This window comes from Lepisma saccharinum, unplaced genomic scaffold (assembly GCF_977018435.1).
Source record: "Lepisma saccharinum unplaced genomic scaffold, izLepSacc3.1 HAP1_SCAFFOLD_93, whole genome shotgun sequence".
NCBI lineage: Eukaryota > Metazoa > Arthropoda > Insecta > Zygentoma > Lepismatidae > Lepisma > Lepisma saccharinum.
This window is the reverse complement of record NW_028142925.1, coordinates 299,154-371,242: the sequence shown is the minus strand read 5'-3', so window position 1 is coordinate 371,242 and position 72,089 is coordinate 299,154.

Here is a 72,089-nt window from a genome sequence, read left to right as displayed (position 1 = left end):
GCGATATGATGTCCACATACAGAAGGGGTGTATTTTCGTGGGCGAAAGACTGCTCGTGCCTGAATCTTGCATCCAAAGTGTCATTTCTCCGTTGCACAAATTCACGATGAACGAAGATATTGAAAGGCTCACGTCTTTGTATGACACATGTTTGCTTTACAATTATAGGCCGAATGTACTTGGTACCGGATTCGAAACGTGGCCTATTGTATCGCAGTCCATTTGATTTCTTCCATTTCTCAGATATGAATTTCCTGTTGCTGGTTGACGCACATTCTCATTGGATATCTGTGTGGAGAGTGAAGAATATGCAGTTTGACATCATGATTGGTCACTTAGATGAATTTTCTTCATGCCTTGGATATCCGAAAGCCTATGCAACTGACAATTGCCAACCATTCGCATCCTCAGAGTTTTATGCTTATTGTTCAAAGAGGAATATGAACCTTCTTCACTCAGCTCCGTACACCCCCCAATCAAATAGTCTAGCTGAAAGGAGTTTTGGGGTAGTGAGAAACATGCTCGAAAAGAACTTTTCGAATCGTTCGTTCATCACTTTGGGAGACATGGACAAGTACGTTATTAAAATACTAGGCAGATTGAGAAATACTCCAGTGCACGGTTATAGTCCGGCTGAACGCTTGTTTAAATTTCGGCCAAGGACGGATATTTCAACTTCTGATGCATCAGATGGTTTCAAGAATCAGCCCATATGTCTTATTCCATTTAAGTAGGTGGAAAAGGTACTAGTGGAACGTTGTAAGAAGAAGTTCAGTCATGGTTCTAAATATTCAATCGGCGAAATTGTGAAATTGATGGGCCGGAAGATGGCAAAAGTAATTGTCGACAATGATGTGATTGTTGTTCATTTTTCGAAGATCAAGAGGTATGTGTACAAAATCAAAGTCTCTCGCGCGGCAACAACCCGATCTTAGTTAGAGAGGAGGACTATCATCCAGTACCTGCTGCTGAAGACCACGTAGAACCTCAAAATGCGACAAATGACAATCAGCTAATTAGAAGATCCCAGAGACCAAGACGACCACCTGATCCCTATGGGCAAACTCGGTGAAACAGGAGTCTCTTCTGCCAAAGGGGTGAGAGTGTCGTGTACCGACATAACATATTCGCTGATATAAGCCAGACTTGATATGGATCATCTGTGCACGCCAGACCTGGTTATTAAGTGTTTTTTATGTATTCTGTGTAATAGTTTGCGTCATGTATGCACCAAAAATATATACCTTCCTTCGTGACGACACATGTAGCATTCATGCCATAATGTAAGTTGTTGTATTAATTCTGTTATCTTATTTGTGAATTATACACTTTTGCTTGTGTCCGTACTCCAGTCGTATTATTTACTTTATTTCTTGGATTACCGAAGAACAGAAACTTAATTTAACATAACATTCAGATAAGAAGCATTCTATTGTTTCCAAAAATCACCCATTTACTGAACTCTTATAACAATTTCACAAAGAAGAAGATGGTTTGGTGTGAGTTGCAACTGTTAAAACTGGAGACGGTGAATTTTAGAGGTCTATTATGAAACTTTCATCTCTTACAATTGAAAATGTGTAAATATGTAAACTGAAAGAAAATAGTGTTTTTTGTAATCTATGCATTCGCGTATAAGATGTTGTGTTATAAAAGGTAATAATGATTGTGTATTCTACGTTTGGCAGCCAGATTTTCCAAGATGGGACGTGATGATCAGACGAATTGTCATTCGAATTAATCTTATTGCCATGCAGCCTGCGCATGAGCAGTGTATGTCCGAGTTGAATCGAGAGACGACGTACAGGTGTTGGAACTTTTCATTATAATTTGTGTTATTTAGATGCATCATATTATTAAAATTAAATACGTCTACACACATGTTTCATTGTTCCAGAGTGACTGAATAATGAATCCACACAGCCGGGAACTTGGAGCAGCAAAGAAAGTTTGGACGCCATAATCAGACATGCTGCATCCCTACACAGTTATTCCGAGTTTATGTGTGTTCTGCATGATGAACACCACCGTCATTTGTCTTCTTACTAGTCATCTTATTTTCATTTCAGGAAATCGGCGCTACATATTATCTAAATAGCCTTCCTACATGATAGTCGACGTTTGCCTCTTCTCGATTCCTTTCCTTACTGTTCATTTCTTTGAAGATTTGTTCATCAATTCTTTGATACCTTCTCATCATCTCATTTCTGACTAGCCATGCTTAAGTGGAATTATTTTTTTTGTTTAATTCTTCCTTCTCTTTTTTTGACATATTCAACTAACCTTACCACACTTCTTATTCAACTGGTTTTCCTTCTTTACTATCATCTAATTATCTCTCATCCATTCCCTTTATCAGTTTAACACTTAAATATTCCCTCTTCCATCTTCTTTATATTATTTACTTTTCCTCTTTCAATTTTCTTTATCATTAATTCATTTTCTAAGCTGTCTTTACTAATTCACTCTTAACTTACTTTCTTTCGTCTTCAGTCTTCTTATCAACACTTTATGCATCCTACAATCTATTTACCTTATTTTCTTTCATGCTGCATGTCTCATATTATGGATTTCCGCTGCAATCCTTGTTAAGCAGTTTTTCATCCCTTCTATTTTATTAAAATATCTTCAATCATATCTCGAATGCTTTAATATTAAATTAGAATGATATTATTTTCAATCCTTGACAATAAAATTAATATCGGGTATCAACGTTTTGGGTGTGCGTACATTGGTTCATGCTAAGCTGAAATACATAACGCATTTTCTGTACTAATTTTCAAGATACTTTTTACATTAAAATATAACATATATTATTTACAAATTTTTGGAATTATTATTCTTATCCTAGCATATTTAAGTAAAGTTTCTATGCTTACAATATTAACAAATATGATGTCATAATTCACACAAACATACACAAAATTTTACATCACTTTTTCTATTAATGAATCTAGTGTCAACAATTGCTTCCTCCATTCGTTTTCTCTTCTTCTGTGCCTAACAAAGACACTCTGTACTCCTTCTTCGAGCATCCAAAGTAAGTCATCTCCTGCTCGGTGTACTTATGTTTCCTGGTGGTACCCTGCCAAGAGATATTTCAATATATATATTCATATTCTTTATGGATTGACAAATATATTTTAATAATAAATATGTCAGTGCATATGCTTTACAGCAAAGTAGATGGTGTTTCCTACACATATTATGTTTACAAATTTATATCTCACGATTCTGTATGATTTTGTCATTCATCATCAACAAACTTTCAGAAGCTACAGAGAACATGAACACGTACATTTCAAGCTCATTGCAGATCTCCCCGATGATGTAGTGGTAACACTGTTGCCGTGTATTCAAGGATCCATGTTTGATCGCCTGTGGATGTACATTGCACAGTGACACGTAAAGATTGGTTTAACTGTAGGTCTGGTCCCGATTAGCATATTTGAACATAACGTTACTATCGTTTGATCATTTGGGATGCATGAATGATTCAACTGGTTTACTTCACTTCGTGTTTGTGCCACATAAGGCTAAGTGCGAAGATGAGAATGAATGTTGATATGATGAAATAGGTGAAGGGACAGTCACAAACAGATATGGACAGCAAAGAACACAAGTTAACTGTACTATTATAATGACCATGGGTCCAGACACAGGAGGGAAATGCAAACAAAACAAAAAAAAATTCAAAGTTCAGACAAAATTGTACACTCAATCTTTGAAAAACGGCGCTGTTGATCCTACACGCATTTCACCACATGAAAGAAAATCATGTTTGCGACTGACATTATTTATGTTGGATAGCTACAAAATTTGTAGTACTTGAAGATGAGATTGACGTCAGGTCTCGAAACCTAAGCCTATCCGGAAATCACATCGTTGATATCCGGGGAAAACCATTATATATTTTTATGTATATATTCTCCCATTTTACTATTTATTATGACATTTCTTTTCTAGGTAGAACACTTTCTTTCATAATAATTAGTTGTCTTAACTAAAATAAGGTAGATAATAAATGTGTTGTGTTGTATGTATACATCCTTACAGCATTTCTTTGCTATTCATATAATAATAAATAATTATTACAAGTATTACCTATTCATCATCAATTTCTATTTTGTGCCATTTCTGCCAATTGTGGCTAATTGCGACGGTGAGTGATAATTGGATGAAACTGATGACACCCATATCCACCTTGCATTGGAAACCCTAGAACGTCGGTGACGAGAAGATCCAAATTCGACCACTTAACACGCTCAGTCACAGAGCCGGCCGGCTATTCTTTATCATATTGTATACTTCTATTATTATTATTAAGACATGAAATATAATTGGCTACTGTGAGAGGACCCTTCCAGAAGTATATTTCTAAATACATGACTACGTCCATACCATGATCCACACATGGATCCACATATGGAACTAGGTATGAACGTACAGGTTTGTGTCCTGATGCTTGTGTTGTGGCATTATGGTGCTGTTAACGGAAGTATCCGAGGTATATATACAGGGCGCCATTTTAATGGCGCCCAGGGAACACACGAATGTACAGAGGACATCAAAGCAAACAACGATTTTCAGTAACATTTTAATCGTTGGTGTGTCGTTTCGGTGGTACATCGTTAACTGAATGCTGTCAAACCTACGTAACATTCAATGTGATTTGTGACGTCATTTCGTGCGGTGAAACGGCGTACTGCAATTTTGCAAGGAGCACACAAATTTTGTGATAAATGACAGACTACCAACCACATTATGAGCTGTAAAACGAAGTGAGGAACGCGTCCAGAAGACCGAAAATCCAGGGTATACGACCTACCAATGTCAGAAGCCCAGCAGTCATCCCAGGCGAAGATTGAAGTGAACCAACTATACGAAAGATGGTACAATGTATTCAAAATTAATTTTGTCTGAGCCTACATGTCAAATATCATTATAGCTTTCATGTGGCTCCTTACGCTTAGTTACATGTCAAATATTTTCAAATCTCGTTGCAAGGTTGATATCTACAGGTTTGTGTCCTGATACATGTGTTGTGGTATTATAATGCTGATAACGGAAGTATCCGATTTTTACCTTGTTACATTATGACTCAAACAACTACAGTAGCAACCTAATGATGAATCAGCAGCGAATATACTGCCATGTTCACATTTACAAACTTCTGCATGTGTATCCGGTCTATCGACAACTTATGGTGGCCGCACCTTTCCTCCATACTATACACAATGAATTGTCCCTTGACCAATCCAGATCCTGGAGAGCTATTTCAAAGACAGGAGAGTTAAATTAAATTTAATTGGCGAAACTGTGTCCAAACTGTCAACAAAAGGATGCCCATAAGGATCAGTGTTGGGACCACATTTATGGAATATAAACCTCGATTCCTGTTTGAGACTATTAGGAAGGAACAATAACGTCGATAGAGTCATAACCTATGCAGACGATGTTGCCTTCATTTGTGCAGGAAACACGAGAGCGCAGGTGGAGAGAAAAGCAATTAACGCTCTAAGTGAACTACTCGGGTGGTGCTGTAATGCTAAGCTTAAGATATCAGTTGCTAAAACAAAGTATCTGATCGTAAAAGGTCACCTCAGCAGAAATAGAAATCCAACAATCAGAATATCAGGGAAATCTATACAGCGAGCAAATGCTTTAGAATATCTGGGAGTAGCATTGGAAGAGGGGCTAAAATTTGGAGCTCATATACAATCTATTACAAGCAAAGGGGAACTTGCCATGAATAAACTGACGAGGTTGGCCTCCCAGAATTTCAATCTACATCCTAGCATTATACAATCTTACATTAAATCCATATATTCACAAATAGTAACATATGCGGCTTCAACGTGGGTAGACGGAATAAACAACAAAAACAAATTAAGAACACTAAGAGCCTCACAACGAAGTATACTTTTAAGAACGACAGGTGCCTTTGGTACATCATCGACTGAGGCGCTTCTGGCTGTCACAGGACACCTGCCAATGGATCTGGAAGCGAGATGGAGAGCCACTAAATACCATTTCAAGAAGGGCAATGAAAGAGACATAATAATAACAATAGGGACCTTCCACCCGACACTCCAAGAAATTCACGACAAAATAACCACGGACTGGCAACAATAATGGGAAGAAGCGAAAAACGGGAGAAGAACACATGAATTCATCCCGAACATAAGAGCCAAAATTCCTACTGGTGATCTCCGCATAAGAGGACCTATTCACCTGCTGACAGGCCATGGTCCTTATGGAGTTCACTTGCACCGAATTGGTAGCAGGCAAACATCAGTATGCGCCGCATGTGGAGAGACAGAGGATACTCCAGAACACAAGATCTTCTTCTGCCGGGCAGCTGGGGACTACATCAAGAATCTGAGGAAGGAACTACCAACGACAAACATCAAAATCCTTCTCTGTCAGCAACAAATAGACAAATTGAAATGCTTGACAAACGGAGTTTCTTTGGAGGAAATGAAACGGTTCAACTCACAGCTGCAGGATACTACACCTCTCATTACTCCCAGCCAGCCTCAAGATAGAAGGATGACAAGGTCCCAAAATGCTCTCTCGGCGTGGAGAGAGCACCCACAGTAGTTCCCGGGAAGAAGAGCGAGAAGGAGGACGCACTAATATATGCCCCCAGAAGGAAATTCTTCGTGATGTCTACAGCAGAAGTGAAGCAGCCGAAAGAAAAATATTTCGTCCGATATGAATGCAAGGAGAAATACACAAGGAATACCTTCTGAGGGTGACAGCCTCAAAACAACAAAACCCAAACTCATAAAAATATCAAATAAAACCTCTCTGTAGATATACGTATTGGTACGCCAGTACGAACATAGCATCGGAAGTCCGGATCTTCAGTAAACTCTTGTTTTCATTATTAATACTCATAATACTATATTATCTTATTTTTTATTATCATTGTTATTTTCATTAATACTTTATTAAAAGTTAATTACTTTACAATTACTAGTTATCTTATTATAATCATACACGTCGCCATGAATTAGCTAAAGTGCACACATTTCGGCCTACACATACACAAACATGGCGACGATCTTTTCTTTTACTTTATCTACAACTTGTCTTTTTTCTGACTACAAATTGCAATACTCCACTATAGTGATGGAACTCGAGTGCTCTATACCTTGTCCACTTCCTCCTAAAGGAAACGGGACGGGACACCGAGGGCGGAACACCTAGCCTCTGGGGTAAAGCAAACGACGAAACAATACAAACTAAAATGGTCTTCAACCATCAACTCACCCCCTCTCGGTGGCTGGTCCAGGAGCCTAATCATACCTTTAAAAACCAACTATATTAAATAGAGCACTCGAGTCATACAAATCCTCAATTTCTTAGATTCTGGTACCACAGAATCCGGTACTCACTGCCATACCAAACTACAATATAAACTGCAAACACTTGCACACAGAATCTCCATCTCACGAAGAAATAATTGTGTACTGTAATACTGTGTCCATACACTATTTTATGTAATCATTTCATGTATGTAGTAATGTTATTTTCTTGTATACTTTCAAATATTGTAATGGGAAATTTAATAAAGTGGTAGAGCAAAACAATAAGGGGGGAACCGTAATTCGAGCAAAGGACGTCCCAGTTTATTCACAGAGCCACTGGGACAAAGCGTATGCCCTCGAATGCATACGGGTGGAGGTTTGGTAACATTCTGGGGTTCCCCCCTTATTGTGTCCGGTGCGTATATAGCACAGTCGTCGGACAGCTTGTTATACTACAACTTATATCAATGTATTTTTAACCATTTTTGACCCTTCACTCAGAATGCCCTGAATATACATTAAATTATTTGTTACTTAGCTTTGGAATTTTGAGTTATTTCACTTTATTTTGTCAACTGTTCAGTGTACCACAGACAACCAGTATCAGATGGTTGAAGTGGATAGCCTAAACTGTAGATGTCAACTTGGCAACGAAATTTGCAAATATTTGAAAAATTTGAAGAATTAAAAACTGATAGATATTTTAACAAGCTATTATATTCAAATAATATTAATTATTACGTATTCATTCAAACTATTTTTGGGTTAATACGTCCATGGTCACCCTCTGATTAAGAGGGGAAGATAAAGTATAGTGTTGAGTAAAGCTTTATACACTTACTTTCAGTAGACACGCAGTCGTAATTAGATATTTTATGGGGATTATGACATGATTTGGGGGGACGCGCCATTGGCCTTGGGGGAGGGGGGGGGGTGGACGGCGGGATTATGGTTCAGACTTAGCTATCGAAATTTTTGGAGGGCTTTTCCCTTCAAATAATATAAAACAACTTTTTTTATAATTTTCTAAAATACAAGGTCCGCTTTTAAAAAAAACTGAACTGTTTCCTTAGGAAGGTATTGTTGTACAGACAATGCGGTATGAGGCTTAGTATTATCGTGTAACAGAAACCCATTGGTCAGAATCACAGAGGTCCTTCCTAACCCGCTTCATCCTGTTTCTGAGTAGACCAAGCACTTCCTTGTAATACCACTGATTGACTGCTTGTTTTTCAGATACAAATTCTTGGTGGAACAGTCCTTGGGAATCAAAAAATGCGATCAGCAGCTTACCTTCGATTTCGACATCCGTGCCTTTTTCTTGACGAGCAAGAACTGTCCTTTCCACTGCGCACTCTGTATTTTTGTTTCGGGGTAATACGTATATTGTAAACATTAGGTTTCATCTCCCGCCACAATGGTTATCCTGGTCCGCCTCCTCACAGCACTCTTTCCATTTGTCATCTTCTCGTTCTGTCGAAATGCTTGGCACAAAGCGAGCACACACCTTCCTCATTTGCAGGTCCTCGGTTAAAATTAACCTACACCTTTCTTTGCTGATATGAAACATGACTGACAGTTGCTGCATGGTTAATCGTCTATCACTTCTCACCAGTGTACGTACTTTCTCCACATTGTTGTCATTCCTTGACGTTGAAGGGTGTCCTGCGGCGCGATTCACGAACTGTTAGTAGTCCGATATGTAGTCTAATATGTAGCCACGTCAGGCTTGTGGTCAAATTTGTAGTCATTTCCTGAATTTGCGATTCTTGAAACTGTCTACAGCGGTCTACAGGCTACAGTCGACTACATATCGGGCTACAGTTCTAGACAGTTCTTGTAGGACCCTTTTTAACCCTCCTAGAGCGGGCTAGAGCGAACTACATTCGTCATATTCTGTGTTTGTGTATGACATCCAACTTCAAAGAAGAAAATAGAGGTACCAAAATGGCCCATAATCTGTGTTTTCACGCTTTCGAAAAGCAGAAGGAAATGACAGTGGGCATTTGCGTGTACTTAAAACACATCTTAGAGATATCGGAAATCCTTTTTCTGTTTCGAAAATATCTCCATAGTAATTTGTCACTGAAGAGGAGGTGCCGGATTGATCAAAATTGTGGAACCTCATTTTCCCAACAAAAGGATTGTTTCTCTCAACCTCCTGTAATCCAAGTTAGTAATAATAATAATTATCCATATCTTGCACTAATTTATATGAACACTTCCACGAGCAGATTAAGTTTGGTAGGCATAATTTGTTAGCACCTCTTTGCAGGCATTCCTGCTCGTGCAAAATACATTTCAAAACATAATTTATCTTGTAATTAATACTTTGTGCAACTTTTAACTGTGCTAATTAGTTTCTCCAAGTTTCTAACTTACTCCCACAATCATTTCCAGTTTTGTAAACACTTCCTAATAATCCTATAAAATTTGAAAAGTCATGAAACATTCGGAACTGTTACCTAGGATTTCCTGCGATTTAAAAACTGCAATTTCATCTTCTACAGACCATAAATAATAACCACTCATTTTGAATCTTATGCATCCCATAAGCCATGCCAAATTCGTAATTATACGGAAGTCAAGCCCCAACAGTACGCAGTTTGGTTTTGTACGAACGTGCTTGCAGGCAGACGGATGCGAAGAAGCAGCACAAACTTAAGTGAAAAAAAATGTGTATAGGTTATCGATGGCTGTAACAAAACAAAAGTAAACGGAACAGTACAAATAGTGAAAACATTTCTGAAAAGAAATGAAAACTCTTGATAGGCTACTTAAGGTTGCTAAATCATACAAACGCATGCATCGAAAATGTTCACAGTACACACACCACTTATCATAGCAGCCTATATTTTTGCCAGTTATGTACAATCGTTGTGATGATGTTTTTATTATTGTTATTTATCCATGCCATTCCATTCGCCTTCTCAATTGCCAGCGATGTGGTTAGCACATCGTGTATGATGCTAGTGGTCCCAGGTTCGAATCCTGGCCTGGGCATGGCTGTTTCTGAGTGTCCATTCATCAATTTCATCATATCATCCCTCATTCCCATCTTCGCAAATTAGCCAAAAGTGGATCAAAAGCGAAGCAAAATAAAGCAAATCAAATCAACCTAACCGTCTCAATTGTTAACATGGGCTTCAATGAAGAGCTATTTTTCTTCTTTGTGCAGTGCTCAAGATTTGTGTGAAATATAGTTTTACATAAATTTATTAAGCATTTACTTAATTTATAAATAAAATTCACAGCATTTATTATGAAATAATTTTTATAATGATCATGCATTAATAGAAATTGTTGAAACATATGTCATTTAAAAATTAGATGTGGATAAAAATTGTACTTTACAGCAGGTTTTATTTACACATTGTATACTTAGGACATAGTGTAGATAGAGCACGTTGTATACTTAGGGCATAGTGTAGATAGAGCACATATTATCTGCTAGAACAAAACAGTACACTGTACTGACACAAACACATGTAAACATTTAGAGTTTGTTGTGACGATTATGTGTTCATTATCATGTGCAAACTATATATATATTTTTTTATTTTTCTCAGGTTCCAAGTTCATTCAGGCTTCCCTGGGATCCAGACTCAGGAGCATTAATGCAAGGCACGGTATGGGATTTGTGCTTGGGAAGTGTATTGTACATAAAACTTCTGAGTTCAAATCCTGTATCAGCCAGCATAAAACATCTTTCGATGCATATAAAATATTAGGGATATCACTATTATAAACAAGAAGCACTATATTTCCTCTATTGGCAACCCCTCAGCACATTCATGTTTAATTATGTAACACTACTTATCTTTTAACGGTTAAAAGATTGTGGTAGCAATTACTGTAAAACAACATAACTTTCAAAATAGTTAATACACGAGAGGAAATATTTTCCTGTAGTTTACGGTTATCACAAGCATAAGAAAACAGTTTTTCTTTGTGACGTTTCAGAACACACGCTCCTTTCATCAGACATTTATTTTCGTTTTGACTAAAGATACAGTTATAACAATGGTTAGTAATTTTTTAAACAATGAGAGGAAATTGCATTAGAACATGATTTTTTTTTAAAATTAATTTGGTGCACCAAAGCATTCTAGTGTAAATAGGTAAAGAGGTTAGGGTAACAGTTCGTTATATCGGAGACACATTAAAATTGGATATTTTGTGTTTCGCATGGTTCGTACTTACCAATTGTGTATTGTGAAACATAGTTCAAGGTGCCATTATGCTTTTTACACAAAAACAAACACAATTTTTCATATAGAGAGTAGTTTTTGTTATTCCTTTTCTCGCTTCCGTAAAACACAATATGGTGGGCAGAGGTTGACTACTGTTGTAGGTATGCAGTGTTTCCAACCTTCTTTACCGAAAAATACCTACTATCATGTTCGTCACGTGTGCAAATTGTACATTATGCATGGGTAGCTGACGGATAGCCCCACAAACCATTTCTGATAAGGTTAGGTTAGGCAAGAATAGTTAAAAAAGGGGGGTTGGAAACTGACAGGGGGTTACATCATCAAACGTATGTAGCATCCAGTTCACGTAGCGAAAGCAATGGCACTTGTGCGTCGCTGAGATGTTTCTCTTGAAAAATATATGATTTCCCGGTCAAATAGATTCCAGGATGAAAGAAAATACCTCGATGAACGTTGTAAGTAGTTTCTTCTGTAAAAATGAAGAAATGTGTCTCCGATATAACGAACTGTTATCGAGGTTAGAAAAGTTTGCTATGTTGCCAGGAGTTAAGGGTTCAAATCCTTCCCAGGACATAGATGTTATTGTGAGTGTCCTTTCGTCAATTTAAACATGTCATTCCTCATCCCCATCTTCATGATTAGCCAAAAGTAGCAGAAGACCAATGCAATAAATAAATCAATAAATAGGTTTAAAAAAATATGTGAATAGAGCATTTTTATTTTAAATCTATAATCCCATATGGTTGGTTCTTTCATTATTGTTTGATTTTGGGTATGACTTGAAATGACCGGACCCCTCTCCGATTTTCTTCATATTTGACATACTCACTAATTGAGGCCTCCTAATCACGAATCTGAAGTTAAAATTTTTCGGTCACGTCTAGAAATTGCGAACCATTGACGCTAGCCTTACGAACCATTGGCACGTGGTTAGGTTAGTTTCGGTTAGGTTAGGCAAACATAGTTAAAATTTGGTGTCGTGGTAGTATCAGGATCTAGAAATTGGAAATAATTGCGAACCATTGACACGTAGTTAGGTTAGGCAAACATAGTTAAAATTTGGTGTCGTGGTAGTATCAGGAATATATATATATTTGTTTGTGAAACAAAAAATATTCTCGAAAATCGACAGTTTCCATTCCGAAAACTAACGCCTTATTTTAGCTTATTTTGCAATTTCTAGACGTTTCCGACAAATTTTAACTTCAGATTCGTGATTAGGAGGCCTCAATTAGTGAGAATGCCAAATGTGAAGAAATTCGGAGAGGGGTCCGGTCATCTCAAGTCGTTCCGTTATTTCTAATCCAAATTGTTACAAATGTCAACATTTCTTTTTTGTTATCAACAGGAATGCAAGGTATAATCTGGAGTGTATCAAATTGTGATGTGTGTAACTTTTAAGAATTTTTTGCATTCTCAATGAATGAAATTTCTGTAAATTTGAGGTGTAAGCAAATGTGATGTGCGTGGTTGTTTTATACATAGATAATACATGAGCAGCTAACAGCAGCTATAGCAGCATGGTGTTACGTGCTAAATACACCAAACCTACTAGCATATGCATCTGATAGCAAAAACAAACATCTGAAAAGGTTAGGCTGGTTAAGTTTGATTTATTTCTGATCTCAGATGCAGGTGTGAGTAGGTTAGGTACGTCAGGGTTTGGTGCTTTTACCATATTCCAAGTTGCTGTCACTAGCTGCTTATAGATAATGAAAATGTATGTTGTTGTTTTTTTTGCCAGGTGGTGGCAGTACTAGTCCATCTTCTTGGCAAAAAACAATGAATGACTGTCTGCTGAGAATTCCATACAGTATAACATGGGACATGAAAATCGTCCTTAAAGAAAAAAGAAGTAACATGTAGGCCTATCTTTTATGTTTCCGTAGTATGTGCATTCAGTCAGAAATCAAATTCATATGTACAAATGTAGCATGTACCATGAAAATATTTTATTCATCAATTAAAAGTTTGGCCAAGTTCAAGGCATGAACAATTTTTGAGCACAAAAACATTCAAAAGTGTGTTCTAATAATTAGTGACATTTGTAATCCGTGAACCTTGAACTTAATTTTCGCTAGTGATTCCAATTGTTCAGATTCAACTTTACTAGGTTCGATACTCAGTGGAGGTACATAGTGGCCCGATTAGCTGGGAATTTCTATTTACAACTGTTATCAATTGTACTCTACTGTTTTCTTGGAAATCTACTGAAACTGAATGGTTTTCTACCAAACACCTACAATAGATCTAGGGTACAGCAAAGAGAAAAAATAATAGGCAAATAGTTCATATCTTTTCATTTTTTCATTCCACATCATATGTTGCTTTCAAGAATGGAATTCTGTTGAAGTGAAGCACATATTGTCCTCCACTTTTTTTACATTTTCATTTAAATTTCACATTGTGTAGAACACACCAAATAAAAACTGTTATGGACAACTCGCCTACCATTTCTTTAACATATTGGCTGTAAATATAAATTGTCATTCCTCATGATAAACGATTTGTTTTCATATCTGCTTGAAAATCTAAACACAGTAGATGTTTCAAAACACCTGTTGATGTACTGAAAACAGTACAGAAGAGACACTAAAAGTGTAAATAATTTCTTTAGTATTATTTTTAATGTGTATGTAATGTGCTTAGCATAAGATGATGGCTGCTCAGCAGGGCTATTTGTGCATAAAGTTGAGTAAAGAGAAACAGTTCGTACGAAACTGGCAACGTTAATCTTAATGGGTTTGAACAGGTTAAGAAAACGTAGACGTTCCTGCTACGAACGACTAACTTAAGAAAATTGAGTTTTCACGAGATATTCAATGGGTGGATAATTTAATGGTTTCTTACGCCCTGCATTATACCGTGCGTCCATTTCGATCTGCAGCCGAGAGATCGGGAGAAACGTGGCGGGCGGCGCTGACGGAGGTGCCGACATTTGCGGCCTGTAATGCCCGCATATTTTTATGGACATATGCAGACATTTACATAAATATTGCAAAACTAGCACTAACCTGTGTTATAAGAGTTGTTCAAAGTGATGTCCACCTACATTCACACATTCCTGGCATCGTTTGATGAAATTTTGATTCACACGCAAAAGTTCTTCTTCCGTAATTCTTCCTAGTTCTGCCCTTATATTGTCTTTTAGTTCGTCGATGCTATGAGGGTTATTTCGGTAGACTCTATTTTTCAAGGTTCCCCACAAATAATAGTCACATACGGTAAGATCTGGCGAACGTGAAGGCCATAAACCTCTTGAAATTATTCTGTCATCAAACACCTCCCTTATAGCGTCCAAAAAATCAGCGGCGGTATGGGCTGTGGCCGAATCTTGTTGAAAATACCCATATTGTCTCTCATTATCTGATAACAACTGAAAAAACGTCGCGAGTATTTGTGTGCGGTACCTCTCTGAATTTATTGTGTCTTCAAAAAATATAGGCCCTATTATTCTTTTCGCACTTACAGCACACCACACACCAATTTTTGCATCGTGTAACGGAACTTCGTGTATCATTCGGGGATTTTCAGTGCTCCAGTATCTATTGTTCTGTGAACAAACATGACCACGCAAGTGAAACCATGCCTCATCCGAAAAAATTATTAACTGTGGATCAACAATACCATCTACAATATTCAGCAAAACCCAATTACAGAAATTTACTCTACTTACGTTGTCAGGGGGCCGTAATTCTTGCACTATAGAAACTATGTACGGTTTTAATTTTAGTAGCTTAGTGGCTGTATGTGCTGATGAATTTGACACGCCCATCTCCTGTGAAACACGGCGTAGAGGTTTGTTTGGAGAACGTTCTAACGCTGCACCAATTTCATCGAGTTTTGCTTCGGTTAGAATCCGTCGTTTTTGCTTAGGTGTTTTAAAATTTAACGATCCAGTTTCTCGTAATTTAAGGACAAGACGTCCAACCGTATCTCGATGTGGAGGTGAAACGCCTGGGAATTTCTGTACAAATTGCCTACACACGTCTCGACACGAGTCTGTTTTCACGTAAGTGTCATACATAAAAATTCTTTGTTCTAACGTGAACCTTGCGGCTGGCATTCCAATCGTCTGACTGACACAACACATATACACACTGCAATAACACAAACAAGTAACGGCAAGTAACCAAGAATAACACTCTTACGCACAGTACGAAATTAACACGCTCTTGGTTTACATCTGCCTGCCACTATATTCACAGCTCTGTAGTCACGAAGGAACAAAAAACTTGAGCTAGGAGATTTCGGATTGCAAGGAAGCTCACGAACACCATTAGCTTTTAACGGTTCGTCTGCAGCGTAATCTTGATACAGTGTTGCACATTCGAAACCTCCAAACGATCCACATCGACACAAAACTCTTTCAAGGATATAAACTTAAGCAGGACGTTACTGGTCAAAACTATGATTAAAATGTTTTACAGAGTATTATCTGTGGCTCTTAATATAATTTCTAAAGCGTATTTATTTGTGTATATAAGGGTGGAACTTGGAAGAATTACAGAAGAACTTTTGCGTGTTATAACACAGGTTAGTGCTCGTTTTGCAAGATGTCCACAAAAATAAGCGGGCATTACAGGCCTCAAATGTCGGCATTCCGTCAGCGCCGCCCGCCACGTTTCTCCCGATCTCTCGGCTGCAGATCGAAATGGACGCACTGTAGATAATAATGGCAAAGCATGAAAAATCAGCTGCCCGACACTGTGTCCAAGTGGTTAGCACATCGCGCTGCGACGCCAAGGGTCCCGGGTTCGAATCCCGGTCGGGCTTGGTTGTTTGTGAATGTCCATTCATCTATTTCATCACTCATCCCCATCTTCGCAAATTAGCCAAGAGGCACAAAACGCGAAGTAAAATAAACTAAATCAATCAATCATGAAAAATCAGCTGCCTTCACATTTTGCATCAATCAATTGCAACATAAGAAAAATAGTATTCCTTAGTTCTGCCGCATATGTTTCAACAGTGACATACAGTAGAAGGTAAGGTAAAACATAGCATCTTATTAAATTTCGTGTATTTACACACACTTGCTTTAATTCAACGAGTATTTTCACTTTAAACAAATTACTTTACGGTTACGCGTACATTACGATTACTTCGCATTTTTAACAAACTAAAGTAGTTTTCTATGCATATTCTGCGTAAACAAACAACTCTCGGAATCTCGAAGTACGACATGCATCGACAATGTCAAGGAAATAGCACAACAATCGATTAAAATATCGATTATTTCCATAGATATTGCTTAGTTTCGCCAAGTTCACCACTTTCCTTGTAGCCGTGCTCTGTAGACAATTAAAGATATAGTCGATTCTTAGTAGACGGTTTCGTGAATCGCACTTTACTACATCTTTTACTACTAAAAACTACTACTTCGTTGTAGACTCGATTTTGTAGTCATTTTCGTGAATCGCCCTGCTGATCTTGGTTCATCCTCGACACTTTCACGTCCAACTTTGAGACGGTTGTACCACTCATACATCTGCGTTCATTACCGTATAATACTGCATCAACATACAATGCCCGTATCATCTGTAACGTTTCGGTAAATGATTTACCCAATTTGTAACAAAACTTTGTTGTAACGTTGTTCTATCTTGGTGCGCGTATTTTGTACACCTCCTGCACACGACCTGTATCTGACGCAAGCTTGCCCCGATACCGACTGCCTGTAACAGGCTGAAACATGCACTGACGGAAGGTTCGATATAGCTCTTTGAAGTTTTGCCAGAATACGGTACCTTTTTACTTGGTTTGGTTCTTTTTTTCTTGACGGTTCCGTTTCTTTATGGGCGGACCTTATATATGCAAAACAATACACTTTAAATGCACCATATTTAGTCCATTAGATGAAGAAGAGAAAGTACGTAGGTGCAGTGATGCTTACAGATAGGTTTGTTGACACACATTGCGTCTACTCAACTTTGGGGGAGGCAATTTTTTTATGGAAATTTGACGTGAACACTGTAGCATGTAGCGCAAATTGAATTATGTTAACAATGAACAATTGCTGCTATATAAAAATAAATGGGGAGAATATCCAAATCTTAAATATTAGGTCTTAAATTAGCATGTGAATTTATAGCAGGTGCAGAATGAGTCATGTAGTTGTATCAGCAATATTTTTGAATTATACTTCATATAGTAACATCTTGCAATTTACCCGATAAAACAAAAGAATAATAATATCAAATTTGCCTTTAAACTTCTTGTCACAGGACAATTTTACTTTAGCAAGTGAAATTTGCACTGAAGATAAAATCCACTATGGATTACTAAAAAAATTACATCTACGCCAAGCAAAAGGGACAAATTATTTGAAGGGGAAACCATATTATATTCTCGCCATGAGCTTAGGAATTGCTAGCTAGGGTTCTGTAATGTCTTGTGAGACAATAATGGAATCGGCAATAAGACTGCAGAACGTTATTTGATTTGCCCAGGTTGAATTTTCTAGCTCACGTTGTGTAACGATTTGTGATTAAATTCTCAAATTGTGGGTTTTAAAATTCATATTCTCCGCACACAAATACTGTTTAAATTCATATTTATACGATTTAAATTATGACATTTAATCAACCAATGTACTTGCAATCCGTTGTTTCGAAAGTTGAACGATTAATAAGAAAATATGTATAGTTGAACATTGTGTTACATTAAAGGGGTTCTAAAGCCATACTTAAAGCATAGGCCCAAATTGCAATGGATAATGTTACAGCTAAGATAGATTCGGTAAGGAAGAAATTTTCCGAATAAAGATTGTTTTATTCACTAGAACCAGTGATCCAACACCGGTCGATAGATAAGAAGTACTTCAATTGTTTTTTCCTTGCTCGTGACGTATCGTGGGAACAAATCTTCAAATCTCACATACGAGAAGTTTGCTATGCTCTGCGTAAAAAAGTTCATTCTGTGTTAATTGCTCGTAACGAACATTGATATCGAAGTTGAAATTTGACAAACTTTCCTTCGCGTGATTACTTTGTTCGGTATTTGACACTGAAAATTGTAAATATTTGTAGTAATGCATTTTTTGGGAAAGCTTCGTATTTCACACCATGTATGGAATAAATGACCACAGATAGAAGAGAAAAGCACAATGCCTGATCCGTAGTACACTCTACTTCATACAAAATCCACACATATGTTGTTTCTAACATCAGACAATTATCTGATTCGAAATGTAGGACCACGTTTTGCATTGAAGCATGCATTTCAACATGTCTGTGAACTTACTTACAAGATGTGAAAGAAGAGTGTTGAAATATGCACGTATAAAGGACAACGAAGGTACTCGAAACAACTGTGAGAAGCGAGCAAGCAGAAAAGAGTTCATGCACGTACTTAATGTTAATAGAAAGAAGTATTACTTTCATCAGAAGTGATACATTTTTATAGATTCAGCATGGAATTAATGTTGCTGGATTATGGATTTAGGAAGAGTGGCAGGCGTTCAAAATCTTTTGGAAAAGATTGTTCCCATTTTGGGCGGGTGAGAATCCACATACTTTAAAACATACGGCTTAGGCCTTTAACATTACAAAAAAGCATAACTTTAGTTACATTCAATTTCAAATGAAGCTTTTTGTTTCTTCCGTTGCAACAGGGAATGTGCGGAAAAATGGGGCGAAAATCGAAGGAAAGTAACGAAGGGAAAAGACGTATTGTGGTGAGTTTGTTTTGTAATGGTAACTCTTTCACATACATAAGCAAAGCACTCAATAGGCCAATCACCACAATTAAAAGTATTGTGTATGGGTTTAAGAACACAAGAACATACAAAAATGCCCCAAGAAATGGCCGACCCCCAAAGCTAACACACAAAGAAAAACGTGTGATAATGCGGAAAGTTGCGAAAAATCCTAAAGTGAGTTGCCCAAAGTTGGCTGCTGAAGTTGCAAATGAAACTGGAAAAACGGTCTCAGCAGAAACAGTAAGAAGTGTTCTCCACCAAGCTGGGTATCGGGGAAGAACTGCACGTAGAAAACCGTACATCAACAAACGCGACAGGAAGAAAAGGACTGACTACGCCAAAGCACACAAAAATGACACATATGACTACTGGAAGAAAGTTATATTCACAGATGAGAGTAAATTTAATCTTTTCAAGTCAGATGGACGGGTCATGGTGTGGCGGAAGAAGAACACAGAACTGGCTAAGAAGAATCTAACACCGACTGTGAAACATGGTGGAGGCTCAATACTTGTATGGGGGTGCATGAGTGCCAGTGGTGTTGGGGATCTGTGCTTTGTGGAAGGCATCATGGGTCATAAAGCATACATCAACATCCTGAAGTCCCACCTTACCAAAAGTGTGCATGATATGGGTCTATCCGATGGATACATCTTCACTCAAGATAATGACCCTAAGCATACAGCTCACAACACCAAGTTGAGGTTACTCTATAATACACCACACTGGATGGAAACACCTCCACAGTCTCCAGATGTTAATCCCATAGAGCATGTGTGGAATATGCTGGAGGAAAACATACGCAAACACAACATTTCTAATAAAAATGATCTGAAGAAAGCTCTAATGACTGAATGGCGTAATATTTCACAGGAAACGACAAGTAATTTGGTTCGATCAATGCCACGAAGGATGGAAGCCATCCTTAAAAGCAAACGTTGCCCCACCAAGTATTAAACATTTGTAAAGATGACACACTTTTATTTTTATGTATTGCAGACGAATATTTATTTGGCATCGGATGATGCGTGTTAATGTATTTTTTGTTGTAATTCACTTTGCATGACAAATACATTTCCTTTTGTATATTTTTTTTGTGTGCAAACGAACAAGTAATCGAGTGCAATTTGTGTTCTTTTTTATTGTAAATTAATGCCAGTCTGTACATCCAATAACAGATTCCTCTATACATACGAATATTTTCTGGAGCCACTGTATAAAATGGTGACGGGACAAACTCGAATCTGGAACATATGGTCTGGCTTCGCCAAAAGGGCTGGCAAAAATGTATCGGAAAAGTATAGGGGCAACAAGAAACAGTTTTACCCAAAGCATACGATGAAACTTGCTGTGGCAGTGTTGCTCGCCATCTACCCCTCGCTCGCATCGCACGTAGCCTTCTCACCCCACCTGCTAATGGAAGGGTCAAATGGTGCAATTACTTTTCGTTTCATGCATGTTTCTGGCACCCCCCACCCCTTCCCCATCTCACCATGGTTAATAAATGTTACCCTTGCACTTTCAAAACCCTTAGGGCAAGGAAAAGCTAACGTAAGCTGCTGGCATCAATTTTACACCACCATACCATAATATTTATACGGCGAACATTTGCTAAACAAATTTCCGTGACTCTAAGGGTACTTTAGAAAGGTGAAAATTATTTGAATAAGCAGATTAAGAGAGAAAGAGATAACAGCAAACAAAATTAAGCTTGAACAATGCAAATAAAATAAACGAAAAAAACTAGTAAGAAATGAAATATACGAGAATCGGAAGTAGGCTGAAGGAAACAGCTGATATTGAATAAACGTGGAAAGAAAGGAGCACTGGTTCGATTCGCGACAGCAGATCCCCACTCTAAACAGTATATTCTTATGCATTTACACTTAAAACAAACTTCGTCGTAAACAGATATCGCCAGAAAACAAAAACAATAACTCTGAAGAAAAAGTGGCGAAATCATTACTGCAAAAGAAAATAAACACTTAACAAAAATCCGTAAATGGGGGCACGAAGGAACCAGTGGAATGGAACAAGCGTGACAGGCATAGGCACACGGAACTTAAAGAGGGGTTGTTATGGGGGGTCAGAATTTTCTCTTTGGACTTAATCATCTGTGGTGGCAGGACCAACGAGGAAAAAATCTCGAAATGAATAACTGCAGCAATAGAGTTTGGGGGCCCGCATTAGCGTGAGTGATGTAAAAAATAATCACAACTTCCAGGCCATTTTTACGTTTGCCTTTCAAGGATTGTTCCGAGCACATGTAATTTTTTAAGAAAAATGTTGAGTTCAATTTATAGAGATGCCCTAATAGAAGCGAAACTTATAGTCCACAGTGGTAGTTCACTAGTTGGGTTTGTATCCAGGACCGCTTGATTACAAGCCGAATTTACACTATCGAAAGGAAATTCTTTTCTGAAATACGAGAACATACGTAGTTTAACGCAATTAGTCTAAAATGCAAAATCTTCGTCTATGGGACTCTCTCATGTAGCGTGTCAAGTATCGGAGAAATAACGAAATACTTGATACCCCTTTCTTCACATAATCGTTCGGAAGTGGCGAAATAATAATTAAAAACTCAAGCATCAATGTTAATGACACCTATATTATTATCAGAAACATTCTCACAATACACGTGTTCTCCGTTGAAATCTAAACAAGAGGATATCTGCAACGTCCTGCTAGAGAAAGGCCCCTACTACACCTACAAGAGTACGTCAGCGGGATGCAAGTCTACTAGCTTGGCAACGACCAATGAGTAGTACCAAACGCACTGCAAAGTTTTACCCATTATGCTAACCTTTTCTCCAGTTGTGGCATGAGAGACTACTTCACTCAAGGTTCGGGAGAAAGTACACTGTCTAAAGTTAGAGAAAGTTTAATGACTATAGCTGGATACACTGTAAACGTTGTAAGTTTAGCACACACCCGCGAAGGATATTACACCCACTGACCTACGTACTGCCACACAATGGGGGGAGAATAGCTTCTGCAACTGCTGTAAACTGAGAACAGGAACAGTGCTGCTGCTGCCCTCTACTGTCGAAAACGTAGCTGCAACTCTCGTTAGGAATGTGCTGTCCTTGTGTCGACTTCTGTAGCTGCAGGCTTTTTAAAGGGAACTGTTGGCTTTTGGGGAACAAGGGGCATCTATTAAGGTCACCCTCACGATAACAGTAGTATTTTATCTGACCTGTTTCCTTCTGGGCGGTTGCCTAGAAACCCAACGCCAGACTACCCTGGCGGGTGCCGCAGGTTGATAGGGGAGGAAACCTCTCGCACTAAGCGGAGCGGGTCCTCTCACTCTAAAGTGGAGTTTATCTCTCGCCAATAAGCGGAGTGAGTTCTCTTGCCAGTGGCAGAGTTCAACCTCTCTCGCTGGACGGCTGACTGCAGCTTCTCTCGCCCGCAGGCGGAGGACAACTTCTCTAGGGTGCTTGGCCTCTCGCAAGAGCAGAGAGCACCTTTCTTTCTTCCTTCCTTAGGATGCTTGGCCTCTCGAAAGAGCGGAGTGCTCCTTCTTCAATGTCAGTTTTGTAAGAGAGATCTTATCGTGAGCCGACATGAAAGCCAACTCAAGAATATGGATAATAGATGGATAATAAACCTTTCCCTGCTACCACATAATAGTCAATAATTAGGGTGGAGAGTTCAATGAACTAATCGATCTCTAGCTATGCACTGGTAATGATCAGGCTGGAAAGTTCATACGAACTAACCCATGCCAACTCAAGAATATCTGCTCCGCGGCTGGTTATATAGACTCGGTTCAAGAAGCGCCTCTAGCGCCGTTCACACGACGTACGTGAAACCGTGCTAGAGCAGGCAAGGCAATCTCTACGGCAGTAGATTGAACTACGTGCTCAAGGCACCTACGATAAATACATATTATTATATTAAACGTATGCTAAACGTTAATATACAATTATAAGATAAATATTACATATTCTTTGCGACCAGGCAGGGCCTTATTAACAGAATAATAATAAATTACTATTGATAAACACAATTATAAAAGCAGGTATTAACACATGTAACATTGAACAAGTAAATAAAATAACTTTGAACATAATAACAATGGTTACATATACACCGAGTAAATAAACATGAGCGTTACTAATGAGTATGATCTCTCAGGATCATTACTTCACACACTCGCGTGAACCTGTGGCTATATTCAAGAGTTTGAAACACTACACATGTCGCGACCTGCTCTTAAAGGCGAAACTAGATGATTCATAATTCCGGGTTGCATAACTATAAGGATGGGTGATTCTTTATTTTTTCGGTGTACATGGTTGAAACGAGTCGTTTCTGAAAGGTTTTGAAAAAGATTTTTCTCCTTTTAGGTTTTGAAACTGGAACATAGTTCATAAATTTCGCAAATGTTAAATGCATTAAGTAGGTTAAGCTAAGTTAGGTTGGATTGGAATAGATTTAATGTAAGATCTCCGAATTTAGTGCAAGTTCTAGAAAACTTTGTGTTAACTTCTTTCACAGAATCAGGCCAGAAAACCGGTTTTGTAAGCTGTATAAAACTCTTCGGTTTTCTCGTTCTTTAATAATTTTGAACGCCTTGTAATGGTAGTGCAGCATTTCCATTAAGTTCATGGAAGTACACCCTAACAGCTGAAAGAGTAAAGTCTTAACCTTCTACCAAATAATAGATTGCATGTTTACTGAGAATTTCCCAATTAGTATAGATTAGTAAAGCTTACTAGTACACATATTTTACAAGTGCAAGGCCAATCATTTATTTCTGGGTAAGATTGATTGATTTTCAGAGAAATCATAGTTTGTCCTGATTTTGTTACGAATAATTGATTGAAAACCTACTGAAGTCCAAGTCATATTTAACATGCGCTGTAGATATAGATCTGAGTTACTGAAGTGAACTGATACCGTAAATCAAACTTTTAACAATTCTGCTATTACAGGACCACTTCGTTAACCATTATGGTGCAGTTTGGATCAATTATATTTACATCCACTTACACAACATCTCTAAATTGTTTTTAATTTATTATTAACTCATCTTGTCTGAGGTTGTAACAATGTTATGTAAATGTTTTTTTTTTTTATCTTTGTTCAGTTCATACTCTCATACACGATATTAACAATATTTTTATTTGTTCCTTTTGCAGATGAACATTTGAAAATCTATTTGACGTGTCTTCTAAGAATATCTTGAAATTTGTAAAAAAGGACAACAGATTTGACTAGCAGTTGCAACCCATTACGGTAGAAGTTTGTGGATATGCTTCTATGGAATCAAAATCGTCTGTGTGGATTGTTTGAACTGTACACATTTTGCAGATACATGGTTAATGGTGATGGTTTTCAAGAAATCAAGAGTTCAAATATACTCAAGAAATGATGTTACAAGACTTCTTAATATCTGGTTGCAAGTAGTCAGCAATTGGGAACGGTATTAGAGAAACTGAAAATAATGGGAATGGTACAGCTTGTTGTCTTGTCTGTCAAGTTGAATGAAGTTAAATTGAAACAAAAATGTTAATGGTAATTTATACGTATATCCCGAATATATAGTTTTATTAGTCCCTTAGTGCAATGATTTCTGAAAAATTTGAATTTTATTCTAATGGTAATTATTACCATATTGTATCTTAAAAAACTTTCTCTCACAATTCTTCTCTGAGTAATGCTGAACTCTAAGATGTAAACAGTGTTTGGAAAATTACTGTTAAAAAAAAATTCAAAGTTAATCACTTGATAAATTAATTCATTTATAATTTATCTTGCTTTGAAACGTATCTAATTTATTCTAGATCAGTTATATCTCGTAAGCCGTGGTTCAGATCATGAAATGCAAGCGCGCTTTTCATTTCATCACAAATGACCACCAACAACTTAGCATTAACTGTCATATACAGGGTGATTCAAAAGTCGCGCGACATAGGACAACTCTGTTATTTGTGCAGATACCGAAAAAAAGATAGAGAACAAAATTGTTGGACATATGTTTGAAATCATGACCTTGATGTTGCATTTGTATTTTTTTCGTTGTGTGCAGGAAACAAGAACAAAATTGTTGGAAAATACGTTTTAAATCATGACCGTAATGTTGAATTTTTCTTTTTTTCCCAGTAATCAACAACAATGTCCCAGTACACAATTCAGGAAAGGGTGGAAATGGTTCTTATCCATGTTGCAGGGATGAGTCTACGGGAAGCTGCGGAGGAATATCACAGACGGCATCCAGATCAACCACCGCCACATCATGCAACCATTGGTCGTTTACTCGAGCGGTTCAAAGCGACAGGCAGTATCCATGACAAACGAGGTCTGGGCGGCCAAGTACAGCAACAGATCATGCAACCTCAGCTAGCGTACTAGCTAAGCTGACAGTCAGTCCAACACGGTCAACATCCATATCGTGTGCATTTTGTCCAGGAACTGCACGGAGATGACACAGATAGACGGGTGCAGTTCTGTGAGTCGTTTACTGAAAGACGAACGCAGCAGCCACACCTTGAAGCTGATATTCTTTTCAGCGATGAGGCCTGTTTCCATCTGAACGGAACAGTGAATAGACATAACGCTGTGTACTGAGCAACCGAGAACCCATACATTGCTGTAGATGCTCATCATCAGACTGACCCAAGGTTAAATGTGTGGCGTGGCATACACGGGGATGTTCTCATCGGTTCCGTATTTCTTAACAACAAGCTCACTGCTGAACTGTACAGAGAGAATCTCGAGATGACACTCCTGCCCTATATGGATAATCTACCCCTAGCAAAACGACGGGAAACCACTTGACTTTTTCCTCTGTCGTGTACAGAAACAGGCCCCAAACACTGCAGGAACTTCAGGAAAATATCAGAGGAGCCTGTGCAGCAATAACACCTATGGTGTTACGTAATGTGCGCAAGAGTTCTGTGAACCGTATTCAGATGTGCCGTCAACAGGATGGAAATCAATTTGAACAATTCCTCCGGTAGTGTCCCAGCGGTGCAGCTGCTGGACATGTCAGTTCAGGTCGTTCCTTTGTATCAGTTTGCCACTCCGTGCGGTTGCTATTGCTATTGGGATTGCGATTGTCAATTTGGTTGTTCGGTCGTAAATGGAGTACGGTTATGACATTGATTTGTTTGTGTTTCTTTCCGTTTGCCATTTTGACAGTCATTTTGTTTTGTTTTGTTTGTGATTTCAAGCAGACTAATAAATGGTCCATCTGCTGTCGCAACAATTACGCTCATGATTTCCAACAATGTATTTCCTACACTTATGCCCTCTATCGTTTTTTCGGTATCTGCACAAATAACGGAGTTGTCCTATGTCGCGCGACTTTTGAATCACCCTGTATAATTATAACTGCCGGTCTCAGTGTTGGAGTGGCTAGCACTAGATAGTTGTGACGCGATACGGCTCTACCAATGATCACTTGAGAGGGAACGGGGGAAAGCGGCTGTAGTTACCAGGTTTCGCAGTATCTTATACTGCTTCTCTCTGCCACTAGATTCTCCCCCCATCTTCTCTGCCGCTACGTGGTGCAGCCTTGCTGCAGCAGAGATAGCCGGAACAGAGTAGAAAATCTTCGATCAAAGTATTGTCATACAAAATGAAGTGTACAATCAACGCAGCATTTGCTTGAAACGAATTCACAAAATGTTTTCAATTATTTCAATTACTGTCCTCACTTGGCCCGTTTCATGTTTGAATTTACTATACATATTATTGTATTTTGTTCTCTGCGTTCTAAATTTTAAATTATATACTTAATATAAAACAATGGATTTTATATTAATATTTCGAAACCTTCCATTGATGATATATTGCTTATTTCTTTAATAAGAACATATAACTAAAATCTCGTGATTATCAATTTCCCTGATGTACTACTACTTTCTTTTAATCCACTAAGTCACGTCTAACCAATATGGCATTATCTCACATCGAGAACCTTAATCGACCAACCTGTATGTATCTACCTTAGTTATATTTACTCGGAGATCTGGCAACATGACCCTCGGTTGTCATGTCAAACGGTGCTTACATCTGTTATCGAAAAGTTACCGCTCTATCTGCTTTAGTATGGCCTTAAAACAAACATCACTTATTGCGTATTCATCCAAACTAGTTTGGGGGATTTTGATTAATGATTTGGGGGGGGAAGTAATGAATGGACGGTCTTGGGGTGATGGTCATTCCTGTTTATGGAGGAGGGGTAGATCAAGTATAGTGTTCAGTAAAGTTAAGATAAAAGTTATTTTAAGTAGACACGCTGTCGTAATTAAAAATCTTTATGGGGAATATATATGACTTGTTTTGAGGGGACGAATGACAAGAGTTAGAGGAGACACATGATATCATTTAGGGGGCACATGATGTGTTTTGGGGGGACGCACTATTGGCCTTGAGGACGATGGGCACCCCTGGTCAAACATAAGTTCTAAATCTGTTAACTTTTCCGTAATTCATCCATGAAAATGTTAAGGGATTGATTGATTGATATGCTTTATTTTACTTCGCCTTTTGTGCCACTTTTGGCTAATTTGCAAAGATGGGGATGATTAACACTAGTTGGTGTATACAATACCCCACTGCGTAATTAAAGCGTAGGCGCATGTGCATTTTGATGACAGACACTAACATCAGCTAGCGCCTCCATGTAAATTCATTTTTCACCGAGATCTTGCCGAGGTAGTTTCTGCAGTCAGATAGCTCCCGTAAATCGAGCGATTTAGTGTAATTGGTGTTCCGTGTAACCCACCAGAACTGCTATTGAACTGAATAAATCTAGTGCACGTTTCCATAATGGCTGGTTCAAGCAGTCATAGAACGGAACTGACTGGTGATGAGATAAGGGAACTTATGCTGAGAGTAGATGATGATAGTGACGATATTTTCGTGGTCGAAAGTGACTTGTGCAATGTTCGTGCTGGAGCACTTCACACACCAAGAAGCTGTGCAAAGTGAACCCATATATGCTAGCTTGTAGCCTCCTCAAGACATGAACTCAAAGTATCTCAGGGCTTGCGGGTTTTAGTATGGAAAGGTCAAAAGTCAACTATTATTTTTTTATATATTTATACACGCATGTAAGTTACCAGTTTAGCACATACGCCCTTATTTCCTCTCAGTGAGGTTCCCTGGGGAGTGTTATTGACCTTATTTAATTTAGGGGGACCTACTAGTTCATGTAACCAATAGCAACCTTGGTAGTCGTCACGTGCCACGTCGTCTGGGGACAGCATGGGAAAGCGTCCAATCAATTGCGAGGACCGGGCCGGTGGGGTCCGCGGATTCACAAAGGTGTTGGTATGAAAGGATGCCGCAAAGTCAATCAAGCTACTGCAAGGGAACGAACGGTCCGGTCCCTTGGTATGTCTAGTCAGTAGCAAGAGACGGCAAGGTACAAGGGGAAGGTCTGGGAGCACCCAGGAGACTTGGGCTTGGGCCTCCATGACCTAAGGGTAGCGCACCAAGCTCATATGGGGCATACCAGATAGGTAGGTAATCTGCTTTTCTTATTCTCCTCCTTCCTTCTGGTTGCTTAGCTATTGGATTCCGGCAGGGGAAACATCTAGACTAGATCTGGGAACCAGGTCTTTCGCAGTCGGCATCTGGCAGTCGACTGAGCTCCGGGCTCTTTTTCCCTTTGAAGTCTGCACTTTACCGTACCAGCATCTTCTTTATTAAATAACATTAACTGGCGTCACAACACATGTACTACAAAATTAATTTCTTTACATCAGCTTTTACATAGTTCCTCTGCAACTGTCGCAGAGGAAGAAATTTTATATTGTTCCCTAATTATGTATGGCATCATACATACATAAATAAATAATTGCAACACAAACATACAAGGTGGTTCATATGAACCACTGGTTCTGAGAAGGCAGATTTTCTTAATCAGGACGCGGGAGAGCTATCCTAGGGACTTTATGAAGTATTCGTCCTAACTCTTGTATTAATGGATTCGGATGAGTGTTCAATTTTTACCATAACTCTTTCCGTTCATGTTGTAGAATTACAATCAGGTATGGTTGCCCCAAATCTTCGTGTATTTATATTATTCGTGTGGCTCTAGGATAATGTCCAATAAGACGAAGCACACGACTTTGTAATCATTGCAATTTTTTCAAATGTGTTTTTGCTGCCTATATCCAAGATGGGCTGGCATAAGTTAATATCGGACAAACCATCATATTATAGAGATTTATTCAAGTCATGATCGACAATGTTAGAGAATGGAATAGAGGAGTCATATATATTATTCTGTGTCGTGCTTTTGAACACATGAGATCAATATTAGGTCCAAAGGTTAGTCCGGAGTCAATAGTGACTCCGAGATATTTTGCTTGTTGAACTGCAGGTATTGCTGACCAAAAAAGTTGCAGAATTGCTTGATTTTTTGTACCAGTATAACCCATCACTATAGAATGGCACTTGTCAGCATTGATTTTGACTTTTGATTTGCTAGCCCATCGTTCCAAAAGAGGTAAATATTTCTTCATCCTATTTTCGCATGCGGATAATTTCAGAGCATGCACAAACATTCGTAAGTTGCAATCAAGTCATCCGACATCTCTGGGATATCAACAGTATAAATCGCATACAATGTCGGGGAAAGATGTGAACCTTGAGGCACTCTCGCTGCTATTTCATGTGCTCTCGATGTTTGACCTTGGACCGATACTTGGAACTGTCGATTAGTGAGATAGGCTGACAGGAATTTCTTGCAATAATCTGGCATCGGAAGTAGATGGAGTTTGTGTAACAGTCCCTTGTGCCGCACTCGGCAAATGCCTTATGGACATCTATGAAGAGTCCCAGCACACGACGATTTTTTGTTATCGTGAAAAGCAGCATAATCAATTATTCTAAGACGTTGTTCTGTCGTATCGTGTCTTGCTCGAAACCCAATTTGATGATCCGGAATCAAATGAAGATCGTCAATGATTTTGATTAGGCGTTTTCAAATGACTCTTTCCATAACTTTACTTACATGGGACATCAAACAAATAGTTCGCCGCGTCTCTCTGGTTTTTCCCCAGTTTTGGTATATCAATGACTCTTGCCAGGTTCCAAGTTTGCGGATAATGTCCAGTCTTCAATATTGCAGTAAAACGTATTGCTAAGAAAACAAATCTTTTGCGTGTCATTCTTTGCAGAGCTTGTGGTGGTACCCCGTTGGAGCCAGGAGCTGAAGAGGATTTCAAGTTCTTAATAATTCCCCCAATTCTCTGGGAATTGTAGTTGTTTTAATTGATTGTAACTTCTCGACACGTCCTGTTCTGTTTCCAAGTCATTGAGTCCGTCATTATGTTGAAAATGACTTTGAAATTCACTAACTAATAGTTCTGCTTGGGCTTCTGAAGCTAACACCGGCCCGTTTGCTGTAGTTAGCGGCATGGTGTTAGTTTTGTTTCGCGCTTTAAGTGTTCGAGCCAATTTCCAAAACGAGGGGTCTTGAATTGTGAGAGCTTGGAGTTTTTCGTCCCATTTTGCAACTCTATCTCGAAGTAAATACTGGTGCAAAGGTTTGTCTATGTATTTCCATTCATAAATATGTTGAGGGGCTCTGGTGCGTTGCCACCGTCTCCTCGCCCATCTGTTGAGATGCAGTAATATGACTAGGACCGGTGAAGGAGTTTGCAATTCCGGCGTCGTATTGATCGTAGTGGCGCGATGATATGTTACAGCCATGGCCTCCGTGAAATGTTGCACCGCTGTGTCGATATCTTCAGAAGTTGTCATAGATTGATGGAGATTCAACTTATGGTGTGTTATCTGGCGAAATAGGTCGCAGATGTGCTAATGCAGCAAAAACTGGTAGATGGTCCGAAGACAAAGAGTCTTCCACGTATGGTACTATACTTGTGCCCACACCTTTACACAGCAGGGCATCTAATACATTCGGAAGACCTCCTCCACTGGGATAAAATGTAGGATCCTTGGCTGCAGAAATAGAAAACTCTGTTTCTGGTAAAAATCCTGGAATTCCACGCCGGATGGTTAGCATTCAAAATATCTCCGACAATTCTATGCGGTCCTAATGTATTTAATAGTATGATATCCTGTTAATTTTAAGTTGGTCCTGGTCAGTGACAGGCTGCTATCACTAACAATTCCTCTGTGGCTGTGTGAAGACGGATTTCCAGTGCTTCACTAGATTGAAATGCGGGAATAGAAGTTTGTGGCACATTCATTCCCTTTCTAGATAATATGATCAGACCTTCCTTTGGACGTCCAATACAGTCTTCTCTACAAATGCGGAAACTGGGAATCACCCATTTCATATGTGGTTTCAAATGGGTTTCATTAATTAAGGCTATGTCCACTTGTCAATTTCGTAGAAGATGGCTTAATTCTGGAAGTTGGTTGTTTAGTCCGTTGACATTATAAATCAACAAGTTGATTTGTCGTAGTAGATTTCTCTGTCTAAAAACAGCCATCTGACTGCATTTCCAGCAATAGTTGAATAATGATACTAATTAGAGACATTCCCGATGAAGCTTGGGATAATTGCTGGAGTCCTCTGGTAAGATGTTGCCATATTCTTGGCAAATTCCATTGTTTAGCCATTTCCAAAGATAATTATTCCATCACCCATAGATACATTAGGGGGAGGAATGTAAGTTCGAAGTACTTGGCGAAGGCGAGGATCAGAATTATTTGCTGAGATACTGCTTGAGTTCTAGGCTGAGCTGCAGTTGAAGTTCGAGACTGATCTGCTACTGAGGATCTAGGTGGTTCTACCATAGATGTTCAGGCTCTTGAGTGGTCATCTCTGATGGTCTGGGTGACCAGTTAACTATACGTCCTGAAGCTTGATGATTTTGCATAATTTCTGTAAACATCCTACAGCCGCGAAAATTGGCCGGATGATCTTCGCCGCAATTGACGCATCTCGGTGGTTGGTCATCTTTTAAACCACAAACTTTGGCTTGGAGTCCTTTGTCACATTGGACACATTGTGGTGTAGTATGACATAAAGTCTGAGTTTGCCCTAGACACTGACACTTAAAACATTGCAAACCAGAGGCGCACAACATTTACTCGGTATCGGTAGTGTCCTAGATATTCCATTTGATAGATGTGTGCTATGTTGGAGGATTTTACCAAAGTGAGTATCTTCTTACGTTGAAAACTTTTTGTATCGCGTTGGGTCATCTGTTGAACTCCGATGGCTTCATATCATTCAGCATTAAGTATATCCCGGATTTCTTTGGTATCGAGATCAACTGAGAACTGAGAACTACCTTTACGGTACGGTTATACCAGTCAGGTGAAATCGCATATTTCAGTTGATTATATTCGAGATTTGCTCGGAGATTCTTGAATTCTGCTTCTGATTCCAGTTGGAATCGAATAATATCCCTTGTATTTCGGAATCGAAGATCGATTTTCAGTTCGTGAATTGTTTTACTGACAAAGTTGTGAGGAGCAGGCTTCTGGTATACATATATTAATAGAGGACGTCTTGTAGGTGGTGTCCTTTTTGTCGTCAAATTTTGGGGTTCTTCCGTCGTCAACATCAATCTGCATCTCAGTATTACATGTGCTCATTTTTCTCCATTTGGTTGAGAACCTCATAAGAATTAGAGATCATAATCGGCGGCTGTGAAATAACTTCTTGCAAAGACATGGAACGTGCTTTTTCGAATCGACCAACTGAAATCCTTTGCTATCCAATATAAGAACTTTGCGTGGTGGTAGCATTTTTCCTAAATTCAATGGAACAGAAATGTTGGTTAGATCTATTGTCTACACTTGAATACTAATAATGGTAAACGCTGTAAGTGCCACATTAATTCAAACACCGTTTTCCACGTTAAACTGTGAAATGTGCCATGCTTTATAATGTAGTAAACGTGAAATGTGTCTGGTAGCCATCTATTTAGTTCAAAGGCGTGTAAACAGGCACTAATGTGAACGTTCTTACGGGCTGATGTGCTGAACGATGTGATTTCCCAATACTTTCGCTTTTGGCACTTACAACGTTTTCCACTTTTAGTCCTCACTTGTCCATGTCGTGAACGTCTTCTTTAAGGAGACGATACTTTTTTGATGGCCCGGTAGAGCTCGATGTCTTTCCCACTGGTGACAGCGCTGAATCGGATTCATATTCTTGTTCTTCCGTGTTACTAGGGGCATCGAGCTCTTGAGTTGACGAATCACCGAAACGAAAGGCTTCTTGACGTTCAACTTGCGCGTCGCAATCATGAAATCGATCTGCAGCTATTGTGGGAGTCTTCTGGTTGGTTGTTGGTTTTGACCTATCAGGATGGTGGGTTACTGGTCGTCTTCCATTATTCCCATCGGCGTGACGGGAGTAGCTTCTTGTGTCCTATCTCAGACATCGCTCACGCGCAAGCTGCGACACAGTACGATGCCCTTCTGTCTGCTCTGGGCTTCTTTAGCACCCGTAGGTCTCCACTCTAGGTCATTCAGGACAGAGGGTCTCCGGACCTCGCTGCACCGTCTATATATGTGGAAGCAAAGAGGCGGGTGGAGAAGATCGGAACTAAGCCGACTGCAGCGTTGCAAACTACCTTAAATTTTAAGAGTAGCAACCTATGCGCTATGAATTATCATATTTTTACATTTTAAAAATCACTAACATAAAAAGTTACTAAAAGCACATGGTAATACAATATTAAACACATGTGTGCTAAACAACAATACAATAATTACAGAAATGTGCATAAGATTACATAAAAGATAAACTGAATGCGTATGCCTCGCATACTTTCTTTAACAAAATATTTTATATAATATGCGACCACGTAGGATCGTTTAAGTGTAGCGACCTCGCAGGGTCGTTAAATGTGACAACAACACAGGGTCGTTACATATGCTGCTCCTTATGGCAAAAAATGATGAAATTAATAAGATTAAATTTCAGATTTTTTTTAAACCAGAGGCTTTATCTCCTTTACTCTTCAATCGCTCTTTTCTTCTTTCACTATTTCTCTTCTCCGTTCGGAAGAGACGTAGGTTGTCGGAGTTCACTCGGTTGAATGGGTTCTTGATCGTCGGGTTCAACAGCAGGGCAGTGGTGCTTCGAACATTCGTTGCGACGTAGGGGTCAATGTATACCTCAAACAATTTGGCGATATTCCTATTCTTTCTGGAACTCAACTTATGATTCCTGACAAGAACTAAGTTACCTTCTTCTAAATGAAGTGTTTTTTTTAAATTCTCCTTTGTATTAAGAATTGTTTAGCGTTGTCACAGAGTTGATATGTGGCTTAATCGTCGGGCTAGGTGAAGTAGTCCACATCTTCATTAGACAGGGATACACGGAATAGCAACCCAAGAGGATGACACTTTGAAATATCTGAGACAGGGTACATGACAAGATAATTAGCCAACTAAAAACTAATAAATTCACTAAAAGACATCATATTGGTTGGAAGGAGTTCCAAGTCTTAAAAACCTCTTCTTCATTCTCCAGAAATGGCATCAAGAAAGGCCGTATAGAATGCGACTTGTAAGGAACTGTCTCGGCACACTGCTTGTATCCAACATTCTTCAATGGTACGAGCTTCTTAGGAATTATCTCCAAATTACATCTTAACCCATTTTGGAAATTCTGTCTATGGGAACCAGTCAAAATACTACTACCTCTACATTCCCTGAGAGGTCAGCGGATTTACACATCTCTACCTGGGCCACGTGGATGTACCGTACTGCTTCAATAGCCAGAGGATTCCCTTCTTCACGTTCAGGAATTTTCACGAAAAACAACTTTTCTGACTGCTGTTTGAAGAAAAGCTTGACTAAACGAAGATTCTTACATCTCTCCAACTCATAATCTTCAGTACCAAAAGTCATTCCGCCGATTTCCAGCTTCACTCGTCTACTTCCAAAGACTCGCTTCCTGTGGGTACCAGAAAAATCAACTAATCTTATTTCTGGAACTTTTTGTACCTGAATGCCTTGTATTTTGTCCATTAGTTTAGTCCAGATCTTATGACTTAGAATCGAACATTCGCACCCGCTATCAATTACAAAATTTATTGTAATTTCTATTAATCTCGCAGATACTGCTGGTGATTTATAACTTGTATTTGATGCTCGTGCAGATTTCAGATCACTTTGCAAATTTATTTTCTGTTTCGGACAATTGAAAATTTACTTTTAGTTCCTGGATAGATCTTAGTGGTCGCTCCTCCAAGGCCCCTTGCCTAAATGTTAACGAAGCACCTAGACAAGGCTCTACTTTGTTTGACTAGACTGTGACCTCTAGTTATGCAGGAAGTACCGGGTTGTCTCTAGGACTTCCTCCTGCTCAGAGGTTAAGACTTCTCTGGTTGGTGACTGCTTTCTAGTCTGTTCTGCAACCGAGGTGACTATTGCCTAGGAGAACAGGGACTACTACTATCCTGATAATTCCTCCTATCAGGGAAGCTTAGACTACTATCCTGATAAGGCAGATTAAATTTCCTCTTACCGTTCTGTTGGCTGTGGTCCGCTCCTCTCCAGCTTTGTCTTCTATAATACTTTGGAATCCTTTCAACATTCCTCTCCTTACCGCTGTTTCTGGTCTCGTTGTTGCGAACTTTGAATCTCTTATTATTGATTCCAGGCTCTTTACTTTAGTGGTCTTCCTTATTTCTTCAGGCGTCGGGATCGTCATAGATGTCAAAGTCCTTGAGAGAGCTGGTCAATTCGTCAAATGATTTCGGAGCATGCTCAAGGCGGAGGTTGCGGATACGATACGGCAGCTGTCAAATTATTAGATTCAGCATTTCAGTTTTGCTGAAATTGTTACTCAAGTTCCGATAGCAGCTTAGATGCTCCAAATGAAGCTCTCTATATTCTCGTGGACTGGGCGAAAATAACGTCGGTTTCTTACAACAGTTAATTGTCTGTGTTTGGCTTTCTCTTAGGCAAACTCCTCCTTACATCTTAGACAAGAGTCGAGATAGTTGACAAAACTATCTATGTTCCCCGACAGGCAGTGTTCGGCCTTGCCTGTAAAGACTCTAAGTAATAACTCGAGTTTGTAGTGCTCAGGTACTTGCATTAGCTCGAATCTGACATTGAGCTCTGTAAGGTGCTTTTCTGCCGACTGGGCCTCGATATCGCCTATAAATTTTGGTATGTAGGCGATGTCAGCCATTCTAGGCATCTTGATATCGGCTCTACGTCGAGGAGGGGTTTCATCCGAACATCTCCCTCTCTAGGTTGCTTTCGTCTATCTGTGGGGACTGTTCTTTCGACGTAACATGGACTCTGCACCTCTCTAGGAGGTTCGAAGGAGACCGCCTCCTGGTATACGTTTCCAAGCCGTTCAATAGGAACCGGGAGTACTTCTCAAGTGTCTTCGGGTTGCAACTGCAGTCCTTGAAACCTATCTTGCAACTCATCTACCCTCCTAATTATAGTTCCAGTCTGTTCATGCATTTCCCTTTGAAGGGGCACTTCCAGTTTCTTAACCTCTTCACGGAGAGAGTTCACTTTGTCTCCTGCTGCGGTCACAACTTCTTCCCGGACTATACGCGTCACGCGTCGGTAGCCTCCTTTTGTTCTTGGACAGTTTTATTCATCAGCTCGGTTCTTTCACCAACGGTTTTTACCACTGAACTTATGGCTTTTACTGAGACTACTATCTGTTTAACCCTGTTGGGTTCTTCATTTCCAGCTTCTCTTCTGGACTAGACCATTTCTATAAACAGGTATCTAGGTATCTCTTCATCTGTTCCTGCTCTCGTTCTATCTCTCTATGCCACTCGGCTCAGGACTCTAATTGTTCTTCTACCACCCTTACTACCTCCTGTTGGCAAGAGATCCAAATTTTCTCCAACTCTTCTCTAAGACTTTCTAGTTGGTCAGTCTTATGCTGAGAGAAAAGTGTTCGCAGCTCTTCTCTACTTCTCTCGGCTTCTAGCTGTCTCCTTTCATTCTCTGCCTCTCTTTCTTTCTTTATTTCTCTTTTCTTCCTCTTCCTTTTCTTTCCCTCTCTCTCTCTTCTTCCTCTTCTTCCTTTTTCATTAATTTTCTTCCTCTTTTCTTCCTGGCTTTCGACCAGGACACGGAGATCTTCTAACTCCCTTTGTCTTTTCTCTTCAGCTTCTCGTTTTTCAATCTCTCTTTTCTCTTCAAAATACTCTATCAGAGTCCTAAACTCCTGTACCTCCTGCTTTCTTTTAGCTTTCTCTTCAGCTTTCTCTTGTGCCTTTTTAGCTTCTTCTTCTGCTTTCTATTCTCTAATACGGGCTGTTTCTTCTCCTTCTCAAGGAGTCTTCTTTTCTCCATGGACTCGACTTTCTCTCGCAGTTCTAACAACTCTTTCTATAGAGCTCTCTCTAATTGAGCCATGTCTTTTTTCCTTTGCTTTTCATCAATCTGTCTACTCTCTTCCTCCTCTTTCTTAGGTTCCTCTTTACCTTTTGTCAATCACTCAAGCAGCCAATGGTCTGATTGGGTCTTACTAGGAAGACTCTGGTTCATTACACTTAGCCTCCGCAACAGTCTATGAGGTCTCTTCTTGCCCCTCAGATCTCCAATGAAACATCTGGTGACACTAGCAATACTGGAAGTAGTGGAGAAAATCGGAACTAAGCCGGCTGCAGTGTTGCAAACTCCATTCAATTTTAGGAGTAGCAACCTACTATGCTCTATGAATTATCATATTTTTACATTGTAAAAATCACTAACATAAAAAGTTACTTAAAGCACATGGTAATACAATGTTAAACACATGTGTGCTAAATAACAATACAACAATTACCGAAATGTGCATAAGGTTAGATAAAAGATAAACTGAGTGCGTATGACTCGTAGGGCATTTAGCATGCTTTCTTTAACAAAACATTGTTAACAAGATATTTCATATAATATGGCGACCACGTACGATCGTTAAGTGTGGCGACTACTCATGGTTGTTACACGTGAATGATGAGTGTTACGTGCAAAGGGAGTCAGATCGTGCTTCCGACAGTGACGAGGATGTGGACGTGGGTTCTTCAGCATCATCATCCACGGGACAAAGCTTAAAAGGACGCTATGGATATTGTTGGTCAACCAAACCTCCATCCAGAACAGGTCGACCTGATGCCAGAAATCAAGTTACCTCCCGTTTTGGAGTCAACTGCGCAGCTCAGAATTGTAAAACCGGCTTAGACGCTTCGAATATTTTATTTACAGACGACTTCATCCATGACATTACACTGCGCACAAATGAACACATCACATTGCGCGCAGCCAAGTATAAGGTAGGAACTGGATACATTTCAGCAACAAAAAATTTAGAAGTGAAATCGTATATCATCAGATTACTGTACTTGGAGGGCTCATTGAAAGACAGCCCTGTGAATTTAGAAGAACTATGGTCAGAAAGTCATGGTCCGCCCACGTTTCGTGGTACATGTATCTTCTTCGGTTCAAATTCTTGATCCCATGCATACGATTCGACGACAAGTCAACCCGCGAAGCTCGCAAGGCAGATGATAAACTGGCTTGAATCAGAGAAATTCGGGAAATGTTCATTAGGAATTGAACTGCTTACTATTCACCATCGCCTTACTGCACAGTTGTTGAGCAACTATTGGGATTCAGAGGTCGGTGTATCTTTGTGATGCCGAAACGTACTACATGATACATGCAGTGCCCTACACCGGAAAAGTAGAAAATCCTGCTGATCAATCTGTTCCAGCGTATTATGTGCGAAAGCTTACAGAGCCAATTCATGGTACAGTGAGAACCGTTCTATTTCCCGGACGACGGGGAGGGAAGATTCTCTCTCCTTCCAGACAGCTGTGGCTGCGAGACTGTTGTTGAGGACGAGCCAAGTCAGGTGGTTTCTGCCTGCCTGCTACGTCACAACGGACATCGCGCTACGAAGAGCTCACAAGCCCCAACTTCGAAGGTCGAATGTTTCAGATGCATTGCACATTATGTGGGCACATTTGGGCAAGGGGATAGGTGCATGGTAACTATCATATTAATGACCGCGCCGATACATACTACATTTAGGATGTTTTAGGGTTAGTTTTCGATTGAGACTAAATGAGAATTATCGAAATAGAGGGCAAGTATTCTCGAGTAATGCAGAGTTTGAAACTCTAGACGCCTTCTTTTAATTAAAGTGTATTGACTACTGAAGTGATAACAAGAACAAAGGACCTGGCAAGGGGTGGGAAAGAAGCATGGGAGGGAATGGTGAAGTTAGTAGTTTTTTTAAAACATTTTCGCCCATCTCATTCTATATACGCCTATAAACGAATAATGGTGATTTAATTTCTCAATTTAATTCCTCCCTTTCCTTATTCATTTCAATTTTGAGAAGTGTGAGTTTTTTTAGCACAGAATATTGACCTAGGCTAAATATATCTGAATGATTTGATTCCAATCCGGGCTGCGTGTTGAATGGAAGGATCGAGATGTTATTCAAACTGGTAAAATATGTTCAAATTTTGGCTGCTATCAAATTGTTCGACATTTACTCTGAGGTAATAATTTTCCAAGAAGCACACGCTTCTGGGAAAATTGTTAAGTTCTTTTTATTATTAACTTCATTATTACTAAATTCTGTTATTATACTGTGAAATACACATTATAGAAAACGAAAGACTACTGATTCCCTAAAAGAAAATAATTAAACAAATCTGTGTTTGTTTGGACTTGAATTCTCTCTCTCAATGTAATGGCTTGAAAACGTAGCTGCGAAAATGCAAAGAATATGTATACATGAAGGCTAAACAGTTTCTTTGTATGAACCGCAACATAATATACATTTGTTGTTTACTATAATCACTGTGACGTTTTAATATCTAGACTGTTCTCGCATAGGCCCAAATCTACACTTGACCGACCTGGGGAGGGGAGGGCACAGTAACTCTATTTAGATGTTTACTCTATACACAAAGTTATGATAATTACATATATTTCTAAACATACATACCTCAATAAAAACTTGTTTATATGTGCAGTCTTGCCTAATTTGTAACGAATAATTTTAAACCATTTATGTTGTCAGTTAAAAATTGCTCCTTAGTTTGGCATAGCAGTAATATCGTCGTCTCGGTTTCGATACCTGGTGGAGACACATAGTGGTTCCGATCTTACTTTAAACTGTAAATCCAGTCTGCGATTAGTATAAAATTACCCACACGTATTCATATTAATTTTACAGAAGTGATGGTAATTTATTTCAATGTTTTGAAAAAGAGAAGGGTTATGTCCCGGAGAAGCACCGCCCCTCCACAACCGTTATCACTTTGAAATGCCACCTAAGATTATATGAATTTCAGTAATTCTTAGTTCTGTATTGAGGGACAGCGAACCTTAATTTTATTGCCTTTTCTGGCAATAAAATGAAGGAATGCTTCTGAAGAGAATCTACAAGATGAAAACAAATACAATGTCAGGAAGGTACATGTGAGGAGGGGGACATTTTCCCGCCTAACTACGGGATAAGCTCTTTCCCTGGCATTTTTAACTTTTGATTTTCCACTAAGGAATTTAAATCAAATTTAATTTATACTTTGATATGATGTCAGGAAAGAATTGGATTGGATTGATTTGGTGTTTTAAGTCCACTATATGCACAGTAAGACTAATCGGGACTGAACCTACAGTTTACAGTGGTATCCGAAAGACTATGATCCTCCACCGGGAATCGAACCCGGGACATGTATCTTCTTCGGTTCAAATTCTTGATCCCATGCATACGATTCGACGACAAGTCAACCCGCGAAGCTCGCAAGGCAGATGATAAACTGGCTTGAATCAGAGAAACGCTACCACTGCGCCATCGGGAAGGCCTGATATGATGTCAGGAAAGAAGAATTGATAAGTCCCATGTGGGAGAGATGAAGCGAGACACTTTTCGTTTAGTCACAATTATATCCATAGAAAACACTTGTTCCGGACGTGATTCAAAACCGCCCACGGTTTGAACCTGAGACTAGTTCAATCTGTCCTTAATGACATTATAGATTGTGATTGATGGTGAAATATGATTGATTATTCAAACTGAAATCTGTTTTCTCTATTACTGTAAAAAGCATGAAAATTTCGCATCATAAATTTTATTTATTAGAATAATACGTAAATGACAAGAACATGTTCCATTCTATTTTCTCTACATTTCTTCAAATAAATGATATTATGAGAGGCATTCAAGTCAAGCCTGGATATTTGATTTTTCAGAATAACGGAACACATTTGGACGAATATCAAATACATGTATTTCTCATGTTATCCTCCTCTACATTAATGCACTAATTCCAGTGTATCACCAGTGCTTGGATACCAACAGCGTATAACTATTTGTCTCTGTGTCTAGGCCTTGATCGGGCAATGCAATTGAAATACAAATATATATTTTCTGTGCATCAAACGCGCGAAGTGCACATTCAAAATTATGTTAGTTTTGTTTTAAAGTGTGCCAATAGCTAACCATCCCTCGAAGTATCCAACTGCTATAACAATTCCATATAAAGGGATCTACAGTTGTGGCAGTTATTGTGAACACAAAATTCGATACGTCAGCTTAGCGTCACGTGCCTCATCTAAACTACGCACAATATTTGAGTTTCTTTTAATTCCATAATCTAACAATCTTGTGAGTCTGCGTCTCTAAACTCCCCAATAATCTAATCTAGGCAGTGATTGAAGATGTCCAAACTGACCAAAATATATAGGTGTGTGTGTGTGTGTGTGTAGGTTTGTTGGTAGAAATTTGCTTTTACCGAAGCAAATTCAGGCAGAGTTTGAAAGTAACGAGTTTCAAATAACAGTTACTTTTTCGAGTAACTGTAAGTAGTTACTTTGTGAAACGATAAACTGAGCCTCGGTTACGTTTTCAGGTAAGGAGCATGAGCGTCGTGAGAGGGGATCGAACAGGTACGGACGCCCCTGGATTTTCGCTTCATTCAGACAAAGTTACATGAACTTGGCTATTTTGTATTGTAAATGACAGAAATAAAGTTCATTTAGTTAGTATTCGAACAGAATAATAAAAGATAAAGAGGCATTAGATCGAAAACATTGGGTTTTGAAAAAGAAAAGGGTTTCGTCCTGAGGAATCACCTGCAGTAACCAGGTTATGTTTTTCATACTTTACTTTTTTATACTAAGAATAAATGGTTCCACACTTTTATTCTAAAACTTAGAGTGTTATGTGAAAGGCAAATAACAGACAGTGTATGTGTAAAATATCCATCTAACCTTTAAAGCTTTCTCTTGAACGAGTTGTGTAAACGTTAAGAACGTAGTAGGAAACTTCACATTTCAGTGCACGAAAGGTATGAAATGAAAAAAGATAATGAAGCCAGTTGTGCTGGATATTCACTCATCTGGTGAATATATAATAATACTAATATAATACTAATATTAATAAATGTTGAATAAAATTAGTATATTTTTATTAGTATTTAATAGATATTGTGTAATAATCATGACCAAGATTATCATTATTATTATTATTTTTGGGCCTCGCAGATGGCGTATTGGAAGCGTCATCGACTTGTAATTAAGGGGTCAGGGATTCGATTCCCGGTGGATGCATTTAGTGGTTCGGATCTCACTTTAACTGTAGATCCGGTCCCGATCAGCCATTCTTAAAACAAAACAACAATTCAATCAAACTGTTCAATTCCATATTATTTGTACTATAGATTGCTAACCCCATCACGATTTTTTTGGGCGACGGTAAGGAATTTTTTAATAAAAAACAAAACTATAATTTGCTCAAACGTATTTTTTTAAAGTTAACAGTTATGTGTATACATTTGCAACGTGGATTTTTGAATGATGTGGTTATTCAGGTTCACTTTGAATTTTATGTCTATTTTCATGGGTGTTTATTATAAGTTATTGAAAATGAATGTTCACTTTTGAAGATAAAGTCAAGAAAAGCTTGCTTTCAGTTCAAGCATATTACATATTATACGAGGTTTAGCTTATCTATAAATAACGTTGTTACTCTTTATAGTAGCGGCAAACTCTGGAAACCGGTTAAATTCCTTAAAAAGGCAAAATACTACAACTGGCTTAATTTTACGAAGTAACTTTACAAAGTCTTAAAGCAACAAGCACACGATATTTTATCTGTCTGTACTCGGAGAGGATAATTTGATTTGATTTGATGTAGTTTATTTTACTTCGCATTTTGTGCCTCTTGGCAAATTTGCGAAGATGGGGATGAGTGATGAAATGATGAAACTGATGAATGGACATTCACAAACAACCAAGCCCGACCGGGATTCGAACCCGGGACCCTTGGCGTTGCAGCGCGATGTGCTAACCACTCGGCCACAGGGTCGGGCTCGGAGAGGATAAGTTGCCATTAAAAAAAAATTCAACTCATATTTCAATAATTCATTTTCATTTCTCTCACATGTTGGACAATAGTTGACAACATTAAAATGTATACGTAAAAGTACTCGTCCATGGAGATTCGAACTTTTAACGAATCGTTATTTTATTTACTCAAAATACTCTACTATTTCGCCTTTACCAAAGTTGATCTGTTACATTACGCGCATATGCTTCATATATGCACACCAAGCTTTGTGTTTTGCCAATCCCCGTGGGAGATTGGTTGTTAGGCTTCGTTGCGGAGTGGTTATCATAGCGCGGTACGAAGCCAGGAGTAACGGGTTCGAATCCCGGCTAGGACTTGGATGTATGTGTTTGTTCGAAATGAGTAAAGACGAGAATACATTAAAAATTTACATGTGTGAAAGTTTGACAAATGTGTGAATGACGGGGGATATTGATTGGTTAGCACATCGCTCTACGGCGTCAGGTGTCCCGAGTTCGAATCCTGGCCTGGTCATGGATGTTTGTGAGTGTCCATTCATCAATTTCATCATATCATCACTCATCCTCATCTTCGCAAATTAGCCAAAAGTGGCACAAGTAGCGAAGTAAAATAAAGCAATTCAATCAATCAATCAATCAGCTTTGTGTTTTAACTATTGATAATAAAATACTTTGGGAAAATAATGGAAATTAACAAGTGCTTCTCAGGTTGCCGCCCGGTGATTTTGATGAATTACTGAATTGTGTAATCTATGAACTTCACCTTCAAAACATAAAAACAAATTGATGATATTGAATAAAAATGACCATTTTCACAGGATTCAAATCCCTCTGGTATACTGGCTGACGCGTTATCAATCTTGCCTTGACATTCCGCAATGTAGTGTTGAGTTACAATCGTATTTTTAAAATAAACACAAGCGCTTTGAAAGTAATAAATCCTTCATTCCTCTCGAAAACCATGCAAACGTTTATTATTATACTCAATATATATTCCCTTCGGTGAATGCTGTTAGAGGAATGTTGTGAGCACGCAAAAACCGGTTCTGCATCGTGCCTGGGATTTCAAGCGAGAAAGGTGTTCATTGCAGACACCACTTGGCTCGTAACAAGTGACAGCGTCATACCTGCCTGGAGTTGAAAACTTGCCCCCTCTCTGGGAATACAAATGATTCCCACTGTACCTACAGAAATATTATCATCTGCAATTGGTTTACATCCGTCCAGCTTGCTAAAGAAATGGTCGCTGAAGACACACTTACCATGGTTGTAACAATACGAGAAAAAGCGAGAAATGTCGCCTTAGCGTATCAACGCAAAATAACGTCCGATTGGCACTTCAACCTATGCCTTTGACAAAGAGCTGGCCTTAGTCTCCTACCTTTCCAAAGAAAAATAAAACAGTAGTTCTCCTCTCCACTTTTCACAAAGATGCCTCTATCGATGAAGAATTCAGCCAGCATGATATTGTAATAAAGTTAAGGGAGGGGTTGACGCTTTTGATGAAATTTGCCACACTTACACCACGGCAAGAAATAACAGAAGATGGCCACTTCGACTCTTCTTTTGTATGATTGACCAAGCTTGAGTAAATGCTCTGGTTCTTTTAGGAATTGCAAACCTGGAGTGGACCAACAACCCAAACAACACTAGACGCAGTTTCCTGCAAGAGTTGAGTATCCGCACAAATTGTACAAATTGTGAGGTGAAAGTGGACGGATGTGTTTAAATCTGCTCCGTGGAACCGCGTGCCTAGCGAAGCGATGGGGGTGTCGACCGAGACCTGGTGCTGCCGTATAGGAATGTATGTGGGAAAAGTGCCTTCGAAATGTGAAGCGACAGTAGGGTGCAGTGTCGGATTCAAACAGTGTTTTTTGCTTACTTTGACTAGCTGTATCTTTGCGGGCGAACCCTGCCCAAAATCCGGCTGCGCAGTAGCATGGGGGAGGAGGTAGGCTCCGTTACTTTGTAACCCCATATTTTTATACCATCGAAACCTCATTTGCCAAATTTTGTACTATTTTTGTACTACTCAAAAATGCTAAAAATAATTTTTTTACCACTCACTTTACCGTCGAAAAACAAAAATCAATTTTGGGGTTACAGAGTAACGTCTCAACCTCATCATCGGTTTAGGCAAAGTTATCCACATCAAAATATTGTACTATTTATGTACCATTTTGTACCACTATTTAAAAATTTTGTACCCGTAAGAAACAGCCTGAAAAAAGGCGGGAAAAGTTTTACATTTCAACCATATATTTTTGTACCGTCTCGAGTTGCTTCGAAGAATATTATGCTATTTTTGTACTAATTTCTTTTAATTAAACTTTATAAACACTGCTTTGCAATAAGTGGATGATTCTTAGAAAACCCCTCAAAATTTTAAAATTTGTATTTATTTCTTAGAGGCAGCAATTCACGGAAAAAAATTGGACAAAGTTTTATCGAATACGTGAGGTTTTTGTCTCCTTAATGTTTGAGAACAATGTCTAGAATGAGTACTTTCCAATAAGCCCCTGCATTATTTTTGTACCGTTACGGAAAAACCAAAAATAATTTTCAATTTTTGGATTTCTCATATCAATGTACTAATTCATATAAATAAATGAACAAAATATTACTATAATGGTGAGTTTAGAGCTCCTCAATTCATCAATACAATTTTATAGACATGTACTTTGTATCAAGTCCCTTTTCCAGTTTTCGCAAAGTCACGAAAAACCCGGGAAACATTTTATAAATTTCACATTCCTGTCAGAGACACGTACTTAACAAGAAAATATGGACCAAATATTAACGAATGTGTGAGGTTTATATCTGTTTAACGTTTTAACAAATGTCCTAAATGAGTACTTTCTATTAGTCTCCTTTTTGATATTTGTACCGTCACGGAAAAACCCAAAACAATTCTCATTTTTTTAACTTCCGTGTACAAGTTCCACCGTACCCATGGACAAAATGTTATTATATTACTGAGCTTTATAGCTCATTAATCCTTCAAAATAAAGATATGGAATCGTACTTTGTATCAAGTCCCTTTTTGATTTTTGTACAGTCACTGAAAACCTGGGAAATATTTTTGAATTCTAACTTCTTCGCTGAGACTCGAGATTCACAAGAAACTACGGAGCGAATATTTTTGAGTGTGTGAGGTTTGTATCTAAGTAATCTCTAAATAAAATCTTTTATATGATTACTTTCTATTAAGATCGTTTTTTTATTTTTGTACCGGAACGGAGAACGCGGGAAATATTTATGAATTCTTAATTCTTTCCTAAGACACGAAGTTCTCAAGAAACTATAAACCAAGTAATATCAAGTGTGTGAGTTTTGTATATAAGTAATCTTTAAATTATATCTCCTATATAGTTACTTTCTATTAAGCTCATTTTGGATTTTTGTACCTTCACGGAAAACCCGGGATATATTCTTTAATTCTTACTTCTTTGTTGAGGTACGAAGTTCACAACAAACTATAGACCAAATATTATTGAGTGTGTAAGATTTGTATCTAAATAATCATTACATAAAGTCATCTATATAATTACATTTTATTAAGCCCGTTTTTTTATTTCCGTACCGTCACAAAAAAGTCTGGGAAATATTTTTGAATTCCTTCTTCTTCGCTGAGACACGAAATTCAGAACAAATTATGGAGCAAATATTATCAAGTGTGTGAGGCTCGTATCTAAGTAATCTTTACATAAAATCTACTATCTGATTACTTTCTATCAAGCTTTTTTTTAATTTTATACCGTCACGCAAAACCCGGGAAATATTTCTTTAATTCTTACTTCTTCGCTGATATACGAAAATGGGAACAAACTATGGACCAAATATTATCGAATGTGTGAGGTTTGTTTATAATTAATCCTAATATACAATCATCTATATAATTACTTCTTATTAAGTACGTTAATGATTTTTGTACCGTCACGAAAAATCCGGAAAATATTTTTTAATTCTTACATCTTCGCTGAAACTCGAAATTCACAGGAAACCAACGACCATATAATATCGAGTGTGTGAGGTTTGTATCTAAGTAACCTCTAAATAAAATTTTCTATATGATTACTTTCTATTAAGCCCATTTTGGATTTTTGTACCGTTACGGAAATCCCGGGAAATATACTCTAATTCTTACTTATGCGCTGAGACACGAAATTTAGAACAAACAATGGACCAACTATTATCGACTCTGTGAGGATTGTATCTAATAATCTTTAAATAAAATCTTCTGTCTAATTATTTTCTACTCAGTCCGTTTTTGATTTTTGTACCGCCACGGAAAACCCGGGAAATATTTTTGAATTCTTACTTCCTCACTGAGACAGGAAGTTCACAAGAAACTATTGACAAAATATTATCTCGTGTGTGAGGTTTGTATGTAAGAAATCTTTAAATAAAATCCTCTATGTGATTACTTTCAATTAAGCACAATTTTTATTTTTGTATCGCCACGGAAAACCCGTAAAATATTTTTGAACACTTACGTCTTCGCTGAGAGATTCAACAAGAAACCATCGATGAAATATTATCGAGTGTGTAAGGTTTGTATCTGAGTAATCTTTTTAAAAATCTTTTATCTTATTACTTTTTATTAATCCCGTTTTTTATTTTGTACGGTCACGGAAAACCCTGGAAATATTTTTTTTTAATTCTTACTTCTTCGCTGATATACGAAATTCGGAAAAAATCTATGGACCAAATATTATCAAAAGTGTGACGTTTGTATCTAAGTAATCTTTATATAAAATCTTCTATATCATTACTTCCTATTAAGCCCGTTTTTGATTTTTGTACCGTCACGAAAAATTCGGGAAATATTTTTAAATTCTTACTTCTTCGCTGAGACTCGAAATTCACAGGAAACCATCTACCGGATATTATCGAGTGTGTGAGGTATGTATCTAAGTAATCTTTAAATAAAATCTTCTATTTGATTTCTTTCTATTAAGCCCATTTTTTATTTTCCTACCGTCACCAAAAACTCGGGAAATATTTTTGAATTCTTGCTTCTTCGCTCAGACACGAAGAATACAAGAAACTATTGACCAAATATTATCGAGTGTGTGAGGTTTGTATGTAAGAAATCTTTAAATAAAATCTTCTATGTGATAACGTTCTAATAAGCACATTTTTTATTTTTGTACCGTCACGGAAAACCCAGGAAATATTTTTTATTTTCTTACATCTTCGCTGAGATACGAAGTTCTCAAGAACCTATAGACCAGGCATTATCTAATGTGTGAGATTTGTGTGTAAGTAATCCTTATAGAAAAACTTCTATGTGATTACTTTCTATTAAGCCCTTTTTTTGTACCGTCACGGAAAACCCGGGAAATATTTTGAATTTTAACTTCTTCGCTGATACACGAAGTTCACAAGTAACTATAGACCAAGTAATATCAAGTGTGTGAGTTTTGTATATAAATAATGTTTGAATTGTATCTCCTATATGGTTACCTTTTACTGAGCCCATTTTCGATTTCTGTACCTTCACGGAAAACCAGGGAAATATTTTTGAAATCTTACTTCTTCGCTGAGACATGAAATTCACAAGAAACTTAAGACCAAATATTATCGAACGTGTCAGGTTTGTATCAAAGTAATCTTCATTTAAAATCATCTATATACTTACTTCCGATTAAGATCGTTTTTGAAATTCGTACCGTCACGAAAAATTCGGGATATATATTTAATTTTTTAAATCTTCGCTGAGATCCGAAATTCACACTAACATATCGACCAAATTTTATCAAGTGTGTGAGCTATGTATGTAAGAAATCTTTAAATCAAACCTTCTATGTGATTACTTTCTATTAGGTACATTTTTTTATTTTTGTACCGCCATAAAACAACCGGGAAATATTTTTGAATTCTTACTTCTTCGCTGAGACACGAAATTCACAAGAAACCACGGACCAAATATTATCCAGAGTGAGAGTTCCAAATCTAAGTAATCTTTAAGTAAAATCTTCTATCTGATTACTTTTTATAAAGCCCGTTTTATATTTTTGTACGCTCACGGAAAACCCTGGAAATATTTTTGAATTCTTACTTCTTCGCTAATATACAAAATTCGGAACAAACTATGGACCAAATATTATCGAAAGTGTGACGTTTGTATATAAGTAATCTTTATATAAAATCATCTATATAATTACTTCCTAATAAGCCCGTTTATGATTTTTGTACCGTCACGAAAAATCCAGGAAATATTTTTTTCATTCTTATTTCTTCGCTGAGACACGAAGTTCACAAGAAACTATTGACCAAATATTATCGAGTGTGTGAGGTTTCTACCTACGTAATCTTTAAATAAAATATTCTGTATGATTTCTATCTATTAAGCCCGTTTTTAATTTTTGTACCGCCACGAAAAACCCGGGAAATATTTTTGAATTCTTACTTTTTCGCTGATATACGAAATTCGGAACAAACTATGGACCAAATTTTATCGAATGTGTGAGATTTGTATATAAGTAATCTTTATATACAATCATCTATATAATTACTTCCTATTAAGTCCGTTAATAATTTTTGTACCGTCACTAAAAATCCGTGAAATATTTTTGAATTCTTACTTTTTTGCTGAGACACGAAGATAACAAGAAACTATTCATCAAATATTATCGAGTGTGTGAGGTTTGTGTGTAAGAAATTTTTAATTAAAATCTTCTATGTAATTACTTTCCATTTAGCAAATTTTTTGTTTTTGTACCGCCACGGAAAACCCTGGAAATATTTTTGAATTTTCACGTCTTTGCTGAGACACGAAATTCAGAACAAACAATGGACCAAATATTATGGAGTATGTGAGGTATGTATCTAAGTAATTTTTAAATAAAATGTCCTATCTGATTATTTTCTATTAACCCCGTTTCTGATTTTTGTACCGTCTTGGAAAACCCGGAAAATATTTTTGAATTCTTACTTTTTCGCTGAGACACGAAGTTCACAAGAAACTATTGACCAAATATTTTCGAGTGTGTGATGTTTGTATCTAAGAAATATTTAAATAAAATCCCCTTTGTGATTACTTTTTAATTAAGCACATTTTGGATTTTTGTACCGTTACGGAAAACCCGGGAAACATACTTTAATTCTTACTTTTTCGCTGAGACACGAAATTTAGAACAAACAATGGACCAACTATTATCGACTCTGTGAAGATTGTATCTAATAATCCTTAAATAAAATATTCTATCTTATTATTTTCTACTCAGCCCGTTTTTTTATTTTGTACGGTCACGGAAAACCCTGGAAATATTATTTTTAATTCTTACTTCTTCGCTGATATACGAAATTCCGAATAAACTATGGAACAAATATTATCGAATGTGTGCGGTTTGTATCTAAGAATTATTTATATAAAATCATCTATATCATTATTTCCTATTAAGTCCGTTAATGATTTTTGTACCGTCACGAAAAATTCGGCAAAATATTTTTTAATTCCTACTTCTTCGCTGAGACTAGAAATTTACAGGAAACTTCCGACCATATATTATCGAGTGTGTGAGGTTTGTATCTATGTAATCTTTAAATAAAATACTCTATGTGATTACGTTCTATTAAGCCCATTTCTTTTTTTTTGTACCGTCACGAACAACTCGGGAAATATTTTTGTATTCTTACTTCTTCGCTGAGACTCGAAGTTCACAAGAAACTATAGACCGAGTAATATCAATTGTGTGAGGTTTGTATATAAGTAATGTTTAAATTATATCTCCTATATATTGTTACTTTTTACTAAGCCCATTATCGATTTTTGTACCGCCACGGAAAACTCGGGAAATATTTTTGAAATCTTACGTCTTCGCTGAGACATGAAGTTCACAAGAAACGTAAAACAAATATTATCGAACGTGTCAGGTTTGTATTTAAGTAATCTTTATATAAAATCATCTATATATTTATTTCCGATTAAGATCGTTTTAAATTCGTACCGTCACGTGTGTGAGCTCTGTATGTAAGAAATCTTCAGAATCTTCTATGTGATTACTTTCTATTAAGCACTTTTAAATTTTTGTACCGCCAAGGAAAAGCCGGGAAATATTTTTGAATTCTTACTTCTTCGCTGAGACACGAAGTTCACAAGAAACTATTGACAAAATATTATCAAGTGTGTGAGGTTTCTATCTAAGCAATGTTCAAATAAAGTATCCTATCTGATTACTTTCTATTAAGCCCGTTCTTTATTTTTGTACCGCCACGCAAAGGAATGGAAATATTTTTGAATTCTTGCTTTTTCGCTGAGACACGAAATTCACAAGAAACCATCGACCAAATATTATCTAGTTTGTGAGGATTGTATCTAAGTAATCTTTAAATAAAATATATTATACGATTACTTTTTATTAAGCCCATTTTTCATTTTTGTACCGTCACGGAAAACCATGGAAATATTTTTGAATTCTTACTTCTTCGCTGAAACACGAAATTTACAAGAAACTGTAAACCAAATATATAGAATGTGGGATGTCTTGTATCAAGGTCATTTTTAAATAAAATCTTCTATGTTCTTACTTTCTATTAAGCCCGTTTTTTTATTTTTGTACCTTCACGAAAAATCCAGGATTTTCTTTAATTCTTTCTTCTTCGCTGAGACACGAAATTTACAAGAAGCTATGGACCAAATATTATGCAGTGAGTGAGCTCTCAATCTAAGTAATCTTTAAATAAAATCTTCTATCTCATTACTTTCTATTAAGTTAGTTTTTATTTTATTTTTGAATGGTCACGGAATACTCTGGAAATATTTTAGAATTCTTACTTCTTCGCTGAGACACGAAATTCAGAACATACTATGAATCAAATATTATCGAATGTATGAGGTTTGTATCTAAGTAATCTTTAAATAAAATATTCTATGTGATTGCTTTGTAGTAGGCCCTTTTTTTATTTTTGTACCGTCTCAATAAATCCGGATTTTTTTTTTATTGTTACTTCTTCGCTGAGACACTAAATTCACAAGAAACGGTTGACCAAATATTATCGAATGTGTGAGTTTTGTATCTAAGTAATCTTTAAATAAACATTTCCGATTACTCTCTATTAAGCCCGTATTTTATATTTGTACTGTCACGGAAACCCGGGAAATATTTTTGAATTGTTACTCCTTCGCTGAGACACGAAGTTCACAAGAAGCTGTTGGCTAAATAGTATCGAATGTGTGAGGTGTTTGTCTAAGTAGTCTTTAAATAAAATGTTCTATATGATTACTTTGTATTAAGCATTTTTTTATATTTGTACCGTCACGGAAAATCCGAGAAGTAATATTTGGTTCTTACTTCTTCGCTGATACACGAAGTTTACAGGAAACAATGGGTCAAATATTATCGAGTGGTGAGGTTTGTATCTAAGTAATCTTTATATAAAATCTTCTATGTCATTACTTTCTATTAAGCCCGTTTATTATTTTTGTACCGTTACGGAAACCCCTAAGACTTCTGAAAATATTTTTTTCCCTTCGATGTATTAATTCGTATGAATTCATGGACAAAATGTTATTATGTTGGTGAGTTATAAGGATCTTTAATCCTTCCTGTAATATTTCATGGACTATATCTATGTATCAAGTCCCTTTTTATGTTTGTGCTGTCACGGAAAAAACGGGAAATATTTCTTAAATTCTTTCTTCATCGGTAACAAACGCAGTTCACAAGATAATATGGGTCAAATGTTATCAAAGGTGTGAGGTTTATATTTGATTAATTTTTATATATTGTTTTATATGCTAATGCGTTATATTAACTCTGCTTGATTTGAGAACCGTTACGGAACACCTAGAATTTTTAAAAAAGTTTCGTTTCCTGTTGAGAGGCTGTTTTTCACAACAAATGTGATTTTTTTTTCTGGTTTTTGTGTAATAATATCAAATCAAAATCTAATGGACAAGTACTTTATATTATGTCTTTTTGAATTATTTCTCAACGTAAATTACCGAAAATAACATTTACATACTTAGCGTCACCTTGGTATAATCTTATCGTTCCCTTAGGATCGCAGGGATCTTAACCCGGGACCATTAGATGCCCCACGAGTAGCGATAGCGTCTTGCATCGCAGGCGCTCGCTAGGCGAATAACTCTTATGCGAGAGGTTGTGCTTGAATAGCAGTGAATGGCAATAGTAGTAATGCACCGGCGTTGAAGTCGATAAATCAATTGATTGGAAAAGATCGATCAAAGATCAATTGATGATGTAGTTGTGTGGGCAAGCAAGGGGTATTGTTGTTCGCGATGACGTCATAAAATGGGCGTGGCTTAATTGTGAGGATGATTCTGATTGGTGGGCTGTTTTAAAATGGGCGGGGCTTAATTTTGTGAGGAGCGTTTTGATTGGTTGTTGGGGAGGAGGAAAAGTATTCGGGTTTTTCCCGTTTTGCCGACGTCTGAAAACAGATGGCGTTGATGATTCTGAAATTCTGGGAATGTGGGTTGGGGAGGAGGAAAAGTATCGACGATTATCCGGTGACGGTTGGTTTTCTCGGAATTTCCGGCGTCTGAAAACAGATGGCGTTGATGAGGCTTTTAAGGCGTGCGGTGAAGGTTAAGTGCCTGTTCTTGGAAAATGTGGTTTGTCGAGTGTTGGTTCGAGGAAATGTTGTGAGAATTAATGGATGTGGTTTGTGTAATGGGTCGGGGAATGGTAATTGCTTTTGCAGTTTTGAGTCAAGTGTTTTAAGGTCTGTTTTTCAAGGAATTTTGTCGGGAGATTATTTCAGGGTCTGGTGAATGTTCGAGCAGATGACGTTGAAGTGTTGAGTGTTCGAGTTCTAGGAATTGTGTGGGATGAGAGTAGGGTTTCGGGGAATGAGTAATGTTTGATGTCTGGTGTTAATTGGTTTGGTGTTGCGAGAAAGATTATCGTTAAGTGGTTCCAGGAATTGGTGAGCGATATGTGTGTGTGGACGGTTGAGAGTGATATGCATGGACCGGATGAATGATGTGCGGAATGGTTGAATGCTGTGCTGGAAGGAGGGTTCTCTGCAAAGCATGTGGGATAGCACGTGATGGAGAAAGAGCATAAGGAGAAAAAAGTGCCGGAGAAGACGGATGTAGATAAATTTTACAGAGTAAAAAAAGTACGATTCTCGGAAGAGTTGAGTGTGTACAGTGTACCAGGACAGGAAGAAGATAGGAGAGGCACGTGGGCGTTGGATGCTCTGCGCGAGAGATTACGTATCGAATATGACTGTGTTGATCGTCGGGAAGAAGGTATATAAAATGGAACGAACCAGATATGCATCATAAGAGGTACAACTGTCCGCCGGATAACTGTCCACAGCTCAGCCAGCACAATCGCCTGTCAGGTTGCAGATACTATAGTAAGAAAAGTGATCAGTTTCAACGGATCAATCCTACCTGGTATATATATATATATATAGTGGGTTATCTTGAGGTGAGTAGAAGTGTAAAATGGGTATAGGGGGCTGGATATTGCAATTTGTCGGCAGTGTAATGGGGATGAAACCTGCTGCTCCAGATTTGTTGCCAGCGACGACGACATCACGAAGTAGTCGTCTACTGCCGTCTCCTCCACGGACACCACGGTCGTCGGTACAGCATGAAATGTTTAAGGATGACAGCCCGTACGTGAGCGTTCCTAAGTATTTTACGGAACAGCAATTTCGTAGATCGTGGGAAGCAAAGAATGCTGCACAACACAAATATGAGAAGTTGAGACGCTGTGGAAAGAAAAGTAGTGGTGGTAGGGGTGAAACGTTGAGGAAAAGAAAACATGATGCTGATAAAAATATGCAGTATAATCCTTTGTACGGTTACATAGAGCGTTCTCCGAGGAAGGCAATATGTTTTGCATACCCTGTAACAGTCTCCGATTCGAAAAGACTGCATGGTGTTAAATCGAAAATATTTGAGAGTAATAGTCCCAAAGTGTTGGTTTTTGATAGTCCGGTAAGGTACAGGGAATCTCTTTTAATAACATTTTACAATAGAGATCTAGTGAATGAGAATTTTATGGAACTTGAAAGTAATGGTTTTCCGATCAGCATGCAGTACATCAAGAGTCGTAGAACAGGATTATGTGAGACACATTACCTTTTCGAGAGAGCACCTGTATACGGTCATTTGCCGTACCATGTGTGGACCAATCGTGTAGCCGGTGAGATAGCATCTCACGGATATAATGCAGGACCTTTTACTGTAGTATCGGGAATTTCCTCAAAAGATTGCATCTGTATGGAGACAGAATCGGAACTAAATTCGGAACATGTAGATATATCCGATCTGCATGTTCCTCCACGTTGTCTGGTTACAAAATATATCATGATGACGGATGAGAGTTTAAATTGTGGGCGTGCCGCTGTCGAATTGACACGGTACGAAAATTTGGAACATTTACTGAATGAGGAGATTCCCCTGCTGTACCGAGTGGGGTGTCACAAAAAATACATGATAGTGGATTATAGTGATGTTGCAACTCTGATGCAGATATTTAGAAAACAATATCGGGAGTCTATGTTATCACTGGGTGAAATATTTCAGTGGTTTAACAGTAGTGTACCCCTACAGGAGTCGGTAAGCGATACATTAGGAGTAAAAGGTACTGCATTAGATTTAGAAGAGTTAGCCGACTATTGTTACAACCCGTTACGGCGTAACGATCTAAGATCAAAATATGCTTTTATTTCCAGTGTCCATAAAGTCGAAGAGCAGTTTTCAAGAGGTACAGGCCCACATCGTGAGTTCCCCGAAATAATAGAGGAGACTGACACGTCGGAAGCAGAAAACGATACAGCTTGAAAGGTGAGAAAATAAAAATCATTACCTGTGGCAGCAGAGGTTTATTTTTGAGTTGTACAGCCTATGGTGGTGGGGGGGTTGGCTGTTCCCGGTCCTCTGGTGGAGGTAATGGAGGCGTACGATGTCCGTCCTCCTCCTCCTCCTCCCGATGCACCAAATTAATGAGGGGTATATGTTCCTCCTCTTCCGGAGCAGGAGAAGGAGGACGAACATAGCCTCTGAGGACCGCAGGAGGTATCAGTTGAAGCAGGTTGTCGGCCCTACGAGCATTGCGTCGACCCATTCTGAAAAACAATATAGAATAATTAAAGAAATATATTCGGTTCCATGTAGATATTGGCTATAAAAGAAAAAGTGGTATGTGACATATATAATCGGAAAATGGTGAACATGCATGTGAAACCAGGCCGCAACTGAGGACATTTTGAAACGTGAGGTCTGGGAGAAACAGGACCGTGACTGAGGGTCTTTTATTTCAATTTTGTTCAAAAACGTTTTAAACTTGTTTAAAACATTTTAAACTTTTTCGATTTTTTCGATTTTAAATTTTCGATTTTATTTTTCAGATTTAAATTTCCGTCTGTCCATAATTGAGCTACAAGGATAGTCGATAGGTTGTCGGACCATGTCAAAATATACAATGTTATAAGAAATAAATTAAAATAATTACCTTTGACGATAATAACGGAAAGTGTCGGCCATTCTTTCCCGATTGAGTCGACGCCGAAGTGCGGTTACGGCCAACGTCTGCTCGTATTGCCGTTGGATGTCAGCCTGCTCCTCCAGGCACCTCCTAACATCCCTGGTGAGCTCTGCGAAGTGCTCTTGTTCTTCTATTCCTATTTGATATTGATCAAAAGCATTCCGCAGAGCCTCCCCCTTCTGCATGTTACGTTCCTGAAAATATGTGTGAATTAATATATAACAGTGATTACAGTTTGTGTAAAAAAATATATATATTGATTGATTGATTAGTTGTTTGAAGTTCACTTTATGCACAGTAAGGCTAATTGGGACTGGACCTACAGTTTAAAGTGGGATCCGAACCACTTGTGCCTCCACCGGGTATCGAACCCGGGACCCCTTGATTACAAGGCGACGACGCTACCACTGCGCCATCGGGGAGGCCGAAATATATATATATATATATATAATATATATATATATATATATATAACTAATATATTTTCTGTCTATTTCAGATGACTACACTTCCGCTAGGGTTCAGTCTGTTGTATGGAGACGTAAAAGAGGAGACGGGGACTACAACAGAAGAGAGAAGAAATTTGTGGAGCTAAGTTCACGCACGGCAAATAGAAAAGCATGTAGGCAGCTACGTCAATTTCTGCGAAGAAAACGGGTTGGCCGAAGATTTATTGCGCCGACTAGAAGAAACGTGTAAAGATTTTGAAGTGAAGGTGGACACATTGGTGAAAATATTCAGCTTCATTATTGAAAAAAAAAGAAACGCGCCAGTGTTTGGTGATTTTGTAGAAAACATACAGAGAGCCCAATATGTACCCTCGCATTTATCGTTAAGAATATGTTTCGAGTTAATGGAACTATTTAAAAGTGTAAGGAATGAAAGAGCAGAAAATAAGAAAACAGTGGGAACGGGGAAAGAGCTAGAGGAACGGATGGTGGAGATGTTAAAAAAGAGAAAACTGAACGAATAAACATTACTAATCTTACTAATACACTAACACGTTTCGTTCAGTTGTGGGATAATTAAACAATCTATCTGATTTTAAATTTATGCACAGAACCATAGGTTTCCATCGGGAATCGAACCCGAGATTGTACATATAACGTCTACATTGAGAGGTGTTGCATTTAATGGGTATAATGAAATATGTATAATAGTTTTTTGTAATAAAAATATATGGTGTATACAGAAAATATGTTATTTTTAATATGAATATGAAATAGGTACTTACCAAATTTCCATCAGCCATCGCACGTTCTTGACCCAACACGAAGTAACAGAATGAGTGGAGGAAAATCTGTTTCGGAAGATCTGCAGACTTCCTTACATGCTTAAGTCATTAGCAAGCGTGTTACGCAGAAATCTGTAGAAGAGATTAAACTGCGGTGACTGGAGTTCTTTATTACATCATGACAGATTTACAAGGAGGAAATTGCGGGACTGAGGCCTGCAGTTCTGAGATGAGTTTCACAGTAGTTCCTTGTTGCATCCGGTTGACTCTGATAACGTTATGTACATAGTACTTCCTTGTTTCATCCAGACAGATAATAAAAGTATGGAGATATAATTGCAAAACCAACTTCCTTGTTGGGTCCTCACAGAACGTCTGAGAAAGAGCATCGTGAAATAGATGATGTTGAAAATGTAGCATTATTGTAATTGTGTTTGTTTCTTAAATAAACAGAATCAGAGTCGACCTACACATATGGAAAATTCGTTTTTACAGGGTTTGAGTGGACTCGTTGCAAAATACAAAATTAAAGCAATCAGTTTGTTTTTTGTTTTTAGAACACACAGGGGGGGAGTCGAACCCCCTTGAAAATGCAAAGTTATTTCTATTATTTCTTCCCGGGGCCAAACCGAGTCGGAATCGCCCTTTGAAAATGCACAGATATGGCAAATCAATTTTATGTTAAATCACACAGGGCCGGACAATAGGGTCCCCCATGTTGACGGCAATGTAGGGTTTCTGTATTTCAGATCGTAGACCCCTTCCATATACTTTTGACATACAGATTCCGAATCTACAATTGCCTTGACTCTAGTCCAGTTAGGGGCCTGCTGAACGGCCCTTCGAAATTTTCCGGACATGTTTTTCGAGTTTGAGTTTTTCAATTTACCTACAACAGATAGGTGCCAGTAAACATCGCCGACGGTTACTACGTAATATTATACAATTAATTGTCATCTTAGCTCGTCATGACAATGGGGCCGCCATCTTGGCCGCCATCTTGGTTTTTGTTATTTTGACCGTAGACCTCCGTCCATATACTCTATTTAAAGGTGTTGACGTACAGATTCCGAATCTACAATTGCTATCACTCTAGTCCAATTAGGGACGGCTGGACGGCCCTTCGAAACTTTCCGGACATGTTTTTCGAGTTTTTCAATTTACCTACAACAGATAGGTGCCAGTAAACATCACCGACGGTTACTACGTAATATTATACAATTAATTGTCATCTCAGCTCGTCATGACAATGGGGGCCGCCATCTTGGCCGCCATCTTGGTTTTTGTTATTTTGACCGTAGACCTCCGTCCATATACTCTATTTAAAGGTGTTGACGTACAGATTCCGAATCTACAATTGCTTTCACTCTAGACCAATTAGGGACGACTGGACGGCCCTTCGAAATTTTCCGGACATGTTTTTCGAGTTTTTCAATTTACCTACAACAGATAGGTGCCAGTAAACATCACCGACGGTTACTACGTAATATTATACAATTAATTTTCATCTCAGCTCGTCATGACAATGGGGGCCGCCATCTTGGCCGCCATCTTGGTTTTTGTTATTTTGACCGTAGACCTCCGTCCATATACTCTATTTAAAGGTGTTGACGTACAGATTCCGAATCTACAATTGCCTTCACTCTAGCCCAATTAGGGCCGACTGGACGGCCCTTCGAAACTTTCCGGACATGTTTTTCGAGTTTTTCAATTTACCTACAACAGATAGGTGCCAGTAAACATCACCGACGGTTACTACGTAATATTATACAATTAATTGTCATCTCAGCTCGTCATGACAATGGGGGCCGCCATCTTGGCCGCCATCTTGGTTTTTGTTATTTTGACCGTAGACCCCCGTCCATATACTCTATTTAAAGGTGTTGACGTACAGATTCCGAATCTACAATTGCCTTCACTCTAGTCCAATTAGGCTCGGTTGGAAAATAGTGTTAAGTAGTTCCGAGAATTTTAGATGGTTTCATAGCAGTCAGGAAAACATCTGGTGAGGATAGTTAGCTATTTCCGAGAATTTTACATGGGTTTGACATCAGCCAGGAAAACATCTGGTGAAGACAGTTAGCTTTTCCGAGAATTTTACATGAGCATTCATATCAGCCAGAAAGGGCGAAGACGGTTAGCAGAGGACTGTTACAGATTTCCGGAGAGTTTGCAGATCAGACAGCAAAACCGTTAGGAACGGAAATAACTGGTTTGGTATGCTTACGTATATAAAGTACGGTGTTCTCTCCACATGGCAGTCTTTGTGACACAGACATCGTACGATCATGGACGTACAGTTATCCGCTAACGATCTGTTATTGCTATATCGTGATGGATATTACACAACACCTAGACAGTTACGGGAAGTGTTGGTGCAAATTGCGCAAAAAATCATCGCAGGAGAAAGAATCTCCCTGCTCGAGGAGTATGACCGCTTACTACGGACAGTGACAACATCCGTACCCGATCTTTATGGAGCAGGTATTTCCGAAGAATCACCAGGCCCTTCTTCAACACCCGATCCTGTATCCCCAGGTACCGAGGAAAAGCAGACAACCGCATTTGACCCTGTTACATCACCAGGACCTTCAAGGAACGTCGCACCTGGATCAGGCTTGGAACCTGTGCCAGGACCGTCATGGAGACCGGATCCTTTACCACCAGCAGAACCGTCATCCCAGAGTGTTTCAGTATCAGATAGAAGAGGTAAGAAAAGAAAACGTGATACAGTGCCTCGTGAACAAATAGGGAACATAATATTACATAACATTCAAGAACGTGAATACCCCAAATTCCGTTCCAAAGGACGTCGTGTAGAATTCAGTTTCTCGCACCCCCCAGAAAATGTCGATCCTCACACATGGATCCGTGAAGGTGTTGAAAATCTTCTCACCTAGGTTAAGAAAGACACCAAGGATGAAGACAAGATAGGTTTAACTCTCTCTAAAATATCTGACCCAACCGTGAAAGATATTTATGTCGGGTGGCACAGAAGCGACCAGTTACACAGTGATATGGTGTGGAACATCATGTATAAAATATTGCAGAGTGCGAAAACATTCACGGCTACAGATCGGTTAATTTTGCGAGCCGACCATGTCAATATACCTGTCGGAGGTGGTGGAGGTAAACGAACATATTGTTTACCTAATTACATGTTAAGCACGCAAAAAAGGAGTATCGTCGGTGTGCCGAATAGGAAAAAACCCCTCTGTTTAGCTGAAGCTTTGGTAATAGGAAAAGCCTATGCTGATAATGATCCGTCCTATTCACAGTATCGAAGAAATAGAAATCTTCTTAAACCTGTTTTCGAACTTATGCGGAAAGCAGATGTAGATCTGACAGATAATGCGTGTGCCGGAAGTGGAATTCCTGAACTGAGAAAATTTCAGCAAGTTCTCACAGATCATAAAATTATTGTATACAACAATCTTCGTGATGCTAAAGATGTTCTGTTTGAAGGGCAGGTTGAACATGTTTCAAAATGTATATACCTTCTGTATGATAATGCCAGACAACATTATGATGTGATAGTGAACCGTGTTGGAGCATTTGCAGCAAACAAAGAATGTCATGGGTGTAACCAGCTCATATTTGGTAAACCTCATAGTCACATGTGTAAGCAATTATGTTGTATGTGCCGTGCAACTCCACCGTGTGTACCTGAACCGGGTGTCCGTAGAACATGTCAGACATGTCACCGAAATTTCAGAAATGAACAGTGTTTCACAAATCATGTTTCTACACCATTCCGAAACGGTACTGTCTGTAGCGAAATCCAACAGTGTCCCCGATGTTTCAGAATTATTCTCACAAACAATAGATATGAAAAAGTACATAGATGCAACATGAAATATTGTACTGTGTGTAATTGTGTGAAACCTGTAAATCATTTCTGCTACATGTCTATACCGAAACCTAAACAGTACTCAAAATTTATATTTGTGTTTTACGATTTCGAATGCTACACTGATATTAATTATTCTGACAAAGAAAAAACTTTTCTTCATGTTCCGAATCTTATCGTGGTGCAGACAGCCTGTCACGCATGTCACAAAAGAGAGGATTTAACAGCTTCGTGTTCTGTTTGTGGAACAAGACAGTTTATATTCTGGGATGACCCTGTAGATACATTTCTGTCGTATCTCGAATTGCAACATAAGTTTACCAATATAACCATCTGTGCACACAATGCACGAGGTTACGATTGTACATTTCTATTACGGAGAATGCTGGAAAGAGAAATGAAACCTCGTGTTATCTTAGATGGTACCAAAATTGTCAGCATGACATACCAAAATCTCCATTTTGTGGACAGTCTCAACTATGTTCAGTCAAATCTTGCAGGATTTTCAAAACTGTTTGGTTTACCTGTGCAGAAAGGATATTATCCGCATTTGTGGAACACTTACAAGAATAGAAATTACATAGGACAGCCACCTCCTCCTTCTGCATATGGATATGAATATATGAAAACAGTTGAAGATCAACACCGTTTCATGTCCTGGTACAACAATGAATGTGAAAATAATATACCTTTTAACAACAAAAACGAACTTCTCCAATATTGCATCAAGGATGTGACCCTGTTGAGACAAGGATGTCTAAAGTTGAGACAGAATTTTCTAGACATATGCAAAATATACATTTTCAGGGACTGCATCACAATAGCATCTGTCTGTTCACTAATTTACAGGCAGAAATTTATGCCGGCTAACACTATAGGAATAATACCTAAAGGAGGTTACCATCATGCAGATCAGATGTCCAAGTTCGCATTGAAATGGTTAACCTACGTGGAAGAACAAAATGATGTAATACTTCTTCACGGTGGACGTACTCGTGAAAAATATGTCATAGGAGGGCGTTACAGAGTGGACGGTTATCACGAGGAGACGCAGACGGTGTACGAGGCGCTGGGGTGCTACTGGCATGGTTGTCAACGCTGCATATCAATTAACAGGGATATGTATCCGAAAGGTGACGAAGAAGATGGAACCGATCAGGATAGTAACAGTGAGATAAACATAGTGACTTGTTGAACACTGCAGCCTTCAGATACGAGACAACGTGTCGTAAACTTGCGGCTCTACGTTCTGAAGGATACCATGTTGTCACAATGTGGGAATGCGATTTCAAAAAAATATTGCGAGCAGATCCTGAACTCGATAGACATCTATCGACACATCCTATCGTTTGCTGAATTCCTTTAAATCCACGAGACGCCTTATATGGAGGAAGAGTTGAAACAGTCAGGACATATTACAAAATCAAGGAAAATGAGAAATTACAGTACTATGATTTTACAAGTTTGTAACCTTATGTGAACAAATACTGTGCCTATCCTGTCGGACATCCTACCATATTTCTAGGAACTTCTATTCCTTCGGTAAATGAGGTTTTGAACATGGAGGGGCTCATAAAATGTACTGTTCTGCCACCAAAAGCCCTTTTACATCCTGTTCTACCTACAAAAATGCATGGAAAACTGATGTTTGTCTTGTGTAACGAATGTGCTATCCGATTAAAATGTGAAGGTACATGCAGCCATTCCGATGAACAACGCGCACTTTCGGGGACTTGGGTCATCACCGAGGTGCGTAAAGCTTACAGTTTAGGCTACAGAGTACTGTCAGTGTCGGAAGTGTGGAAGTATGAAACATCGATGTACAACCCTGTCACAAAAACTGGAGGACTTTTTGCTGGTTATGTCAACACCTTCTTGAAAATAAAACAGGAAGCGAGCGGCTGGCCTTCATGGTGTCAGAACGACGAGGATAAGAAGAAGTACATACAGAAATATTTCGATAAGGAGGGTATTCTATTGGATGAAAACAGTATCGAAGTCAATCCTGGTAAACGTACTCTGGCTAAACTTTGCCTTAATTCTTTATGGGGCAAGTTCTGTCAACGGGACAACCTTTCCCAGACGTCCATCATCAAGGAATCGAAAGATTTTCTCGATAAAATGACTGATCCAAATATAATGATTGGAGGAGTCGTATTCCTCAATCAGGGCACCGTTTTAGTGAACTGGAAATATGTTGAAGAGTCTGTCAGTCTGAACAGGAAAGTAAATGTTCCTATCGGAGCCTTCACAACATGCCATGCTCGTCTGAAACTGTACGAACTTCTCGAAAAATTGGGTGACAGGATATGTTATTGTGATACAGATTCTGTAATGTACGTAGATAGTCCTGAAATGGAATATCATCCCCAGACAGGTGACGCACTAGGAGAACTCACCGATGAATTGGCAGATTTCGGACCCGGTGCAGTTTGTGAACAGTTTGTTTCAACGGGACCGAAAAGTTACAGCATGAAAATAACAAAACCGTTCTCCGAACCGCAGTATATCTGTAAAGTGAAAGGAATCACATTGAATACCTCCACATCGGAATTGGTCAATTTTGACACCATGTGCGACATGATAAACAGTGAGCAACCTGAAGTTATGGTCGAAAATATTTTCAGGATCAGAAGAACAAAACAGTTCCAAGTAATCAGTACATATGAAAAAAAGCTGTTTCAGCCGGTACTGTTGAAACGACGTTTCGACGATGAACATTTAACGTATCCCTTCGGATACTGTGCTGACTAAAATATGTCTGTAGCGGTCCAGAGTTTGAACCCTTCTTCGGTCAGTCAGTGTATAAAATGTGTTTACAATGTGCCAGATCTTCATTTTTCTTCAAATCTCCAGTATAAAACATGTTTCCTAAACTTTCCCATCCTTTCACCATGATGGTCTGCGGAGCATCAGGAAGTGGAAAAACTACTTTTGTGACAAATATGGTCGACTCCATCGTTCATCTTGTCGAAGGACCCGTCAAGAAAATCGTATGGTGTTACGATCAGGAAAACAGTATTCCGCAAAATCTTCGAGATGTGCAATATCATAAAGGGATCGTCGATTGGCAGTCGTGGAACGGAAAAACCCCTACTCTCATAATCCTGGATGATCTTATGATGGTTGCTCAAGGAGAAAAATCGCCGACCTTTTCACAAAAGGCAGTCATCACAAAAACATTTCGGTGGTGTTCATAACACAGAATCTTTTTCATCAAGAGAAAAATTGCAGAGACATTTCGCTGATCGTGAAGCATTTCGTTATTTTTAAAAATCCTCGAGATATGAACCAATTCACTGTGTTTGCACGACAACTTCATCCTCACCGCATGAAGGAACTCGAAAAAGTATATATAGATGCTACCGCTCAACCTTTCAGTTATTTGTATATTGATCTTTCACAGTCAACACCAGATCCTTTACGTTATCAGACAGACATTTTTAACCAGAATTACTCAACTGCATATCTTCCTCAGGAATGTTTAAAACATCGAGATGAGGAGAACGAGGAAGACACGTACCAAATCACGTTCTAACAGGAATAGACATTCGTCTTCTTTTAAGAAACATTCACCTTTCTTGCACGTGTTGAAAAATTCACCGACCAAAATCCGTAAATCATTATTGAAAAGTGCTCCGAAAAAGACAATTCGTTTCATCAGCGAATGCTGTCTGAACGTTTTAAAATTAAACGTGAAAATTAAACCGTCCACAAAACGTCGTCTGACACCTTACAAGTCGGTCTTACGCAATCTCGTGAAACCGAAAGTGAACATCGAAAAACGAAGAAAACTACTTGTGCAAAAAGGTGGATTTCTACCCTTACTTCTACGTTCTTTGTTATCGGGTCTTCACTGTGAGAAATGACATCTTCCTACAAAAAGATGATCGTCCTTTCACCGGAACAGTTAGCACGTATTCGCGGTTCCTACTCGTCTGTAACTCAGAAATTATCCGTTCTGGATAAAAAATGAATGATATTCTAAAAATGAAAAATATATCAGACGATCAGAAATGGCGTTTTTACAGAAAGGAACTGGACGAGTATTTATGGCTGAGTCGAAAATCCAAAGAACCATTACAAATTCCTATTGTTCAAGATAACGACGGTTCTTCTACTATTTCGCCAGGATCGACGTTCTTTCCCCCGAACCTGGGTGAGACGTTACCCCGTAATACACGTCATCAGTTACAAAATATCATCGACGAGTACCAATCTACGGCTCAACATTTGATAGACGAACGTCAGGAAAAAACACTTCCTGATCCGAAGACGTTGAACTTCTCAGCGTCGTCAACGGAAAGCCCTGGACCGTCTCATCGACAGAAACAGAAAAAGAAGAAGAAAGTGGCTGTCCGTGTTTCCAGAAAAACTACACCGTTTCTGAGAACACCTGACGCATACAAGCTGGTTCCTCTGAGAAAAAGCCGTAGACAGAGAGATCAGTCATGGGAGTCTCTAAGTTAAAACACGATAAAATCCTCACCAAAATATATTACGATCCCCGACACCGTGCTTCATTCTCATCTCTAGATCGTTTATGGAACGTGGTGTGGGATAAAAATATATCCCGCAATACGGTGAAAAAATGGTTGATGCACCAGGAAACGTACACACTCCACAAACCTGCAAGGAAAAGGTTCCCCCGAAATCATTACAATGTGTGGAACATAGACATGCTTTGGGAAGCTGATCTCAACGACATGACATCGATACAAAAACATAACGATGGATACAGATATCTTCTGACAGTGATCGATGTTTTCTCAAAATATGCCTTTGCATTACCACTAAGAAATAAAACAAGCAATTCGGTAACCGAAGCTTTCAAAATTATTTTCGAACAAAGCAGACGAAAACCTGTCACACTACAGACCGACCAAGGAACGGAGTTCACAAATTCTACATTCCAGAAGTTTTTAAAAAATGAAAATGTAAATTTTTCGATCGCTTCAAATTATCCTGTGAAAGCAAGTGTAGTGGAACGTTTCAACAGAACATTGAAAGAACGAATGTGGAAATATTTCACATCGAAACAAACAAGACGTTACGTAGACATTTTACCGCAACTTCTCGAAGGTTACAATACAACTATCCATAGTTCCATAGGAATGGCACCTCCAGATGTGAACGAGTCTAACGTTTACATCGTGTGGAAACGTCTCAACAAACCTGACAAACATATTTCACAACCGTCTTCAGATCTGAATGTTGGTGATCTCGTACGAATCTCTGTCGTCAAAGGACATTTTGAGAAGGGATACGAACAATCGTGGTCACGAGAACTTTTCAAAATCCACTCCCTTGTTCAGCGATCACCTGTACCTGTATACATATTAGACGATTTAAATGAAGAACCTGTAAAAGGCACATTTTACAAACATGAACTGCAAAAAGTTTATTCGGATCCTGACGAAGAGTATAAAATTGATAAGATTTTGAACAGCCGGGGAAAAGGTAAAAATTTGGAATACCTGGTTCGCTGGCTCGGATATCCACCTAGTTTCGATTCGTGGATCAAGGCATCTTCCGTAAAACAGTTATCAGAAAAATAATTTCCAAAACATATTTATATCAAAATATATCGTCACCACGATCCAGTGAATTCTTTGTGTTCGGCGAGAATGGACGATAATTTCTATGTTTACCTTCCGTCATCTGCATCGGAGAAGTATTTTCCGAACAACACGCTGACCCATTTCAACGTAAAACTTGCAAAACGGATCGATCTGTCTCCAGAATTGTGGGAAGTCGGATTAGCAGAACTGCATTATTCAACTCTATACGACAATGTTTTGGAAACAGATTACGGAACGGTAACCTTTCCTGTTCGGACGTATGCAAATGCTGAGGACCTGATCTCTACCATCGAAGAATCCCTCCCCAACGACCTGGAAATACGGAGAAACGTTCTTAAGCAATTCTGGCATTTTCTGTTGGAAGCGCAATGGGACGCGTCGGGATCTTCTGTTTCTACGGATAATACACTCTATATTAACGAGCAGCCATTTTATTTTCCTGCAGCAACATATACAATAGAGGAGTTCATTCAGTTCCTGAAAACAAACCCTGCTAATGCCGTTGTTCCTACTCATCTCAGATTTTTCTTTAAAGAGGCTGTGAACAAACATCTGTCCGTGATAGGGGTTCCCGATCCTGAATCGGAAGGTGTTCCAACAAATACTGTTACACCCATAGACGAAACTGATGACTACGCTAAATTTCGATATGACGTATTGAAATCTATTTATTCTACGCACGCAGTGTCCAATAACGTCGTGGATAAAAACCCCTACATATTCATTTATTCCGATCTGGTGAAACAGCAATTGGTCGGAGGAGAAATGCTACGTCTTTTACGTCTTGCCCGAAAACAGTATTCGGAAACAGAATCATCTTGCACAGTACCCGTAGCCCATCATACATTTAATCCGATTCATTACGTTTCTCTGGATAAAGGTTCTTTCGAAACAATAGAAATTGCGATGTATGATAGACAAGGATATTTCCTACCTTTGAGAAACGGCTCCGTACCTACAATAGCTGTTTTACATTTTCGTAGGAAAGCAAAGTCCTTTTAAAAAACAGTAAGGAATCATTTTGCTCAGTCTATGTCGAAAAGCTGATGAATCACCATGAATTCGCAGACCGAATATTACAGTAATCAGATCCGTGGGGGAATTGGACCCATCTATCGTTCAACTAGAATTCAAAAAGGGAGAGGATTGGGGTCTCTCTTTGCAGGACTCTTTAGAATGGTGAAACCTCTACTCTGGAGTGGTGCAAAAGCGATCGGAAAAGAAGCTTTGAAAACAGGCGCTAACATTATCACCGACATTGCAACAAGCCAGCAAACTCCGAGAACTATCGTTCGTCAACGTGTACGTGAAGCGGGTCAAAATCTTCAAAGTAAAGCACAACGGTAAATCGACCTTCTGGTAGGTTCCGGTATAAGAACAAAACCTGCAACAAAAATTGCTCAGTCGATGTTAAAACGTTCAGCCACCCGTATTAGAACATCTACGATCCGTAAAAAAAGCGCATCCAAAAAGCGGAGAAAAACATCCACAAAATCTAGGACAACACGCAAAAGGAAAATTAAACAGAAGGCGGCAGGAAAAGATATTTTTGGATAATGATGGAGAATAACACTTGCATGATCTCGCAGTTCGATCTTTTCAGTAAAAAACCTATTCAGCAAAATGTCGAAAAAACTTACACGGTCGCCTACAAGCCTATCGCTTCCATCGATAATCAGAACATACTTCAGTTTGCCGTTCCGCCGGCAGGAACAGATTTTCTAGATCTTTCATCTGCCTATCTTCGTCTGTTAACGCAGATGGTCAATCAAGATGGGTCTCCCATGAGTGCTTCCGAACCTTCCAACGCCCTCACAAAAAACTGCGGGGTCGTAAATTATCCTCTCCATTCACTTTTTTCACAAGTTACAGTGGCTCTCAACGGTATCGCTGTAACTGTTGCCGATAACAATTACGCATATAAATCAATCTTCGAAGCAGAAATCAATTACGGCAGCGATGCTGCGAACACGCATCTCACAAATGCCTTGTGGTACTTGGACACACCTGGACATCAAGATCAAATCACCGCCGACAACAAAGGTTTTACCGCCAGAAAAGACTTTTTCCAGCACGTTCCGACAACCGGAAATCCTACGGAAGTGTCTGCCGTAGTCGAACTTATGGGAAAACTGCACATAGATTTTTTCCACCAGCCTAAATACCTGGTCAACGGTGTTGAAGTACGTATCGATCTAGCCAGGTCACGTGATGCTTTTTACATCTGGGGAGATCAGACTTCACCAACCACCAGAATAAAAATTTTAAAGGCTGTTCTCGAAATAAATCACATCATTCCTACTCCTACCACCAGTTTGGCCATAGACAGAGCACTCTCTTACGCTCCAGCCCATTATCCGTTCACCAGAAGCGTCATCAAAGCTTATTCTTACGTTGCCGGAACGCAGCAGATTTCGATCGATAATGCTTTTCAAGGTGCTTTTCCGAATGTTGTTCTTTTTGCTATGGTATCCACCGCCAGCTTTCTCGGAGACTCTAAGAAAAATCCGTTCGACTTTAGAAGTTTCAATCTATCTTCTTTCCATCTTGTGAAAAATGGAGAACTCGTACCTTACGAACCCTTGCGGGTCACCACAGGAGGGAACGGCGGATTGATAACACGTGCCTATCAAACTCTATTTTCCGGTACAGGCATTCACCACGCTAATTACGGACACCAGATCACAAGGAAAATGTTCGAGAACGGATCCTTTTTCCTGATTTTCGACATAACGCCTGACTCTTCAGGAAACGACACGCACACCAGTCTCCAGGAACAAGGTATCATCGGAGCCGAGATGCAATTTTCTCCCCAGCTGTCGGAAAATATAACATGCCTTCTGTATGCTGAATTCGAATGTGCAGTAGATATAACAAAAGACAGAAGTGTTATCCTCCATCAGTGAGACCGACTTGTATATAAATATGTGTGTTCGTGTTTCTGGCTCGCAGTGTTATCGAGATAGTTCTGATGTAGACATTATACTACCTGTGATGGAAAAACCTACCAAAGTGATAACCCGTACTATTAAGCATATTAGTGTTTCTTCGAAAGTGACAACTTCAAAACCTGTGAACATACAATCGTTTCCCGAACTACTTGACAGCAGCCCTGGGAGCATAGAAATGACCAAAGACAGAACTATTATTATAAACATATGAAAACATATGTAACGTAAGATGGGAAAACTCATCGAACTGATAACCTGTGATGATATTTATAATAGTGATTCTTTGGAAGTACTCTCTGCCAAACCTGTTGACACGCAACCGTCCCCCCAAATATTAGAAGAATATCATCTTGAGAGTATAGAGATAACAGAACGCTGTACTCTCATTTTCCGTTTTCGAAAACATAGGCAGCATGAACACGTCGCAGATCAAGGAGATTCTATCTCGAAACTGTTCCACCAAGAACATTTTCTACGGTGTTTACTCGAGAGATCTTTTACCTCGGACGTTTCCTACCCCTGCCTTGATAATCGCAAACACCGATACTTCCAACTTCCAGGGTACACACTGGGTGTCCTTCTATTTTGGCAAAAACAATATGGCTGAATATTTCGATTCATACGGATTTCATCCTTTCTATCCAGAATTCGTAACTTTCCTGAACCGTCATTCCTCGGTCTGGACTTACAACAACATTCCCTTACAGGGGGTGTTGGCCACGACGTGCGGACATTACTGTTGCGTGTATGCTTATTACAAAGCACTCCATGTTACGACCAAGGATTTCATTCAAGCATTTCCGCCAGGTGTCAGTAAAGATGGATATATCCTACACCGTTTTCGTCAGATCTTCAAATGTTTACCCCATTGCAAGTGTCCGAGAGGGGATCAATCGTGTTGCTCTATCCACGCGATCCGGTGTCGTGTTATGCATAAAGCTATATAAATGTGTGCTGCTGCATCTTTCTCTCAGTGCCGTCGAGACAGCTCCAGTGAAAACATCATGGAGGCTGTTAGGGATTCTACAATGGAAAAACACGACAAACTAGTGAAACGTATGACCCGGCAGGATGATGCTTCCAAACGTAAAACTCGCAAACGTGTGCAACCCCTCAAAATCGAAACTCTCCCTATCAAGAACGAACCGATGGACGAGGGAATAGATGTGACTACAGACTGTGATTTCATAAAACGGCGTAGGGAGATCGGCTTTTCTCCAGATACAATCGAATGTCCTGGACTACACAACGTAGAGGCATGTTTAGATCTCTATCTTGCTAACACATATTTTCTGAACAAGGAAAAAAACAAGTTCGTAGCAATAGGATTCGAAAAGCGATCCCCTTTCAATTTGGTGTGGGAGTTTTCGCAACAGGGGAGATCACCCGTACGCATCGATTCTAAGCAGATTAGAGAACTGTGGGCTTTGAAATCTGACTTACTGAATTACGTCGAAACAGGTCGTCGATTCAATTACTTGGTTAAGGGAAATATCACCGTCAG